The sequence below is a fragment of the Schistocerca nitens genome, chromosome 3 (genome assembly GCF_023898315.1).
Source record: "Schistocerca nitens isolate TAMUIC-IGC-003100 chromosome 3, iqSchNite1.1, whole genome shotgun sequence".
Taxonomy (NCBI): domain Eukaryota; kingdom Metazoa; phylum Arthropoda; class Insecta; order Orthoptera; family Acrididae; genus Schistocerca; species Schistocerca nitens.
In genome coordinates, this window is record NC_064616.1 from 175,101,825 (window position 1) to 175,173,913 (window position 72,089).

A 72,089-nucleotide genomic window follows, 5' to 3' on the forward strand; every position below is an offset into this window, starting at 1 on the left:
CGATAACTGCAGCGTTTAAAGGTTGATAGTCGTGTAGTATTGGCTGGCTTAAGAGGAATTGGAACGCCCAATCCCGACAATGTAAATTTAGTGACTTGGCTTACCTATATTTCAGGAACCACTGTAGCCATTGACATGAAACTTTTACAGGACATTAAACTGTATGTTCTGAGTCTGCTGGACTATAATAATTGCATTTCAGCAACTGCTTTCTGAAGTACAATTTTTTGACTACACGATTAAAATTTTGTTTAATTTTTTGTACGTTATCGTAAATAATTTTAATTATACATAACATTATGTTCTTCTTTTAGTTCATTAGACTCAGGATATGTATGTTATTACTCCCTGAAAGTTTTAATACTCTACATGAAGTGGTTTCTGAGATTTTGGGGAAAAATGCAACAGAAAATGTAAATTTTCAGGAACGGCTTCTAAAGTTTCAAAACACTGTAACTCACTTAATATATGCCTAATTCGTTTATTTTTTAGTCACTCAGAAGCACCCTCCACCATACTGTATATCATCCTCTTGATGTTTTTTCTTCTTTTCTTCTTTCTGGACTCCTTAGTGGCCAGCTGTACTGCATACTCTGCTTTATCAATGCAAACCTTGTCCATCCGGTCATGTTCTCTGATGCAGTTTGCTCCAGGATTAATTCCCATATGCTGTAGCACTTTCACGCTATCAGTGTTGCCAACATTAAAAGCAACAACAGCTTCACCAACCCCCTACTGTAGTGTCTTCGTCCGATAAAAACATATTTTGGTAAGCGAGTTCATACAAGATTATTGAACGACTCATTAGGATTTTGAGTCTGACCATGCAGACACTTCTTCAGTAATTCAGTATTTGCCAGTTATCTGTAAACAGGTTTCATGATATCCATGACTCCTGCTGGGATGGAATATTTATGGCTGTATGAATTGTTTGAGTACTGGGCATTGAGGAGTCTGCACCACGAATCAGGTCCAGCAGGGAAAAGGTGGTGTACTGGTTTTTCATCAGTTGACAGTCTGTGGAAGAAGGTAGCCCGTACTGCCTGCATCATTTTCAACAAATCCTCAGTATTATTTCTAATGGCCATCCTATAATACTGCTGTAGTTCATCAGTCATTTTGTCTGTCAGCCTGCCTCTTATGGTTTTACCATCAGAAAGTTTCTTGTCTCACAACCTTTGTTTCAACTTCCTCAACCTGGTGCCCATCCTCTTCTGGACATGACCACCACATTCAAGTTTATAACACAGCAATCCACAGCCTTTTATATAAAAAATTACAGATTTTATTAGACCTTGAAGTAATGCACGTTATATATATATTATTTGGAAAACTGCAAATTTTATAATGAGATAAAAATCCGAAAATGAATAAAAAATTCCGTTCTAGCTGCCCTTAAGTACTTTTACTTTACTGTGTAGCTGTGGTGGTTAATGATAATATTAATATACCATTCTCTCTTAACCGTTTTTGCACAATCGTCTGTGACTTTGTTGTATTACATCTTTATCTAAAAAACTGAAGGTACATGAATTTTCCTTTTTTCCGTAAATCCTCAAGAAAATTAATCAAAGGGAAATAAAATGTTCATTTTCATTAACAAATTTTTTTCCCAAATAACACAATAGATGCAGTATCTTGGTGAATCTGTTACTCTGCAGCGACTTCTATTCACACGCATCATGAACTGCATCGCTAAACGCCGACTTGGCTGTTGGTGCAGTTCTTCTACTCTTAATCATTTTCTCCATCTCTGCTCATAAGTCCTCTATTAAACTGAGGTCAGCATCTTTCGTCTACCAGTCCAACTGATCATCGTCTCCGTTGATTTCAAACCAGTCTTTCACTCAATTAGTTGTGTGGACTGGGGAACGGTCGTGTTGAAAGCTTCTTCTGCCTCCCGAAAACCTCTGACGAAGATGAGGAAGCGTTATGTTCTCCAGTATTTGACAGTATATGCAAGGGATTAGCGTAAAGGTTCAAATGGCTCTGAGCACTATGAGACTTAACATCTGAGGTCATCAGTCCCCTAGAACTTAGAACTACTTAAACCTAACTAACCTAAGGACATTACACACATCCATGCCCGAGGCAGGATTCGAACCTTTCGCGGTTCCAGACTGAAGCGCCTAGAACCGCTCGGCCACTAGATTAGCTTAAAGCCAAAGAAGGAAAATTGCTGAATAAATTCCACTGTACCTGCGTTCTGTTTTTATCTTGACTCCGTTAGGGAATGGCTGCAGCCACATGAATGTACGGCACGAACGTTTTGTCTGAAACTGACACATTGCTCCACTTTCAGCCTGTTTCTAGGGCGAAAATGTTGCAGAAGTTTATTGGAGCCATGGCCGGTGTCAAACATTCGATATCGAAAAAGCTTTTGCGAAGCCTGGCGTATAAATATGTGGAAAGTATGACCAGTTTCCATTTCTAAACGTCGCATTGTAGCCTCCTCTGCGATACACGACGACTGTGACTATTGAAATAATTTATAAATAACACTTTAGTGCGCGATACATAAGGCAGAGGTTACACTCCTGCGTTTTGTCAACTGCAAAGACATGGTAACCATTCAAAAGAGAAAAGTTTTCTCAGTGTTTGGACCGAAAAAGATATACCAGAAATACGTCATGTATATAGGGGAGCGAAAGAACTTCTGTTCGCTACACTCTAATATTGCTAAATCTGTTTGTTACAGACTACGACATTAGGTAAAAAAAGGCTAGAATGATAACGTATTTTGTTTTGGTGTACTATATTCCAGGGATTGTAAGTGCCGTTAAATGGGTAAAAAGTGACGATTTTGATTGGATAGGAAATTGTCCTGTTATTTTCACCACTCTTCATATTCTTTACATTGTATGTATATCGAAAGAAGAATAGGCCTGTAGGAAAATTTTCTCATCCATTGGTAGATTCCATAGTATCCACTAATTTAGTGGTAGAGCGTTGTAAACAACAGCCTCAATAAAGCTGCAATCAGCTCTGATCACTTAGCTGAAACTCATTTTTATGACTTCAGTGAAAGAGGCTGTGGTCTTTTATTGTACACATTAGTTATATTTTGATCTTTGTTCATTTTTACTTTCTAGTATCGGAGGACAAAGTACTATAACGACAATAAAGGCATTACAAACGTCATGATATATTCGTGTATTCCGTCTTCATCACAATCAACTCACAATAAGACATTCGAAGAGCGTTGGCTTTTAACGCGCTTACGAACCTCGATAACAGTGGTAATTTGCTGTCACCTGGACTGGACAAGGGTTTTGATCTATTAGAAGAATATCAGTGTTTACCTCAGTAACTTCCACATGCTGATTAGATGGCATTGATACCATTACTGACAACTGGCGTTTCCTTCTACGTGCTTAGAGAGATTTTCAGTGGGTTTCGAATAGGGGAAATATGTGGAGCAGCCCATAGATTTAATTTTTCCTAATTATTCCTGATACCAGCTAGACAAAAGTTTAGTTCTGTGGACGTGAGATTCATTTTGAAGCGTTGGATTAGTAGTGTTTTCTCATTAATGCGGAAGCCAAATAGGAAACCATGGAATGCTTTCTGACCAAATAAAGCGTTTTCTATCTTCCACCACTCCCTGTTGGAGTTTCTTCGCTGTGGTAGCCTAACAGTGGGCAAATTATAAGGTACAATTATTTTCTTGTCTTCACTTCCATTTACGGATCGTACATGGGAAAAGAACTGTCTGTATCCCTCCTGCATATGTCTGAAACACTATGATAGTCTCTTCATGGTCGTTATGTGTGCTTTGTGCTGGTAGAAGTGTGTTGAACGGTAATGGAATGTGGACTCTCGAATTTTGTCAGTAACTATCTCCGCTCTCCATAATGCTTTTCTTGTAGTGTCTGTCGCTGGTGTTATTTAAGTATTTTTATGAAGCCCTTTCGCTGATTTGGATTTCGTGCGACCATATTAATATATCATCGTCATCGTCGTCATGGTCATTACCACCATCATCATGTCACTGATTTAACAAACGATACGAAACTTTTCGTTTAACCTCTCGTCCCACCAACTGTCCCTCTCCTCCTCCCCCCCCCCCCCCCCCCGCCCTCTCTCTCTCTCTCTTTTCAGTTAATATAAACTGCATGATTTGTAGATATTCAGTAATGTCAAATCTCATAACACATGTTAGAGTGTGCCGCTTTTACACTATTCGGCAGATTCTAATTTAAACTTGAAATCTAGTTCTTTCTTCATATGCTTATAAATAGAAATATGAAGGAGACGACATTAAAGAACAGAAATCACCTCAATTTCAGTGAAAGTTATTAAACTTCGTTGACGCGGTGTAAGAGAACGATACAGATTGGATTATACGAGTAAATAGCAGGTATATTGAAGCGTAAGGAGTTGAATATTTTGGACCTTTGCATGTCTCTCTAGAGGTAACCAACCGATCAAACAGTCATAAGTGTAAGTAATCGAAATGTGTTCGTAGCAGCATAATTAATTTTCACGTAAATCTATTTGTATTGGTGCCACAATCCGATTGCAGAGTATTATCTGACTATCTGTCGACGTGACCGCCAACAAATTTCTCTGGTCCTCAATTGCTCCGTAATTAATGCGGTCTAATCTCGTTTGTGGTTGTCCATTTATCAGTAACTAGCTTAGCGACAGCACTTTCTCGTTCACTCCTCGTTTGGCTGCCAAATGAAGCGTTTAGAAGTTCTCTTGTTAACGCCGCTCGTGTTTTACTAGTTGCGTTCGGTACGCAGATCGGACCTGGTGTGCTTCCGGTCTGTAATCCATAATTTTAAAAGTTTAATAAAAAACATCCGTGCGACATAATAGCTTGCATGGAAATCAGATCTTCTCTAATGTGAATGCAGTGAGCCAACAAGTCAGCCAGCACGCTCGGTGAACATCAGTATTTTAAAACTAAGTTGAATTTTGAAGTCGACTGCACGTAGTATTACATGTTGTTTCTCTTATAGATAAAAATAGCTAGTACTTATCTCTTTCAAATGAATTTGTACTAATTTTTAGTTAAAACGATGATAAGAATTTAGTTAGCAAAAGACGAGTGATAGCCATTCTTACCTGAAGATATAATGAGCAAAAACACCTGTTAATGTTAACAATGTAAGTATTTTGTCACGCCATGACATTTTAGATAGCTAACACCTGAGGATGCATCACTACTGACGCAATACTGGTAGTGTCTTGTTCATTTTAACAGACAGTGCTTATTCGCCATAAGTAGCAAATGCTCTAAAGCATTGTACTTGGTACTTATTACACGCCTTTCTGTCAGGACCACATACATATTCCCTGCAAGATAATTTAATGAACAATTCTTGAGCTTCACACAAGAGTATAAAAAGGACCTCTCCTTTTTGTAGATACATGCTGCTGAGAAACCGAGAACTTAATCTTAACAGTAGATAGCTACTACAGTCCTTGGTACGACGGTATATCAACATCTACATCTATACTCTGCAGACCACCTTCCGGCGTGTGTATCACTGTCAATTCCACCGTTCCCTGTTCCACTCGCTAATGGTTCGCGTTAGAAACGATTACCGGTCAGCCTCCCTGTGAATTCGAATCTCTCTGCTTTTATCTTCCCGAGATTTAAGTATGAGGAATCAGTATACAGGGTGAGTCACTAACTATTGTCACATAGAATAACTCTGAAAGTATGATAGTAGCTGAAACGTTTGTTGGACAGATGTTGCATTGGACAACGAGGGCCATAATATGACGTTGGTTTTTTGTTGCTAGGTGGGGTCGCGTCAGAGATATAAAGGTCAACTTTGTTTTCTGAAATGGGATGCTATAGTTTGGTACTTGTTTTCTGATAGCGGCTATCGAGACGAATCCAACGATGTGTAACAGTAATGTCTTTGAAGGTCAACGAAGGTAAAAAAGGTGTCATGAACGTCCATTTACAGAATGTGTTCGAAGTGATGACCATTGTTATCAATGCAGTGCTGCAATCTTCTTATCGTGAAATGAGTGGTATTCCTTCTAACTTCGGCAGTTATCGAAGCGCATGCTCTGACAATTTTCTCTCGTATATCGTGCAAATAGTAAATATTCGCCGAATACGGTGTATCCATCTAACATGCCACTAACATGTAAACACCATTTGACAGTTTCGCAATACAACACTAACAGGAATGGTAAGACTAGTATCGTCGTAACAAGCGAATGTGAATGATGTATACCTTCGAAGAACAAGCTGATGTGCTTCTCATTTACGGAGAATGCCAACGAAATTCAGTGAGAGCTAGAGGCTTATAGCTGGAACGTACTCACCCTACACGTCGCACATTTAAATATGTGTATGACAAATTGAGAACAACAGGATCGTTAACGCATCGGAAACATATCCGTCATAGGAAAGTTACTAACGAGGACACGAAAATTGGTACTCTTGCCACTATGGTTCGAGATCCTTGTGTTAGTTCTCGTCAAATCGCAAGAGAATCTGGCATGAGCCAGAGTAGTGTTATTCGTGCTCTGCATCACCGTAAATATCATCCTCATCCTTACCATATCAGTCTGCACCAAGAATTAACTGGTACGGATTGTATGCGTCGCACTGAATCCTGCCGACGGGCTCAACTTCAGATTCAGAAGGATGACACATTTATTAATTTGATTTTGTTTACTGACGAGACGACATTTACGAACCGTGGAAATGTTAATGTGCACAACATGCATTATTGGGCAACTGAAAATCCATGTTGGCTGCAGCAAGTTGCACACCAAAAACCGTGGTCGGTGAATGTATGGTGTGGGATTCTGGAGGAGAGAATTATAGGCCCCTATTTCATCGAAGGAAATCTTAATAGTAGGAAGTACACCACATTCCTGCAAGAAATATTAGGTTTGTTACTGGGAGAAATACCTTTAGGGACAAGGAACAGAATGTGGTATCAACACAATGGGTGTCCGACACATTTTTCGCTGATGGCTGGAAATGAGTTGCAGAGACAATTCCCAAATCATTGGACTGGACGCGGAGGAGATGTTTCATGGCCTGCTCGTTCGCCAGACTTGACGCCTCTGGATTTTTTCTTGTGGGGATTCGTAAAAGACATTGTTTATAAAGACATTCCAACTACACTTGAAAATATGCGAGACGGAATTGTCAGAGCATGTGCTTCGATAAGTGCCGAAGTTAGAAGGAATAACACTCAATTCATGATAAGAAGATTACAGCACTGATTGATACCAATGGTCTTCACTTCGAACACCTTCCGTAAATGGACGTTCATGCCACCTTTTGTGACCTTCGTTGACCTTCAAAGGCCTTACTGTTACACATCATTGGATTCGACTCGATAGCCGCTATCAGAAAATAAGTACCAAACTATAACAACCCATTTCAAAAAACAAAGTTGACCATATCTCTGAAGCAACCCCACCTAGCAACAAAAAACCAACATCATATTGTGGCCCACGTTGTCCCAAGCAACTTTTGTCTCACAAACCTTTCAGCTCCTATCATACTTTCGGAGTTATTCTTGGTGGCAATGGTTAGTGACTCGTCGTGTATATATTGACCCTTCTAACAACGTACGCTCTCGGAACTTCAACAGTGAACCATCCCATGATGCAGAACGCCTCGCTTATAACGTCTGCCACTAGAGTTGGTTGATTAGCTCCGTGACGTATTCGTGCATGCTAAATATATCTGTAACGAAACTCGCTGCTCTCCTTTCATGTTCTCTATTTCCTCTACCAATCCTGCGTTTGATCCAGTACTGACGAGCACTATTCAAATATTGGGCAAACAAGTGTTTTGTAAGCTACTCCTTTGTTGGCGGACTACATGGGGATTCTACCAATGAATCTCAGTAAAGCATCTAAATTTTATGTAATAGTTCAGCTTAAAATCGTTACGTACGCGTACTCCTAGATATTTTATGGAAGTAATTGTTTCCGGTGACTGTTCTGTAATCGTATCATCGTACATTAATGGGTCTTTTTGTCTTTGTATATGCAGTACGTTACATTTCTTTATGTTTAGTATCAATTTACATTCTCTGCCCCAAGGTCTTCCTGCATTTCGCTACAGTTTTCTAGCGTTGCGGCTTCCCCATATAAAACAGCCTCATCCGCGAAAAGCCTCATGTGAGTTACGATGTTGTCTACTATATTTTTTATATACATTGTGAAAAGTAATGGACCTGTAACACTCCGATGGGTAGGCCCAAAGTTCCTTTTACATCTGAAGACCTCTCTCCATTCAGAACGACATGCTGTGTTTCTTTTTCTTTTTTTTTTTTCTAGAAACTCTTCATTTCAGTCACGGAATTGGTCCGATATTCCGTATGGTCGTATTTTGTTCAATAGGCGTCAGCACGGAACTTTATCGAAAGCTGTACGGAAGTCATAGAACACGGCATCTACCGCCTTCTCGGTCTCGTGGACGAACAGAGCGAGCTGGATTTCGCAGAATCGTTATTTTAGAAACCCATGTTGATTCCTAAGGAGGTGGTTTTCGGTCTCCAGAAATGTAATACGCGAGCGTATCTCTCAAATTACTTGTAAATTATGTATACGAGTGTAACAAAAAGTGGTATATTGCTATAATTTTAATATTTCTTGTTCATTATATCAATCTACTCTCCCTAAGATAAGTTATTAACAACCAAATATCAGCAAGCGTAAGTCTCTATGATGGAATAGGGGTAGAGTTTAATATTTGTATCCTCCGGCTGCGCCGGCCGGTGTGGCCGTGCGGTTCTAGGCGCTTCAGTCTGGAACCGCGTGACCGCTTCGGCCGCAGGTTCGAATCCTGCCTCGGGCATGGATGTGTGTGATGTCCTTAGGTTAGTTAGGTTTAAATAGTTCTAAGTTCTCGGGGACTGATGACCGCATATGTTAAGTCCCATAGTGCTCAGAGCCATTTGATTTTTGAACCTCCGCCTGCATAGTGCCATGTGTTATTTTCTAGTGGGGTCTATGCATGATGTTGGTCAAATAAGCAGGAATATGCGGTGTCGAGTATTTATGTAGTGCCACCTGTAAGGCTTTCACTCATGGTCAGAATGGAATTAATCAGAACTTGATGTCTCGTCGCTACTGATACTACTTTGGAAATGACCTGCATCACACAATGTTATGTGAATGCCACCATCTGATGGTCGTGGTAAGCTGTAGTTTGAAAACCGATTTATTAGACAATAAATAATTAATTAATTACATTTATTTGGTTTTGTTGATGATGCATCTTTTATTTACACCATAGTCAAGCGCTCAACAGCGAATAAAATTAACTAGATGAAAACGAGGTTTCACATGCGTTTCTTTTTTATGATAAAGTTCAAATTTATTTTTCCTCCTACAAGAAAGTGGTTGAGTCTTTTATTTCACACGTTACACGTAGTTTGATCTTTATCTATTTTTACTGTGAAGTATCACAAAACGGACTCTTATTTATAGTAGTATTGCGACAGCAAAATCACTGTTATACTCTTGTATCGTTCTTGATCACAGTCAACTGCCCACGAGGCACCCGAAGAACGTTAGCGTGTAACACCCATACGAACTTCGACAGCATCGGCTATTTGATGTAGTTTGGAGTCAAAAAGGTTTTGGATTTACAGGGCATCAGTGCTCGCCACAGCAATTCTCACATATCGGCTACGTGGGAGTAATGCCATTACTAAAAGTTGTTACCGTCTAAATGCTTCAAAAGATTTTCAATGTAATTCAATAGGGACTTCATTTGATTCTGTGCCAAATAATGGTCTTATTTAACATATTACAACGTACTGTCGTAATCAAATAATAAAACAATAGATTTAGTACAGTGTTTCACTGTTAACCGTTTAACTGCTTGCATCACAAATATTGCGGAAATAGAAAGTGCAATTGATGTGCTGTTTTCACAGAACGGATTGGTAGACAAGGGCTCGTATTGTTAGCCAATGAACATATTGTAATTATACTTAAAAGTCTATTTTTTGTGGAAACATACACTTTTTTAAATGGGACAATACCTATTGACATTAATACACTAAAAGTAGGGTAAATTCGAATGTCAGTGGTGTTTGTTGCAGGACTCTTGTGCTAGTCGCTTACAAGATATCGTAATCTGAAAAGTTGCCGCACCGATACTTGTTTAATGCCAGCGGTAGCACACACTAAAGAATAACACATTTGCATATACTAGTTATGTGGATCCTTACCAGTAACGAGAGAACTGACCATCACAGGTTGTGTTCAAAATGACCACCGGCGGCGGCAGTACACGCTCCCAGTCTGGTATGGAACGACTGCTGCACACGTGCTAGCATTTCAGAGGTGATGTCCAAGCAGGCTGCAGCAATACGTCGTTGCATACCATCGGGTGTAGTTGGTATGTCCATGTAGACAACGTCTTTTAGCTTTCGACACAGATAAAGTCTCCAGGCTTCAAATCTGGAAAATAGGGCGGCCAAGGTACAGATCCCCTGCGTCCAGTGGAACGATTTGGAAGCAATCTGTGAAGACATCCTGTAGTACGTCGTGTAGTATGGGCTGGACAGCCATCATGTTGCTACCACAGGTTTCTAATAGTCTGCAAAGGAACGTCTTCTACCGCCCGTGGAAGATTGTCTGTCAGGAAGCTACCATACTTGTGCGCGTTCATTGTTCCGTCTGTGAAAAACAGGCCTATGAGCTGATGGTTCACTATTCCACACTCCATTGATGCTGACGTTCCACCTGACGAAGCCAACGGGCATTGTCGACAGACCAATAGTGCCCGCTTCGGCGGTTTAGCTGGCTTCATCAGTAAATAAGGTATATGATATATCTGCAGTATCCTGTCCTAATGCGTGTGTACAGAAGTTAACACCATTCTCATAATCGTTTTCGTGCAGCTCTCGTGCAGATCAAGTGCAACAGCAGCAGGAACTTTAATTTCCCCCTCTTCTGTCGTCACTTATTTCCTTCTATTGCGTTGTCTAGGTGTCACACCACCACTTTCACGTAACTGGTGGAAAAGGCTGATAAATAATTGCTGTGATGGTTGGCATCTATTGAAATATCTTACCGCATACACTATACAAGAATGAACTGCATTCTTCCTACACCCTATATATACCGTGTGCAAGTCGGCTTTTTCTGCACTGGTAAATCTCATCGTCCACTCCATCGTCTCATAATGCTTTGACTGTCACACACTAAGTGACTAGCAAGTCGAAGTGCACTTAAGGAACATACAAGCACACCATAAGCAAACATAACAACATCGTACTGAGCATCTACGCAGGCTGAATGGCACAAGTAAGTGCCGATGTGGAAAGTTTTCAAAATACGATATCTCGGAAACGACTCGCATTACAATCCTTGAATAAACATCAATGACATTCTAATTTACCCTACTTTTCATTTTTTTTAGTGTCGATAGGCATTATTCCGTTTAAAAAAGTGTTTGTTGGCAAAAAATACACTAAGTATTATTACATTGTGTTTATCGGCTAACACAAAAATGGTTCAAATGGCTCAGAGCACTATGGGACTTAACTGCTATGGTCATCAGTCCCCTAGAACTTAGAACTACTTAAAACTAACCAACCTAAGGACATCACACATATCCATGACCGTGACAGGATTCGAACCTGCGACCGTAGCGGTCGCGCGGTTCCTGACTTAAGTGCCTAGAACCGCTCGGCCACACCGGCCGGCTATCGGCTAACAGTACGAGCCCTTGACTACCAATCCTTTCTGTGAAATGCGCACGTCAATAGCACTTTCCATTTCCGGAATATTTTCGGTGCATGTTTTAGGTGATTCACCCTGTATATCTGTCGCGGACTAGAGAGCACTGTGTGTTAACAGCGAATACACGCGGCAGGAATCAATAGTGCCAGGAACGCGAATGTTTGATAATTTATTTCGACGTTTTGACACAATACGAATGTACGACTTGAACTATTGCGCTTCTTGAAGTCGTAATATTGCTGATAGACGGCAGTGGAAGCTACATTAGTTGAATTTCGTTTCTTTTTTAGGGATTATAGAGCAAGATCGTATTGCGAAGAGGTTTAAAGATGTGCAAACGCGAATTATGGAACGAGGAATTAGAAGTGTTACTTAGAATAGTGACAACGAGGATGGCTTAATATTCCTTCATCGCCGGATGAAGATACTGTGGCTGTTGTCGATCCCGGCGTTTCAGCATCTCAGGACCGACAAAATCGTTCCATCTGTTTCCCGCGATCGTCTCCCAGGAATGGAAAACATAACGACGAAAAGTCAGACGGAATTCTCCTGCTGTCTGCAGACAATTTTTAGTGACAGCAAAGGCACAGAAATGGCTAGCACAGATGGAACTGGAGTGAGACACACCTCGCTGCCGGCAGCCAGCTCACTGCTGGCACGAACTCAGCAGAGAAAGGGTTAATGATATACAAAAAGGGCTTGCGTTGCTTGCAAGACTGTTTCATTTTTCGGATGTGTCCCCGACAATGACACTTCAGCTTCGCGAGGCTGATTTTCAAAGTGTGCTGCCATTTCATGTGGTTACTGTTCGTGCAGGTTTCAGCCAGAAAGTTTCTATCTGAAAATGTTTCAAAATCAACATTATACTGTCTAGCTCCGTCACATACGACAGATCCACATATTCTCTTAGTTTTTTCCTCGACTATGGCATCAGTAATCTAGAATCTCTGAAAAGTTCGTTCTTCCTTTTCAAGACTTTAAGAAGTAATTACACTCATACGTTTGAAGTTAATTTGAATAAAACCGTTCTGTTCTTAATTTTTCTCTTCGCTATATTAAAAATCTCTGGACACAGCACTACATCATCGTTACCTACCAACTACTGACTATTTCACATGTCTCCTTGGTAACATTTCTATGGAGATAGCCGATATAATATGCAATAACACAAACAACTAAAGGAACAAATCTTTATAATCATGTAACTGCTTCTGTTTTGTGAATAAACTAATTAAGAGGCGGAGATTTTCAATGGCTTGTTTACATACTTCGATAAGATTTAAGACACAGTTTTATGACATTTATACGCTTCTAAAAACCGATGATCTAATACGTTTCTGTTCTGTTTCAGGTAAGTGACCGTGCAATTGATGCCGCACTGCGATGTCACAGCACCTGCAGTAAGTAGTAGATTTCCACTGATATGCTCTAACTGCTTTTGAAGAAAATCTTCAAAGCTATTGCCCAACCGCTCCAGCAGCAGTTATTTCCATATGTAAGACATGTTCTATGAGACCACCAGAGTAAACAGGCGTGTCGCGGTGGATACGCAGATTCTGATCAGATCATCGAAGTTAAACACCGTCGGGAACGGTCAGTATCCGGTGTTCATAATTTCAGTTCCAGTTTGAAAACGCTACAGAAAGATAACTACTCCTCTGGGTGCCGTCAAATTTGACGAGCATATTTTTGCTACAGGGGTAAACGCCACAGAAAAAAACTAATGAAAACTTTACCTGAAGATGGTACTGTAAGCGTCTTAATGTAAATGAGGTTGGCTGCAAGTAACAGATGACTCCAATACGATAGCTATAGTTTGAGTTACACATTGCACCATCTGCACTTCATTGTGCATGACTACGTAAGTTCGGCAGTCAACAGTTGTAGCACTGTTAGTTAGGTGAGCCCATGTTCCATGGCAAGGTTGTACCACATCGGATGGGGAAAATCGCATTTTAATCGTCCTGAGGCGAAAACCTTCATAAAAAGCTAAATGACGTCGTTTTCTAATCGTTGTGAGACTGGAGCACATGTCCGCCATGCTGTCCACCGTTTTCTGCCACAAGCTGAAATCGAGAGCGACACATCGGAGTGTCTCGAGAGGCACGTTCAAAATTATTTACGCAGTACGTGCCTTCAGTTTAGCTATGTTCATAATTGGAGCACTGAACACTATATATTTGTGCTAACCCCACAGCCAGGAATCACACGAATGAAGATCAGGTGATCCGGACGGCGAGGATGTAGGGAAATGACGGCTGATAATTCTAGCATTTCCGAAATGTTTCCGCAGCAGTAGTTTCACTGGCTGTTCAAGGGTAGGAGCGCCATCTAGCATACAAATGATCCTATCCATACTGTTGAATGGTTTGAATGTCGTTGGGGCACAAAAGACGCTCATAGCGTTTCAGTGACGGTAGAGGTAATAGGACACGCAGGACTTAGGATATCTTTGAACGATGAAGTGGGAACGGTTGATGTGTGTTCGGATTTTTTGTTGGCCATATTCCGTAATTCTGCGTATTAGCATGTTTATGGAGACTGAAATGAGCTTCGTTTGTCCACAGAATGTTCCGAGGTCATTTACTGCCCATTTCCATGGGAGCAAGGAATTGCAGAGCAAACGTCTGCCTTACTGGTAGTCAACGGGTAGCAGCTCCCTAACGTGGGTGATTTTGTATTGATAGCAATGCAGGATGTTTCGTGAGATTTTGTGCACCGTGCTCGAAGGCATGTCCAACGTTCGGGCAATCATAAGTTCACTGTATGTTTGCGCAGCACGGATTGACACCTCTTGCAATTATGTGGCCACATATCTGACAGACGTCGGATCAACTGCCTTCCTCCCTCTGCCACAGTGCACTTCAAAAGAACCTGTCTTTTTTAATTTTGTAATCATTTTCTCCAGAGCCTTAGCATACATAGGACCAATGCCTTTTTTCATACCCTCGAGTGTCCGGAATTTCTGCAGTGCTACTGGCTCATAGTCACCGTTCTTGCAAAAGTTCTTTACCAGCAGCGCACCATTCTTCATGGAGACTTGTGCCGCACGTCTGTTGGTGTACATATTCTTACGCTTACAGACCCATCTATCGGTTTTATTTTCTTTGTTGTTCTGTCACGTTTCCCACGGTGTCAATAATATGCTGTTAAAATTTAACGTCATTCTGAGCAGTGGTTCTGTTTCTACACCGTTTTGAAACTGGAACTTTAATTATGCACACCCTAAATTTGAATGTGTGACCGTTCATGTTCGCCGTTAGCCTTTACGGCAGAGGGGCAGGATGAATGGTGGCGTAAAATGCCTGATCACCAGTCTTTGCGCCAACATCAACGATTAAATTCTAAACTCTGTGCAGTGTTTTGTGAAATAAGGGCATCCTTCAGAAGGGGACATGAAGCTCGGTGCCCCCCTTGGTGCTATTCCAGAGGAGTAAGCTATGTGCCGGTACAAGGTACCTCTCCCTTCTATCATCATCATCATCATCATCATCATCATCATCATCATTATCATGATCCAGCACATATATAGCATCATACCACACACACACACACACACACACACACACACATACACAGACAGTACAGTCACCTTCACTTAACAGTTACACATAACTACACACAAGGCTCACATTTTAAGGTGCCTATAGCTGCAAAGGATAGAAAACGGCCGGTATGGCAGTGCGGTTCTAGGCGCTTCAGTCTGGAACCGCGTGACCGCTACGGTCGCACGTTCAAATCCTGCTTCGGGCATGGATGTGTGTGATGTCCTTCGGTTAGTTAGGTTTAAGTAGTTCTAAGTTCTAGGGGACTGATGACCACAGATGTTACGTCCCATAGTGCTCAGAGCCATTTGAACCATTTTTTGATAGAAAACGTCTTTCCCATTCAGACTGCTGATCCTCACCTTTGGTGTCTCCTAGCCAGTCATGCTACATGACTTTACTTTACCACAGTAGTGATGAGGGAACAAATGTCACGCGCGCACTGCTCCTCATCAAAACTGGAACACCATGAAGGTGGCATGCAAAAAACGTCACTCTATCCTGAAGTCTGTTACGTACTCGGATATTCAAATAATTAGCTTTTCTGTCAAAGATACAAAGTGGTTTCGAGGAACGCCATCCGCATCTATTAGCACCTATCGGGATTGGACAGTGACAGGATCGAGACTGGTTTATCTTGGCGCGTAGCGCAGTGTTGCTGTTTGCTTTGGACTGGATCCAATTACTCTCGTTCGCAAAGGGACTCGACAGTTTCAGGACGGTTTTGCCACGAACTTAATTCTGAATTGCAGAGTAAATGTAGATGTATGACCTTGCTCAACACCATACAGGATCTTAAAGTCTCACATAACTAGTACCCGAGAGGATATAAACATTTCTCGCTCATCCGTGAAGGACTAGACAGAAATGTAACGTACCGTGAGTCAAGAATGGTTTTGTTTGCAGCTAAAAAGTATGATTGGTAAATGTGGCTTCATCAGTAAATAAGGTCCATGATATACCTGCAGTATCCTGTCCTAATGCCTATGTACAGAAGTTAACACCATTCTCATAATCGTTTCCGTGCAGCTCTTAATGGAGAGCGATGTGATAGGGCTGGAACCTATTTCGATGGAGAATGTGTAGGACACTTGTCTGACTCATGCCACTTCCTCGTGCAGATCAACTGCAACAGCAGCAGGAACTTTAATTTCCCCCTCTTCTGTCGTCACTTACTTCCTACTATTACGCTGTCTGGGTGTTACACCACCACTCTCACGTAAATGGTGGAAAAGGCTGATAAATAATTGCTAAGACGGTTGGCATCTATTGGAATACCTTGGCGCATACACCATACAAGAATGAACTGCATTCTTCCTACACTCTACATATACCATGAGCGTGTCGGCTTTTTCTCCATTGGCAGGTCCCATCGTCCACTCGCTTGGACTGTCACATACTAAGTTCATTTAAGGAACATACAAGCCCACCGTAAGCAAATATAAGAACACTGTGCCGGCCGGAGTGGCCGAGCGGTTCTAGGCGCTATAGTCTGGAACCGCGCGATCGCATCGGTCGCAGGTTCGAACCTGCCTCGGGCATGGATGTGTGTGTGATGTCCTTAGGTTAGTTAGGTTTAACTAGTTCTAAGTTCTAGGGGACTGATGACCTCGGCAGTTAAGTCCCACCGTCTCTAATGCCCTCGTTGTCGACGGGACGTTAAACACTAACCACCACCACCAGTTAAGTCCCATAGTGCTCAGGGCCATTTGAACCATTTTGAACATTGAGCAACTACGCAGACTGAATGGCACAAGTAAGAGCCTATGTGGAAACTTTTCAAAATAAGATACCTCGTAAACGACTCACACTAGAATCAAAAAATGGTTCAAATGGCTCTGAGCACTATGGGACTTCACTGCTGAGGTCATCAGTCCCTTAGAACTTAGAACTACTTAAACCTAACTAACCTACGGACATCACACACATCCATGCCTGAGGCAGGATTCGAACCTGCGACCGTAGCCGTGGCGCGGTTCCAGACTGAAGCGCCTAGAACCGCTCGGCCACTCCGGCCGGCGAAGTGTCGTATCAGTGCACACTGCAGTGAACAATACATTAGTGACTCTGACCCTGTTTGTTGTTCTCATGTTACTTTTGTTTCTGTTGAACATTTCCCTCTCTGTTCAATGTATTTCGTTATATCTGTTAAAATACTTTGTGATGTATCTAAGAAGATACTCTCGATAATGGTACTTTGATTACCTGTCGAAACTGTGGCACAGTATTAAAAGACTTATGGAAATGTCGGTCAACGGAATCTATCTGCTCACATGCATCTACTGTTTGCGCGATATCGCTTGCGAAAAAATACCGAGCTTTGCTTGGCACGAATCATGTTTCTTGAACCGATACTGGGTCATTCTAACTAGCTGCGTTTCCTCGTCTGATATCGTAATGTCTGAGATTACTATATGCTTTGGGATTCTGTAACAGACTGACTGTTGAGTTATACTTCTGTAATTCATTGCATTCGTTCTTTGCCCCTTTTATAAAGAGAAGTAATTTTCTCTCTTTTTCCAGTAGGACTATACCTTGTGTGAAGATTTACGTCTGTGTAAACTAGGCGAGTGCAATAGGATTCTCTTACAAGGAGACCGTATGAACTTCCCCTCATTGATTTGATTCATATTGACAGTGCGTGTATGACACGACCGACACTATTAGGCCTGTAACATACACTCCTGGAAATTGAAATAAGAACACCGTGAATTCATTGTCCCAGGAAGGGGAAACTTTATTGACACATTCTTGGGGTCAGATACATCACATGATCACACTGACAGAACCACAGGCACATAGACACAGGCAACAGAGCATGCACAATGTCGGCACTAGTACAGTGTATATCCACCTTTCGCAGCAATGCAGGCTGCTATTCTCCCATGGAGACGATCGTAGAGATGCTGGATGTAGTCCTGTGGAACGGCTTGCCATGCCATTTCCACCTGGCGCCTCAGTTGGACCAGCGTTCGTGCTGGACGTGCAGACCGCGTGAGACGACGCTTCATCCAGTCCCAAACATGCTCAATGGGGGACAGATCCGGAGATTTTGCTGGCCAGGGTAGTTGACTTACACCTTCTAGAGCACGTTGGGTGGCACGGGATACATGCGGACGTGCATTGTTCTGTTGGAACAGCAAGTTCCCTTGCCGGTCTAGGAATGGTAGAACGATGGGTTCGATGACGGTTTGGATGTACCGTGCACTATTCAGTGTCCCCTCGACGATCACCAGTGGTGTACGGCCAGTGTAGGAGATCGCTCCCCACACCATGATGCCGGGTGTTGGCCCTGTGTGCCTCGGTCGTATGCAGTCCTGATTGTGGCGCTCACCTGCACGGCGCCAAACACGCATACGACCATCATTGGCACCAAGGCAGAAGCGACTCTCATCGCTGAAGACGACACGTCTCCATTCGTCCCTCCATTCACGCCTGTCGCGACACCACTGGAGGCGGGCTGCACGATGTTGGGGCGTGAGCGGAAGACGGCCTAACGGTGTGCGGGACCGTAGCCCAGCTTCATGGAGACGGTTGCGAATGGTCCTCGGCGATACCCCAGGAGCAACAGTGTCCCTAATTTGCTGGGAAGTGGCGGTGCGGTCCCCTACGGCACTGCGTAGGACCCTACGGTCTTGGCGTGCATCCGTGCGTCGCTGCGGTCCGGTCCCAGGTCGACGGGCACGTGCACCTTCCTCCGACCACTGGCGACAACATCGATGTACTGTGGAGACCTCACGCCCCACGTGTTGAGCAATTCGGCGGTACGTCCACCCGGCCTCCCGCATGCCCACTATACGCCCTCGCTCAAAGTCCGTCAAATGCACATACGGTTCACGTCCACGCTGTCGCGGCATGCTACCAGTGTTAAAGACTGCGATGGAGCTCCGTATGCCACGGCAAACTGGCTGACACTGACGGCGGCGGTGCACAAATGCTGCGCAGCTAGCGCCATTCGACGTCCAACACCGTGGTTCCTGGTGTGTCCGCTGTGCCGTGTGTGTGATCATTGCTTGTACAGCCCTCTCGCAGTGTCCGGAGCAAGTATGGTGGGTCTGACACACCGGTGTCAATGTGTTCTTTTTTCCATTTCCAGGAGTGTATATAAACAGGAAGATGCCACCCGCAACCGTTTTTCAGAAAATCAAGTTTGAAAATTATAGACGTGCTCATGTTACACGCTTCGTAAGGCCGCTAGTGTTCACAGAGCCAGCAGCTGAGCAAGTAAGCACTTGGTTCATTAGTGCGAGGACTCTCGATCGAATTGAGGTTCTGCTTTTTTTTCATTCCCATGTAATTGCTGCAATATTTTCATTATGGCCGTGTAAAGTATCAATATTTAATAATTCATTTACTATTTTCCTAATCTTTAACATGAAAACCGGAAATTTTTCCCTTAAGGTATAGGAAATGAGGAAAGGATACACAAGAACATTCGGCCAAATCAGTGGAGTCATTTTACTTATATTATTCTGTCTACATTTGTGACAAGTGAAATTTTGATGGCGATCCCGTTTCTAGCTCGTCCAGAGCATCATGTCGGCGAAATAAACATAAGCTTCTTATGGCTTGGACGTTCCAGATGGAAGGCAGGTTATGAAAGGCGCCCCATAGAAAATGTGGAAGGGACTGCTGAAATTGGAGTTCTGAACAAGTGTGCAGTGTCGATTATTAAGTACGTTCGATAACCCAGTTCCGATTTCTCATCGGGACCAAAAAGATAGCGGACGATATGGTCGCGTATCCAATTCACAGTTATAGTTTTTGTTGCAGGGTAAAGCATCATGTGCGGGAGTAAAAGAGTCTGGAAACTGATCTGAGCAGCTGTCTGTAGGGTAAGGAGAGCCAGGAAAAGCTGTGCGAGCCTCCCGACGTCAGGCGACGGACCACATGAGACTCGGTGGGCGCCTGTGTCCTCCACACCACAGTGAATACATCCGGGTATGTCAGGGTGACGGATACGGTGCAAACAGAATTGGTTGACCGGTTTACCGTTGACGGTGACATGCCAGGTGGATTGGACGCTGGTGTCGAGAAAGCCCGCATGCACCACCTTTCACATACGACGCCTTATGATCTGGAGAAAATCGTTTTCTGTGGGACTGGGGGGACCGATAGATTTGTAATTTGTCGTGGACGGTCTTTGTCCAAAGTATTCGTGGGAGTGGTAAGGACTGGAGTCTGTATCTTAATCCCAGAAAGAGATGCCGAAAGTGATAAAAAGGGGGAGGGGGTAGAATGTTTGATAACTTGACTGGGCCTGACCTGGAAACCAGCTCATATTGATGTAAAAGCAGTCCAGTGAGGCTTGTCAGGCAACGGACTTTCAGTTGGCAGCTAACACCAAGTGCTGTAACTCTGTCTGGCACATGGAATAACCCAACTCCACCATGCTCCCGTGAGATGGCAAAACAGGCATACTGAACTTTGAATAACATCCCGGTACGTACAAAGGATCCCATCGCCATCAACATACGATGGGTGAGGGAAATCTGGACTGGGAACACTTCTGCCACGTGAGGAATATGAGAGGTGTGGCAGACATTCTCGTACCACACATAGCTGGTGATCAACGAGGTCAGCCCTTATCGTTTGAAGGAGACGACTGCTGTTTGTTGCCGCCAGCGACGAATATCATTCATAAAATAAATGCCCAAGAAGCAGTGGACGGTGGTGGCCACGCTTAGAGGAGTGACACATCTCTACGGTAGGCCCTCTTCAATGAGCAGAACCTGCAATTTCGAAACATTAAGATGAATGCCCGATGCCCATGTTTCGCCACCCATGTCACAGCGCATGTAGAGGACGAGATTGACGGTATAGATCGTACAACAGAAGCGGTGTCCGTGCAATGACAGGCCCACAGGGCTCTGGCGAAGTCCTTGGAGCGGGGGTTCTAATGCCAAAGTATACAGTAACGTGGAAAGTGGACAACCCCGTCGGACGGAATGCGCAATCGCAAGAGGCGCGGTGAGGCGTCTTTTATAGACGGAGACCGAAACCAGCATGGTCTACCGTCGTGTCCTCAGTGTGACCATCAGAATGCTGGAACTTCAGTCCGTGTGAGTGTTGTCGAATTACGTCAGCGCATGCCATCTCCGTAGTAAAAAAAAAAAAAGTTCAAATGTGTGTGAAATCTTATGGGACTTAACTGCTAAGGTCATCAGTCCCTAAGCTTACACACTACTTAACCTAAATTATCCTAAGGACAAACACACACACCCATGCCCGAGGGAGGACTCGAACCTCCGCCGGGACCAGCCGCACAGTTCATGACTGCAGCGCCTTAGACCGTTCGGCCAATCCCGCGCGGCGTCTCCGTAGTCACTTTAATGTAGATGATGGTGCCGGTGTTAGAGAAGTGAATACCGATCACTTGTTGTGGGACCAGGCGTAGGTCGCCGCGAATGAATTGTTCTATTTCATAAGCACAAGGTCGTGAATGTTCTGCTTGGAACATAACTTTGCACGGCAATAAGAGTACGTAATGGGGTGCAATATTAATGGAGTCCGTACAACACAGATACCGCGACGCGGGAGTAAACAACTCCGTTAGCGGAGCTGGTCCGCACGCGACCTCGGACGAAAGGCAACTAGCCGTCATAAATGGTTCTTTGTCGTCACACAGTATCGAAGCATAGCATCGAGGATTGTCACAGGTATCTCACAAACACACATAGTGCCGGGAGCGAGATTCGATCCAGAAGCCTCACGCTTATAGAACTAAGCGCTCACTATCTCGTCTGCTGACTGTTAACGCTACTGGCCCTACAAAGCATACAGCATAAGCACGCCTGTAATTTTCAAACTCGATTTTCTCATAAAGGATTGTGAGTTGTGTCGTCCTGCCACACATATTGAAGTCTTAGTCGTGCACTACAAAAAATGACTCTGAGCACTATGGGACTTAACTTCGGAGGCCATCAGTCCCTTAGAACTTAGAACTACTTAAACCTAAGTAACCTAAGGACATCAAACACATCCAAGCCCCAAGCAGGATTCGAACCTGCGACCGTAGTGGTCCCACGGTTCCAGACTGTAGCGCCTAGAACCGCTCGGCCACGCCGGCCGGACGGCCGTGCACTACACACCCTGTCAATACGAATCAGATAACCTGAAGTGGAGTTCGTACGGCCTACTTGTTAGCGCAACTGCGCTACCTCGCTACATTTTCCACTTCGTTCGTGTGCAGTATAAGAGAACCCTGCGCAGACCCAGGAGGATTTCGTCATACAACACTACCAGAAAATGATGAACTGCTACTACTTGTGTTGTTGCAACCAGAGTTCCAATGTGCTAATGCCTTTCCAGTCGACCTCTGCCACATACTGTTTGAGCGAGACAACACGTGGCGCTAACAGCGCGAGGGTATTGGGATCTCGCTAAACAGCGCCTGCTTGCCGCTTCACAAGCCACGTCACAGGGACAATAGCTCAGAAGGGCCGTGTAGAGCACGGCGGGTTGCCGCGGTTTCCACCGCACTCGCCGCCTGCATGACACACGTCCAGTTTGAGAACTGCTCTGGCGGTGACGCGAAGCAATTAGGCCGGGACCGCGGGCCGTCATTGTTCGGCAGCTGCGGCGGTGACGGCCGAGGCCGTCGTTAATGTCGGCGCGAGCGTATGTCTAGCTGCAAAGTGCTAACAAGCTGACGGCTCCACCTGCGGGCTCGCAACTTCCTGCGCGCCCGGGAGTTAGCCGGCCTCTGCGCCTTGTTCTCAGCCGCCCTGCTTGTTACTCGTCTCCTACCGAACCTCCACCTCACTGTTTCAAACAAAATTTCCGTATGCTCATCCGTGGAGATTAATAACATTTTATCACCCTAGTTCTACCACCGCACTCAGTTACTGCGTCATGACGAAGCGAGGAAGAGTAGATCTTGATGTTCCATCGACAGCGAGTTTAGTAGAGACCGAGCACAAGCTCGGATTATGAAAGTGTTGGGAGGGAAATAGGCTGTGCCTTTTGACAGGAACCACACCGGCTGTTAAAGTAGATGCCGTGTAACGTTAAGTTATTGCCAATCTGTTATTCTGTGTAGTAAAGGACTCTAAGTGTAACGACTACATTTTAAACCTGTACAGTCGGATCTGTGCGATCCTATAGTGTTGTGTGCTTACTGTAAGACCTTCAGTACACACACCATCAAATTATTTGACATGTCGCTCTAACGAAGTAGGCGAGTGTCAGCAATATGTCTCGTGGTCTTATCGTGGCGTGATTATCTTCTGCCGTTAGGTCAGACGATAGAAATGCCACTTGCACGCTTAGAGTAGCAGTTTGACGGTGACCAACTTTAAACAGAACTCGATTAATTTTCACACAAATTTATTAAAATAATAACAAGCATAAACATTACTTAACTTGGTTCTGGATGCTATTTACAATTGACAATCTGAAGTTCCTTTGGTATTGGTACATCAATCTTATTCTCACATATATCTCTGATACTTGACAAAAGTGCCTATACATTTATCAACATGGCTATGTACAGGAATATGGTAATCTTATTAGGTGCAGACTGAAACTTGACTATAGACTGGTGCAGACAAATGCAGACTGGTACAGACTGGTGCAGACAAATGCAGACTGACTAATTGGAGGTCTGTACACTCGTTATAATACCTCGAGCGTTGATGTATCACTGCGCGAGTGTGATCCGCGAGGAGGAAAGGTTCTACGTTAGCAGCAATCTCATTGGCTGCGTTACATATTAATACGCGGATCGGCGGAAGCAGAATTTGGTCCGTCTCTACGGCAGCGCCATCTCGTAGTGCGGAGACGGACGAGCGCTGCGCCTGCGCTGTTGTGCTTAGCGGGGCGCGCTCTAGTGGGAAAGTTGTGTACGCGCTGACTACGCGGAACTGTGTACACAACATATAGATATTGTCCAAAAGAACTTCTCCCATCCTATAGTGGTGAGCAAGTAAGAAGGCGGGTGCTAGACGTGTCCTGCTTACGGCAAGTGCCATGATCCGATTTCCCATTAAGTTCGCCCAGTGGAAAAGGGGTCAAAATAAGCAAAGACGTGTCTCGGCTTATCCGTATATACTCGACCGTTTGTAAGAAAATGACGGTCAAAGTTCTCGAGGCACTTTATGTGCCTTTTAGTGAGTATGTAGTTCAACGGCCGGCCGTTGTGGCCGAGCGGTTCTAGGCGCCTTAGTCTGGAACCGCCCGACCGCTACGGTCGCAGTTTCGAATCCTACCTCGGGCATGGATGTGTGTGATGCCCTTCGGTTAGTTAGGTTTAAGTAGTTCTAAGTTCTAGGGGACTGATGACCTTAGAAGTTAAGTCCCATAGTGCTCAGAGCCATTTTTGAAAAAAACTTGAATAGATCGTTCATTCATGACATTCTAGTGGTTCATTGCAGCGAAGCTGCCAGGCAATGTTAGAAAGGAAATCATACATTTAAATTAATTGTACCTTAGACAGTTTTTATGGGGACAAAATTAAGAACATTTGTTTTTATTTTCCTGTTTTTTCAGAGTTAACGTTTATGCCAAATATCGACTTTAATACGTCCACTAGCTTGCTCAGTGTGTATGCACAGCGTTTGGACAAAAATATGGAAACACCGAATCGCAATACATTACCATGCTTAGTATGGTGTAATAAACCTATTGGCATTCATAACTGATTCCAGTCGTCTCGTAATGGATAAATATAGACCCTGTATGGTTTTCATGGGAACGTTATGCCACTCTTCCTGAAAAAATTGTGGCAAGATTGAAAGACGGGGAAACTGCCACTTTCATCGACTTTTATATTATCGATATCTGATATGCCAATTATATAGAGTGATATGTAGATTGGATTAATTTGATTTGAAAATAGCGGATTCTTTTATTTTTATCTAAAATCAGCCAATAGTGATTACCAATACATGAAGTTCTTGTAGGCGTTTAATTTCTTGAGAATTGCGTTTGCTAGGTTGGCAATTTCACAGACAGGAGATAAAAGCGAGGCGCAAGGCACCATTAACTTAACGCACGTTGCAAAAGGTGACGCCGCGGCTAGATAGGACAACGTTCGCTGAAGGCTGTTGTGTGTAATGGACACGACGAGGGAACACCTGTTGCGAGCCAAACACGATGCGGACAGCGTAACACCGCGTCCGTCCCCACGGCCGCAGAGGAGTTCCAGTTCTGCACGGAATCACTGTCGCTCCCACGTTCCTAAAGCATTTTTCTGTGGTGAGGGCGTTGTAAACTAGAGAAAAGGTTGTGGAAAGCATTAAGTGGAGAATTCAGAGGAGACGTCGTCAGTCTGCCGATAGGAGAGCAATATACCGATAGACACTATACAGGCTCTGTGAAAGCTCTACAGGTATTTACGGGTCTATGCTCTCGGCAGAAGGTGTCAGGCGAGGTGCGAGGACTCTGTAAGTGTAATACTACGACTTTCTCGTCCTAAAAATAGCTGTAGCTGGTTCCTCATATACACTACTGGCCATTAAAATTTCTACACCAAGAAGAAATGCACATGATAAACGGGTATTCATTGGACAAATATATTATACTAGAAGTAACATGTGATTACATTTTCACGCATTTTGGGTGCATAGACACTGAGAAATCAGTACCCAGAACAACAACCTCTGGCCATAATAACGGCCTTGATACGCCTGGGCATTGAGTCAAACAGGTATACAGGTACAGCTGCCCATGCACTTTCAACACGATACCACAGTTCATCAAGAATAGTGACTGGCGTATTGTGACGAGCCAGTTGCTCGGCCACCATTGACCAGACGTTTTCAATTGGTGAGAGATCTGGAGAATGTGCTGGCTAGGGCAGCAGTCGAACATTTTCTGTATCCAGAAAGGCCCGTACAGGAAATCAACATGCGGTTGTGCATTATCCTGCTGAAATGTAGGGTTTCGCAGGGATCGAATGAAGGGTATAGCTATCTGAAATGTAACGTCTACTGTTCAAAGTGCAGTCAGTGCGAACAAGAGGTGACCGATTCTGCTAACAGTCATTGGAGCTCGACCAACGCGAGCAGCAATGTCGCGATACGATAAACCGCAATAGCGATAGGCTACAATGCGACCTTTATCAAAGTCGGAAACGTGATGGTACGCATTTCTCCTCCTTACACGAGGCATCACAACAATGTTTCACCAGGCAACGCCGGTCAGCTACTGTTTGTGTTTGAGAAATCAGTTGGAAACGTTCCTCATGTCAGCACGTTGTAGGTGTCGCCACCGGCGCCAACCTTGTGTGAATGCTCTGAAAAGCTAATCATTTGCATGTCACAGCATCTTCTTCCTGTCGGTTAAATTTCGCGTCTGTAGCACGTCATCATCGTGGAGTAGCAATTTTAATGTGTATATAAAGCAGATAGGAATCTGAAGAGGGTCGTAGGAAAAAACATGCTGTATCATAATAATCCATTCCTTTTGAGGCACCGACAGGGCAGAGCCAAAACAAATTCCTTTCTTTAGCTGTAGGTCTAGGAATTTCATTGGTCAGCCTGGTCTGACGTAGTATGTTTGGAAATTTATTCAGAAGTGGGAGGACGCTCTAGGAGAATTGACCTTGTCATTGGATGACTGCTCCTTAGAAGCCAGGATTGGCTCTCGAAGACGAGGACAATGTTACGAGGGAAAGCAGGAGAAACTAAGGAGAGTCTTCGTGTGCTGCTAGTGGGGGAACCACATCGAAAACTGCTCGCAGAATTCGTTGTGATAGTTAGTAATTTCACTTCGTAGCTCCAGCTGGCAATGATGTAAAGTTTGCGTTAGGTAGCTTTTCAGGATTGACATGCATCCTATCCGATACATTGGCCGCCAACAGCAGCACTGGTGGACAACACAACGACGCTGTTAAAACAGTGATAAGATCTACAATCGTCGACGGCGTGTATAAGTCGCAATGTACTCAGTAAACGTTAGACTGTTAATGAGTAGGTGGAAGACGCCCTTTTGGCATGTACAATTTTATGAACTCAAATTTTGGCAATCACTGTCGTCAGATTGCGGAAACGGGTCAGCGTATTAATAACGTAATAACCTACCTATCGATTCCTTGCCTTGAATCCCTGCCAACCATAGTTACTCGTAAAAGTTTCTTGTTCTTGTGATAATTTGTCAGTTAATAGTATCTTATTAAGCATGTGCGTGTTATACATCAGTGGAAATACTGCAATTGTTTTGTGTAAGGACTTACAAAAACAATAGAACTTAGGTAACTTGGACTTTCGTTACGTACGTATCTCACCTGGCCACAAAATTAAATTACAGTGTCACTGTTCTACCACGCTTTTGAAGTCTGTAGGGCCATGATTTAGCGTTGATAAAAAATCCTTTTGTAACAAACGATAGTACAGTATTCATTGGACAGCTACATACTGATACAGGTTATTTACTTAGAGGCGTAGGCGGTGGGATAGTACAAGTTCAGCTAACATTGATGGCGATGGATAGACATCACTTACCTTTCTCTCTAAATAAGGCCAAAGAAGCGCAATAACATTGAGATCTGGTGACTGAGGTGCTCACTAAACTGGTCCTGGACGATGTGACTGTGTGAACAGGGGCTCTGCCGACTTGGGACATAGCATCACCATATGAAAACAAACATTGTGCCGTGGGATGGATCTGATCAGCCAAAATGGTCACATAATCCCTGGCAGTAACGCGATATAAATTATACGCTGTCATGTTGGAGGTCAGATTTGGAAGTGGAGGGATCTGTAGAGGCTGGCCGTTGATGGCCGATCGGTTCTAGGCGCTTCACTCTGGAACTGCGCGACTGCTACGGTCGCAGGTTCGAATCCTGCCTTGGACATGGATGTTTGTGATGTCCTTAGGTTAGTTAGGTTTAAGTAGTTCTAAGTTCTAGGTGACTGATGACCTCAGATGTTAAGTCCCGTTGTGCTCATTTGAACCATTTTTGATCTGTAGAGATTGACTAAGATTCCCTAACCGTTCTTTGCACCAACTGTTGTCTACTAGGGTTGTGTTCCCAGCGCAGAAGACAGCTCGTCGGTCGTGGGACCTCCTTCGTTGGGGGCTGCTATGCTGTCATCTCGAACTTGAACATGTGTTAGCGCTTTTTTTTATGTTTGCTGCTTGCCCAGGTTAGTCTCTGTATCTACAGAGGGCAAGATCTGTAGTACTGACAATTATGGTAGGTGACACCTCTCATTAATGTACCCTGTTTGTTTATATTTTAAAATATCACTATTTACACTGTCTTCTACAACACTCAACATAGCTTTCTTAATACTACCGTAACTTTTCTGACAACTTCCGATAAAGAGTGCAACATGTCCGTCCGAAACAGAGATACACGTCCGGCTCTGAAGAACACCCGAAACAGAGCGACTAGCGCAGCTGAAGTACTTCGTCTCCCAGGCGCGCCAAAGCGACCCGAAGGTGTCCAAAGACTTCGGTTGTAATATCGTTACTCTTATGTTTCTCAAAACTAGTGAAATTTAATAAAAAAACCGGTAGACTCGTAGGGTAACCATGACAGATTGTCATACTGAAAACTGGGTTAAATACGATGAAAAGTGTATAAACAATTAATAAGAGACGTTAGGCGTTTTGGCGCCTAACACCCGAATGTGCCGACCAATCAGAGGAAAGTTCAGTACAATTGGCGGACTCTCCCACGGGAATGGTACATACTGTACCATCTGCTGCTTGTAGCTCACTTCACTTTTGTACCATACGCTACTTCACGTGTATCAAGCTGCATCAAGGCGAGCTTCTAGCAAGATAAAATAGTGGCGTCCACAGCCAGGAATATCACAGTGACCTTGCAGACTAACGACGGGGCCGGTGGAATACCACGACATAGCTTGCCCATATTATCACTGAACCCCTGCGATGTTTCGCTCCTGGGACGTAAACTCGACCAGTAGTGGGAAACAGTGGGAAACAACTTATCCGACCAAATAACTTTAGTTCCACTGCTCCATAGTCCTGGTTTTAAGGCTTTGGCCACTCGTTTCCCTGGTATGGGCATTCGCACCACTGATGAGCGGTTTTGGAACTCCACCTCGCCTGAAACTGCTTGCTTACGGTGATCTCTTCGTGCTTTTTTTGATGCTGAGAGGGTTAGCGAGTGCGACATTCAGCTCTGCGGTGATTGCAGCTATTGTCGTCTTACAAGGGGAGGCCGCCAATTGTGAAATTCAGATTCGATTCATACTGCGCATAATAAAAGCTCATGGCCAGAGGTGTAATGTGGCAAAGCACCAAGATGCACTTCTCAGCTGTTGTCGAGAAAATCGACAGTTAATAGAAACCGTTGCGGTGAAATACTCTCTACGATGTATAGTTTCCTATAGCGTCGTGGCGCAGCGGTAAGTGCTTGGGTTCGTGAGTCAAAGATCGCTGGATCGAATCTCGCGCCATGCAATTTTTTTTATTATTTGTTTTTTGTAATTCAAATATATATATATATATATATATATATATATATATATATATATATATATATATTTTTAATTACAAATAACAAATCCTAAAAATAAAGTTGCATGGCGCGAGATTCTATCCGGCGACCTTCGGATTACGAACCCGAGCGCTTACCGCTGCGCCGCGACGCTGTAGGAAGTTACAAATCGTATAGAGTATTTCACCTCAACGGTTTCTTTTAACTGTCGATTTTCTCGACAACGGCTGAGAAGTGCATCTTGGTGCTTTGCCACATTACACCTCTGGCTATGAGCTTTTATTATGCGCAATATGAATCGAATCTGAATTTCACAATTGGCGGCCTCCCCTTGTTAGTTTTCGTCACAAACCTCTTCCAAGTCCGTCTCTCAAGATCACTCAACACACACTTACGTCCCCGTCGTGACATAGCGGATGATGTTTTCCTGTTTTCCCTGTACGCGGTATAAATCTTCAATATGGTACCTCTCGAGACAGCAGAAATTTTGGCTAACTTAGTTAGGGAAGCACCCACCACCAGCAATTTGTCTACTTTGGCATTCACCTAGCTTCGAGATGACGTAATCACAACTACAAAGGAAACTGTTCTGACCACCACCGGCCCTTGCAACGTATTAAGGGCATTGCACCGGAGCTGTTCCTGATCAAATATAACAAGGCAACCTCATCTGCACTTTTGTTCAAGCATGCATATCTCGTGTTGTTCTTATATTTTTTATCCAAGCCGTGTAAATATAGATGTGGCCTAGATTCGTTGTTACAAATAAACTCAAAAGTGAGTTCTCTGTAGCTTAACGAAGGCATCTATGCTGTGGACGTTTCCCCTGCCATAAAGTATTAGTGAAATTGAGGCACATTGAAAAACTACTTGCAATTAGGTTCCAGCGACTGGTTGGTAAAGGTTGAGGCGATTTGGATAGTGTGAGAACTACTGCACTCGTTTTATGTAGGGACTTATAATAAACAATAGAACTTATGGTATCTTTGACTTTCATTACATACGTATCTCACCTGGTCACAAAATTAAATTACAGGGTCACTATTCCACCACACTTTTGACCGCCCCCGATAGCTGAGTGGTCAGCGCGACAGAATGTCAATCCTCAGGGCCCGGATTCGATTCCAGGCTGGGCCGGAGACTTTCTCCGCTCAGGGACTGGGTGTTGTGTTGTTCTAGTAATCATCATTTCATCCCCAACGATGCGCAAGTCGCCCAAGTGGCGTCAAATCGAAAGACTTGCACCCGGCGAACGGCCTACCCGACGGGAGCCCTCGTCGCACGACATTTTTTTACCACACTTTTGAAGTCCGTAGGGCCATAATTTAGTGTTAATAAAAAATCCTTGTGTAACAAGTGACAGTTTACAGTCTTCATTTGGCACCTACATACCGATACAGGTTAATTACCTAAAGGCGTAAGCGGTGGGGTAGCACAAGTTCACCTGTCAGAAACTTGAACAACCACCTTTTGCAGCGCAAGATGTGTAGGAAGACAGTCAATGAGGTTCTGGAAGGTATCTATAGGAATATGAAACCCTGCCGACTCCAATGCCGTAGCCTTCTGCGCTAGGTTTCTCGATTTTCGATCCTTGCCGCGAACAGCTAGACCGACGTGGCCCCACAGATTCTCGATTGGGTTTCAGTCTGGAGATTTTGGTGCTCAGAGGAGTACGGTATACTGATTTTGGTGCTCTTCGATCCACACACGTTTGCTACGAGCTTTGTTACACGTTGCGTTGTCATGCTCGTATGTGCTGGTTGGTTTCGAGGAAAAACAAACTGCGTGTAGGGATGGACGTGGTCCCCAAGGATAGATGCGTACTTGTACTGATCCACTGTGCCTTCTAGGTTAACGAGATCAACTAGGTATACTGATTCTGATGCTCTTCGATCCACGCACGTTTACTACGAGTTTTGTTTCACGTTGCGTTGCCTGCTGGTGTGCTGATTGGTGTCCAGGAAAAACAAACTGCAAGTTTAGATGGACATTGTCCACAAGGATAGAGGCGTACTTGTACTGATCCACTGTGCCTTCTAGGTTAACGAGATCACCTAGGAAATGCTACGAAAAAATTACCCATGCTTTAACACTCTCTCCTCCGCCCTGGACCATTTGCTATCAGACGTTTCACACCATACACGCCAATAGCTATCTGTCCGATGGGATATAAAATTTGAAAAGGCCACCTTTTCTTGACTTCCGGAAGGCGTTCGATACAGTTCCGCACTGTCGCCTGATAAACAAAGTAAGAGCCTACGGAATATCAGACCAGCCGTGTGGCTGGATTGAAGAGTTTTTAGCAAACAGAACACATCATGTTGTTATCAATGGAGAGACGTCTACAGACGTTAAAGTAACCTCTGGCGTGCCACAGGGGAGTGTTATGGGACCATTGCTTTTCACAATATATATAAATGACCTAGTAGATAGTGTCGGAAGTTCCATGCGGCTTTTCGCGGATGATGCTGTAGTATACAGAGAAGTTGCAGCATTAGAAAATTTCAGCGAAATGCAGGAAGATCTGCAGCGGATAGGCACTTGGTGCAGGGAGTGGCAACTGACCCTTAACATAGACAAATGTAATGTATTGCGAATACATAGAAAGAAGGATCCTTTATTGTATGATTATATGATAGCGGAACAAACACTGGTAGGACTTACTTCTGTAAAATATCTGGGAGTATGCGTGCGGAACGATTTGAAGTGGAATGATCATATAAAATTAATTGTTGGTAAGGCGGGTACCAGGTTGAGATTCATTGGGAGAGTCCTTAGAAAATGTAGTCCATCAGCAAAGGAGGTGGCTTACAAAACACTCGTTCGACCTATACTTGAGTATTGCTCATCAGTGTGGGATCCGTACCAGATCGGGTTGACGGAGGAGATAGAGAAGATCCAAAGAAGAGCGGCGCGTTTCGTCACAGGGTTATTTGGTAACCGTGATAGCGTTACGGAGATGTTTAACAAACTCATGTGGCAGACTCTGCAAGAGAGGCGCTCTGCATCGCGGTGTAGCTTGCTCGCCAGGTTTTGAGAGGGTGCGTTTCTGGATGAGGTATCGAATATATTGCTCCCCCATACTTATACCTCCCGAGGAGATCACGAATGTAAAATTAGAGAGATTAGAGCGCGCACGGAGGCTTTTAGACAGTCGTTCTTCCCGCGAACCATACGCGACTGGAACAGGAAAGGGAGGTAATGACAGTGGCACGTAAAGTGCACTCCGCCACACACCTTTGGGTGGCTTGCGGAGCATAAATGTAGATGTAGATGTAGATCCCATTCAGTGGACGTCCGGATGCTGTACTGACGTGCAAATTCCAGACCTCATTGCCAATAGGCAGCGTCAGCACGAGTGGATTAAGCAAGCGCCTGCTCCAGAGGCCCATACGCACCAACATTCGCTGAGTAGTCGTTGAGGAGATACCGCTGGTAGCCTCTCGGTTTATCTCGCCGGTCAGCTGCTCAGCTGTTGCACGTCTATTCGTCCGTACACATCTCCGCAGCCGTCGTTCATCCCTGTCATCTATGACGCGTGGTGTATCACAGTTGTCTCGGCGCCGGTTGTGGTAGAGTCGTTTTGCCACGCACTGCATGCTTTAACCACAGCAGCATGAACAGCTTACAAACTTAGCTGTTTCAGAAATACTTCCACCCTTGACCCGATAGCCAACGATAACGCCCTTTTGAACGTCAGATAGATGGCTCTGTGTCCGCATTACGACAACATAACACTACTGGCCATTAAAATTGCTACACCACGAAGAGACGCGAAATTTAACCGACAGGAAGAAGATGCTGTGATATCAAATGATCAGCTTTTCAGAGGATTCACACAAGGTTGGCGCCGGGGGCGACACCTACAACGTGCTGACATAAGGAAAGTTTCCAACCGATTTCTCATACACAAACAGCAGTTGACCGGCGTTGCCTGGTGAAACGTTGTTGTGATGCCTCGTGTAAGGAGGAGAAATGCGTACCATCACGTTTCCGACGTGGATAAAGGTCCGATTGTAGCCTGTCGCGATTGCGGTTTATCATATCACGACATTGCTGCTCGCGTTGGTCGATATCCAATGACTGTTCGCAGAATATGGAATCGGTGGGTTCAGGAGGGTAATACGGAATGCCGTGCTGGATCCCACGCCTCGTATCACTAGCAGTCGAAATGACAGGCATCTTATCCGCATGGCTGTAATGGATCGTGCAACCACGTCTCCACCCCTGAGTCAACAGATCGGACGTTTGCAAGACAACAACCATCTGCACGAACAGTTCGACGACGTTTGCAGCAGCATGGACTATCAGCTCGGGGACCGTGGCTGCGTTTACCCTTGACGCTGCATCACAGACAGGAGCGCCTGCGATGATGTACTTAACGACGAACCTGGGTGCATGAATGGCAAAACGTCATTTTTTCGGATGAATCCAGGTTCTGTTTACAGCATCATGATGGTCGCATCCGTGTTTGGCGACATCGCGGTGAACGCACATTGGAAGCGTGTATTAGTCATCGCCATACTGGCGTATCAACCGGCGTGATGGTATGGGGTGCCATTGGTTACACGTCTCGGTCACCTCTTATTCGCATTGACGGGACTCTGAACAGTGGACGTTACATTTCAGGTGTTTTACGACCCGTGGCTCTATCCTTCATTCGATCCCTGCGAAACCCTACATTTCATCAGGATAATGCACGACCGCATGTTGCAGGTCCTGTGCGGGCGTTTCTGGATACAGAAAATGTTCGACTGCTGCCCTGGCCAGCACATTCTTCAGATCTTTCACCAACTGAATACGTCTGGTCAATGGTGGCTGAGCAACTGGCTCGTCACAATACGCCAGTCACTGCTCTCGATGACCTGTGATATCGTGCTGAAGCTGCAGGGGTAGCTGTACCTGTACACGCCATCCAAGCTCTGTTTGACTCTATGCCCAGGCGTATCAAGGCCGTTATTAGGGCCAGAGGTGGTTGTTCTGGGTACTGGTTTCTCAGGATCTATGCACCCAAATTGCGTGAAAATGTAATCACATGTCAATTCTAGTATAATATATTTGTCCCATGAATACCCTTTTATCATCTGCATTTCTTCTTGGTGTAGCAATTTTAATGGCCAGTAGTGTATGTACTGTTATCCGCGTCCCCCACCCCGGCACCTAAGACGCAACTCTCAGACACCGCGTGTAGAGGGTCCATATTGCGTGGAGGAAGAAAAGCTTTTACAATTAGAAAGCTGAACCCACCACTTGAATGTCCCAGTTAACAATTCCAGCCGGCCGGAGTGGCCGTGCGGTTTTAGGCGCTTCAGTCCGGAACCGCACTGCTGCTACGGTCGCAGGTTCGAATCCCGCCTCGGGCATGGACGTGAGTGATGTCCTTAGGTTAGTTAGGTTTAAGTAGTTCTAAGTTCTAGGGGATTGATGTCCCATAGTGCTCAGAGCCATTTTTTAAAGTGAAACGTGGACGATAAATAGTTTAGACAAGAAGAGAATAGAAGCTTTCGAAACGTGCTGCTACTGAAGAATGGCTCTGAGCACTATGGGACTTAACTTCTAAGGTCATCAGTCCCCTAGAACTTAGAACTACTTAAACCTAACTAACCTAAGGACAGCACACACATCCATGCCCGAGGCAGGATTCGAACCTGCGACCGTAGCGGTGGCTCGGTTCCAGACTGTAGCGCCTAGTACCGCTCGGCCCCCCCGGCCGGCTGCTGCAGAAGAATGCTGAAGATTATATGGGTAGATCACATAACGAATGAGGAGGTATTGAATAGAATTGGAGAGAAGAGAAATTTGTAGCACAACTTGACTAGAAGAAGGGATCGGTTGGTAGGGCATATTCTGAGGCATCAAGGAATCGCCAATTTAGTATTGGAGGGCAGCGTGGAGGGTAAAAATCGTAGAGGGAGACCAAGAGATGAATGCACTAAACAGATTAATAAGGATGTAGGTTGCAGTAGGTACTGGGAGATGAAGAACCTTGCACAGGATAGAGTACCATGGAGAGCTGCATCAAACCAGTCTCTGGACAGAGGACCACAACAACAATGACGATGTGGCAGCAGGAAAAGGCTCTATATTATCTACATCTATTCTCGCTGATTCTATAATTTGGATACAATGACATCAGTGTGTCACTGAAATGCCTAAATGTTGTGGAAACGGCAATAAGTGCAAAATGCTACCGAAACGACTGATTAGCGGTCGACAGCGGGAAGTGACATGTAAATTTTTGGGTAGATAACGCATGTATCTGCATGAGATAATTTGCGGACTACACTGCTGCATAGAAGGTAGTCGCAACACCTGAAAATTGATTTGTAATGCAAGATAATCTCTGAGGAACAAGTTGTATGCTCGGATATTATAACGTTTCTGGAGATCGAAAATCTACTCTGTAGGAATAGTGGGTTCCGAAAACTGTGATCTTCTGAAACTCAGCTCATTCTGTTCGTCCATGGAATCTAGAAGACGATAGGTTACGACGCTCAGGTTTATGCCGTCTTCCTTTAGTTTCGGAAGGTGTTCGATAGAGTAGGTGTTGTAATCTAGCGAAAAATCATTAAAACAACAAAAATCATTATGTATGCGTCCGGAGATTTTAAGGTACAATGGCTGGTCGGGGTGGCCGAGTGGTTCTAGGCGCTACAGTCTGGAACCGCGCGACCGCTACGGTGGCAGGTTCGAATCCTGCCTCGGGCATGGGTGTGTATGATGTCCTTAGGTTAGTTAGGTTTAATTAGTTCTAAGTTCTAGGGGACTGATGACCTCAGACGTTAAGTCCCATAGTGCTCAGAGCCATTTGAACCATTTCTAAGGTACAATGGTTACTCAACGTGAATTTTCTGTGTGTGTGTGTGTGTGTGTGTGTGTGTTTGGAGCTTACGGGTGCTCAATGGCGAGGTTGTCAGCGCACTTACACACCTTAAAAGAAACGAATGTGGATAAAATTACGAAATAGTTATTATACGCGCTAAGACAACAGAGAAAGAGTTGGTTGGTTGGTTGTTTTTGGGGAAGGAGACCAGACAGCGTGGTCATCGGTCTCATCGGATTAGGGAAGGATGGGGAAGGAAGTCGGCCGTGCCCTTTCAGAGGAACCATCCCGGCATTTGCCTGGAGTGATTTAGGGAAATCACGGAAAACCTAAATCAGGATGGCCAGACGCGGGATTGAACCGTCGTCCTCCCGAATGCGAGTCCAGTGTCTAACCACTGCGCCACCTCGTTCTGTCAGAAAGAGTAAAAGGTTCTATACAGAAGATTAAAACACAAGTAAAACGACAGAGGAGCTAAAAGAAAGACACAGGGAAATGTCACTGGCTGACAAATTGCAAAAAAATGGATGTGCCAGTCTCCCTGTTAATTCATTAAAACCATCTCCCTAAAATCTTGGGAAAAATGTTGAATAATTCACAAAACTTTAAAATTTTAACTACTTTTGTTTGAACGTTAACTAAAATACAGGGCAGATCCGTCGGGAGATCCCCCGCACTCCTCAATTCGGAAAATAAAACACAGTTCAGTAAAATGTGTCGCACAGTTATCTGTGCACCACAAGCCCCACACATTGGAGGGTTGTCTCGCCGGTGCAAGAAGTCATGCGTCATAGTGCTGTGGCCTATGTGAAGATGAGTAAGGAGGACCTATTCCCGTCGATGTGATTCGAGGAGGTACGCCAAGGCCGCATGATTCATGCCCAGCTGGTATGGTGGCTCGAGTATCACAATTTACTGACCAATGCACATTTCGAGCGCAGCGTTCTGCAGTTGTACATCTTGTTACTTTGTGCACCCATGTCATGAATGGTTTTCTGCGGAAATCCCAGACTTTAGCCGTGTTTTTCGATCTGGAGGAGGCCTATGGCACCTGCTGGAAAACTGGTATCCTTCATACTCTTTACACGTGGGGCTTCTGTGGCCGCCTGCCCTGTTTCCTTCAGGCATTTTTAAAAGATCGAGTTTTCAGGGTGCGTGTGGGTTCTGCCTTGTCGGACACCTTTATCCAGGAAAACGGTGTGCCTCTGGGTTCCGTCCTGAATGTTGTCCTCTTTGCTGTCCTCGATGGTGAGTGTTCATCGGAGGTGAGGGTATCATCTGGAGTGCCCCAGGTAAGTGTGGAAGGTCCGCTGTTGTTTTCTATCTACATGAATGATCCTTTGGATAGGGTGGATAGCAATGTGCGGCTGTTTGCTGATGATGCTGTGTTGTACGGGAAGGTGTCGTCGTTGAGTGACTGTAGGAGGATACAAGATGACTTGGACAGGATTTGTGATTGGTGTAAAGAATGGCAGCTAACTCTAAATATAGATAAATGTAAATTAATGCAGATGAATAGGAAAAAGAATCACGTCATGTTTGAATACTCCATTAGTAGTGTAGCGCTTGACACAGTCACGTCGATAAATATTTGGGCGTAACATTGCCCCGTAATGTTTGAATACTCCATTAGTAGTGTAGCGCTTGACACAGTCACGTCGATAAATATTTGGGCGTAACATTGCAGAGCGATATGAAGTGGGACAAGCATGTAATGGCAGTTGTGGGGAAGGCGGATAGTCGTCTTCGGTTCATTGGTAGAATTTTGGGAAGATGTGGTTCATCTGTAAAGAAGGCCGCTTATTAAACACTAATAATACCTATTCTTGAGTACTGCTCGAGCGTTTGGGATCCCTATCAGGTCGGATTGAGGGAGGACATAGAAGCAATTCAGAGGCGGGCTGCTAGATTTGTTACTGGTAGGTTTGATCACCACGCGAGTGTTACGGAAATGCTTCAGGAACTCGGGTGGGAGTCTCTAGATTAAAGGAGGCGTTCTTTTCGTGAATCGCTACTGAGGAAATTTAGAGAACCAGCATTTGAGGCTGACTGCAGTACAATTTTATTGCCGCCAACTTACATTTCGCGGAAAGACCACAAAGATAAGAGAGATTAGGGCTCGTACAGAGGCATATAGGCAGTCATTTTTCCCTCGTTCTGTTTGGGAGTGGAACAGGGACAGAAGATGCTAGTTGTGGGTACGAGGTACCCTCCGCCATGCACCGTATGGTGGATTGTGGAGTACGTATGTAGATGTAGATGTAGATGTCGCCATTAACCGTATCATGGCCTGTCTCCCACCAGGCATCTCTGGCTCACTTTTTGTTGACGATTTTGCCATCTATTTTAGTTCCCCGCTGACCTGTCTTAGTGAGCGGCGTCTTCAGCGGTGTCTTGATCGTCTTTACTCCTGGAGCATCGACAGTGGCTTTCGCTTTTCCACTGACAAAACCGTCTGTATGAATTTCTGGCGACGCAAGTGGTTTCTCCCACCATCTTTAAATCTTGGGCCTGTAGCCCTTTCCTTCGTTGAAACTACGAAATTCCTGGGGCTGATGCTCGATAGGAAACTCTTTTGATCCTCTCATGTCTCTTACCTGGCAGCCCGCTGTACACGGTTCCTCAATGTGCAGATCGAACCACCCTCCTCCGTTTGTACCGGTCCCTTGTCCATTCGAAACTTGACTATATGCGTATGCACGCCCATCCCTCTTATACCGTCTCAACACTATCCACCATCGTGGAATCCCTTTCGCCACGGGCGCCTTTTACACCAGCCCAGTTCAGAATCTGTACGCTGAAGTTGCTGAACTACCACTGTCCTACTGCCGTGACTTTCTCCTCAGCAGGTATGCATGCCGTTTGTCTGCCATGCGTGCCCACCCATCCTATGTCTCCTTCTTTGATGCTTCCTTTGGTCGCCAGTATGGGGCGAGTCCCTCTTCTCTGTTACCTCGTGGAGTCCGCTTTCGGCACTTGCTACAGCGGCTTAACTTCGCACTACCTGCACCTTTCCAAGTGGGTGTGAACCCTTCGCCACCTTGGCCTTGTGCAGCGTCCCATGTTAACCCAGGCTTTCATTGGCTTCCTGAGGACACTACTCCAGCCTCGGTCTATCGCCTTCAGTTTCACAACCTTCGCATGGAACTTTGCGATAGTATCTTTGTATACATTGACGGCTCTCGGACTAACCGTGGGGTCGGATGTGCCTTCGTCATTGGCACCCGTGTCTTTAGATATTGGCTTCCGTCACACTACTCAGTATTTACAACCGAGCTCTTTATCTTGTATCAGGCCACGGAGTACATCCGGTGACACAGTCTTTTCAATTGTGTCCTCTGCTCAGACTCATTCAGTGCCCTGCACTGTCTATGTGCGCTGTACAGCGCCCGTCCCTTAGTGCAGCTGGTCCAGGAAAACTGTCAACTGCTCACTCTTGGTGGAGCCAGTGTGATGTTTCTGTGGGTCCTGGTCATGTGGGTCGGCCAGGAAACGAGGCTGCTGACGCTGTTGCCAAAGCTGCTGTCATAGAACCTCTGTCGCGAGCTCCTATTTTCCCTCCGATGATTTCTATGTTGCCGTCTGAAAGGAGGGGGTGTCCCTTTGGCATCGCCAATGGTCCTCCATTCACGGGAATAAGCTCCGGCTTTTTGAGCTTCTCCCAGCAGCTTGGACGATCACCTCTTGGCCCTCCCGCTGGGAGGAGGTTATTTTAACTGGGCTGCGTATTGGGCACTGCCTTTTTAGCCATCATCATTTGATAAGTGGCGCTACCCCACCACATTGCGCGTGAGCTTCAACTGTCTGCCACTTCCTGAAGGAATGTCCATTTTTTGACCTTTTACGTTCCCGTTTAGGTTTACCATCTGAGTTATCGGCCGTTTTATCAGATGATACTCGGGATGTCGACCGCGTTTTACTTTTTATCCGCCAAGGCAATATGGCGAACGCCATTTGATGTTTAGTTTTGGACCTCCGTTTCTGTATGGTGTCTTTTTTTAGCCCTTTTACTATGTGCCGTTTTTTAGCTGTCTTCTATTTTGTCACTTGAGATTGACGTATGGTCGTTTTTTAAATCATCTCTGTCTTAGAGTTCTATAGCTTTGACTTGGACGCTTATGACCGCAGTTGTTTTTGCGCCCTAAAACAAAACATAACAAACCACTGCGGTAAGGCCGTTTGCACTTTAGTGCTCAAATGAACCTATGAGTCGATGGCAGCTTTACCTTATCGCAGTTTCAGAGAACGCTGAGTTGGATGTTTCGGAGACGAACTTCTTTTTACTGCTCTAATCAGGCAAACCTCTCCATACAAATTATTTAAACGAATTTAAGTGATAGTCAGTTTAAATGTAATGTGACCGCTCTATTTCATTTCTTTTTCTACTTTGCTTCAACCAGGCATTCACTACAAGGCGCCATTTTCTACTGACTAAGCATAAAGTTTTCTGGGAATTTCTTAGCACCATAACACTTGTGAACGTGGAAAAGTTTCCCTACAACAGAACTTTGTGTCTCTCCCTGTTGTTTCGAGGTTACCAGTGCAGTCTACTTACAAGGGAACCTCTCCATCGCAGCCCCCTCAGATTTAGTTATAATTTGGCACAGTGGATAGGCCTTGAAAAACTGAACACAGATCAGTCGAGAAAACAGGAAGAAGTTATGTGTAACTATGAAAAAATAAGCAAAATATACAAACTGAGTAGTCCATGGGCAACATAGGCAACATCAAGGATGATGTGGGCACAGGAGCGCCGTGGTCCCGTGGTTAACGTGAGCAGCTGCGGAGCGAGAGGTCCTTGGTTCAAGTCTACCCTCGAGCGAAAAGTTTACTTACTTTATTTTTGCGAAGTTATGATCTGTTCGTTCGTTCATTGACGTCTCTGTTCACTGTAATAAGTTTAGTGTCTGTGTTTTGCGACCGCACCGCAAAACCGTGCGATTAGTAGACGAAAGGACGTGCCTCTCCAATGGGAACCGAAAACATTTGATCCAGTAAAACACGTCTGATATATTCTATACGACACTGGTGACGGCATGTGCGTCACATGACAGTAATATGTTGTCGACCCACCTGACTTGTACACTTGGCGAATGGGTAAAAAGATTCTTCTACCTTGCCCGATTTAGGTTTTCTTATGGATTTGATAATCACTCCCAAAAAAGTGATGAAAACATAAGAGTGTGTCACATACACTGTAACAAATGAATGCAACAGTTTCACAGTCGCACAGTTTTCTCTGTGCTCCGTCAAAACACATGTTTTTCACATTTTCAAATTTTTCCGTGTGTAGACCGTCAAATCCTGCATATGTCCAAGCAAATCTGAACATGTCGTGGAATTTTGGAGAGCGAAATTGATTATGTGTGAGTGCCTGAACTCTGATAATTGTCTGAATACAAAAATTTAAACTTTTTACTGGAGGGAAGACATGAACCAAGGACCTCTTGTTCCGCAGCTGCTCACGCTAACCACGGGACCACGGCGCTTCTGTGCCTACATCATCCTTGATGTTGCCTATGTTGCCCATGGACTACTCAGTTTGTATATTTTGCTTATTTTTTTCACAGTTCCGCACAACTTCTTCCTGTTTTCTCGATTGATCTGTGTTCAGTTTTTCAAGGCCTGTCCACTGTTCCAAACTATAACTAAATCTGAGGGGAGTGCGATGGGGAGGTTCCCCTGTTAGCATCTGGTTCGTTGTGATATTAACAGCTCTCTAACGGCAGGATATTTGCTGCACTGCAACTCACCCACCTTGACATTGGCTAGCCGATACTATTTCTGGAGCAATAGTGGGATGAGTGAAGAAAATAATACAGAGCTCGAGTCCCAGTGAACGCTGGAAACGGCAGGGCAGTCTTGCTGAAAGCCGGTGGTGGTGGCGGCCAGTCAGCGATGTTATGCACGGATTCCAAGTCCTGTGGTTGGCGTTCGGTGCGCCCAGGATGGCGAATTTCCCCGGGGATCTCCAACAGGGCAGCAGCGCAGCGTCGTCCGCACAGATTTCGGCTGGGCTGTCTTTTCGCTGCTACCAACGTAGGCATCCCATCTACATTTCAACTCAGCAAGCCACCTTTTGGTGACTAGTGGAGGGTAGGCCGTGTACACTTCTTATTTTCCCCTACTGTTCCATTCGAGAACATTAAACAGGTACAAAGATGTTAGTAAGACTCTTAAGAAAATCTAGTTTCTTCGATTTTCAGGCACGATCATTTTATGATAAATATTTGGGAGGAAACAATACGTTGCCTGACTCCTACTGAAGTGTGTTCTGTTGACATTTTAACTGTAAGCATCTCTGAGAGCGACCCTATAAGCCTGTCAGAGAAGAACGAAAAAACCTTTGCAGTAACGTGTAACTCTCCTTTGCAACTCCTGTCTTCTCTATTAATAGTAAGGTTCCCAGACATACGAACCAAATCCAACAATTAGCCTGACGAGTGTTCAGTAACCTTCTTCTTACGTTTCCGTGACATTCTACAAACGACACTCAGTGGCATCTGTTTAACCTAGAATTAGAGGTCAACATCGAACATGAATTTAAGTTTTAGGAAATGAAAGCGAGGCCCGCATCTCGTGGTCGTGCGGTAGCGTTCTCGCTTCCCACGCCCGGGTTCCCGGGTTCGATTCCCGGCGGGGTCAGGGATTTTCTCTGCCTCGTGATGGCTGGGTGTTGTGTGCTGTCCTTAGGTTAGTTAGGTTTAAGTAGTTCTAAGTTCTAGGGGACTGATGACAGTAGATGTTAAGTCCCATGGTGCTCAGAGCCATTTGAAATGAAAGCGAAACGTGGACGATAAATAGCATAATACATGAAATGTATTCGCAGTTACTAAAATGAACAACCGTCAGCTGTATAATGGAATGATGACAATGAAAATTTGTGTCGGGTCGCGCTGGTTGACGACAAATGGAAATTTGGATCTGGTCGTGAGTCGTGCTCGGATAGCCGAAAGGGAAGTGACCGCTCGCAATAAGCGGGAAATCCGGTTTCGAGTCCCGGTTCGGCACAAATTTTCATTGTCATCATTCCATTACGCAGTTGATTGTTATTCATATTAGCAAGTGCGTACACATTTCACGTATTTCACAAGGCTGTAGTCGCCGCAGTGCCTGTTCCTGCATGCACGTACGAAGGAACTTTACACTGCAATTCGGAATAATACAGGTACTGCAATATCGTACCGTATCGTATGAATAGCCTAGTCGAGACCAATTTGAAATGTGGTGCTACAGTAGAATGCTGAAGATTATGTAACTGATGAAGAAATACTGGCTGGAATCGGGGAGAAAGGAAATTTACAGCACAACTTGATGAAAAGTCAAAGGTTGGTGGAATACAACCTGAGGCATCAAGGTATAGTTCATTTGGTAATAGAGGGAAGTGCGGATACAGATTTTGTAGAGAAACACAAAGGCTTGAATATAGAAAACGGGTTCAAACGAATGCAGGTTGCAGGAGTCGGCTGGCAAAATATACACTAGTATGAAGATTCTAGTCTTCGGACAAGAGACTATAACAGTGACAGCCGGCCACGGTGGTCTCGCGGTTCTAGGCGCTCAGTCCTGAGCCGCACGACTGCTACGGTCGCAGGTTCGAATCCTGCCTCGGGCATGGATGTGTGTGATGTCCTTAGGTTAGTTAGGTTTAAGTAGTTCTAAGTTCTAGGGGACTGATGCCCATAGATGTTAAGTCCCATAGTGCTCAGAGCCATTTGAACCATTTTTTATAACAGCTCCCGGCGCTTACTCCTAGACATTTAACGGTTCTGTTTTTATTCGTTGACTGCCAGTGGTATAATTCAACAACAAACTGTCTTTCTGATTATTTGCTAGCAGTATATTACAGCTGTTTACCTTGAGAATCAGCAGCAAGACCTACATCACATGCTAATTCTTTCTAAATACCCCTGAATGGACCGCTACGGTCGCAGGTTCGAATCCTGCCTCGGGCATGGACGTGTGTGATGTCCTTAGGTTAGTTAGGTTTAATTAGTTCTAAGTTCTAGGCGACTGATGACCTCAGAAGTTAAGTCGCAAATTGCTCAGAGCCATTTTTTTTTACCCCTGAATGTTGCGAGGATTTTCAGTGGGGGTCAATTCTCCTTGTATGTACAACAGCATTTAACATTATCCACCAACCATTTATATGTATTCTTAATACTAACAGCCCTTAATACTCACTATCAGCAAACTGCCATATCTCATGCTTTTTCCGGGTTAAGATCACCACGCTGCTGTATATTTGGTAATAAACCCTCAATTCAATAACAAACGTGGCGTAATATTCGTTACTCTGATACTTTATTTACTAGGCAACAGTAAAAATATGGAAATCAGGTACTATCTCATACAGAGGTGGCATGCATGTCCGAAGCACATTCGTTAGTACTAAACAGACATTGCCAAATTTGTAACACCTGTCAAGACAGGCTCAAACAATAATAATGACGTTGTATCTCCTTATGCGGGAATATGTGCCAGCACTAAGTGATGTAGGCACTGTGATATATGGAGGTTTGGATCAGTTTGGGAGGCGGGCACGGATACCCGAGCTTTTAAGCTCTTTGGAGCAGGCGTGTGTGTTTACTCAGTGCGCTGTAAATATAGGTGTTTACTCGTGGAAAAAAAGGTTATTAAGGCAATATTGTAGCTGAAATAAGTAAATTAGTAACTGTCGTGATCTATATATTGAATTGATTGGCGACTCCATGGAGTGCTGTGTGCGCAACGACCATATATGTTAAATTAAAAGGAAGGTCAGCTTTGGTCGTAATATTGATGTTTTATTAATAGCAAAATCGATTTTCGGTCACATAGTGATCATCTCCGGTGCTGTACACATTAAACTCAGACACTGGTATCAAGTTTTCAGTAACCAAACTGAGAAGCTATCACAATCAACTTGTGTACTTTGTGATAGCTTCTCAGTCTTGGTTATTGATAACTTGATAACAGTGTCTGAGTTTAATGTGTACAGCACCGAAGATGGTCACCATGTGATCGAAAATCGATTTTGTTATTAATAAAACATCAATATTACGACCAACGCTGACCTTCCTTTTAATTTTTAATCTGTATATTGAAGGTTTCGCTTTTACTTGCGTAGTTTTCGTGAAAAGATAACTGTTCCAAAGTGCAAGCTGTTGGCGTGGGTTTGTTTTCGTTATCGACCGCAGTAAGTTGTGTGATTGTTCAATAATTGTGAAGAGTATGGTGCGTGTATAGTTTGCATTCGGTTCGTGTTTTCTGTGTTTCTGTACTTCCGTACAGTTAATTTTCCATATTGTGCAGTAAAGTCGTTAAGTGGTGTTTCTTTTCCCATTAGAGTATTTATACATAATTCTGTGATAGCGCCTGTTCAAATTTGTCGTTAGAAAATGTCGAGCCTCTTCAGTTTCTTACTCGTTTCGTGATTTCCGCCACTATAATCTACGCCAGTTATTAACTTCGCGCTGTTTACATTCGCCTGCTGCTACATTCGTCTGACGTCCAGAAGTTCTCTGCTCATCTCACCGCAAGCAAAGTTACTTTCTGCTAATTATTAGTTGGTGTAGGGGAATTGTTTCTAGTGCAATTTGTATTGTTTGTAGTGTAATTCGTATTGTTTAATCCGCCACCATGTGTGACAAATGTAGATGTTGTAGATTAGTGAGCACGGGAGTAAAATGTCAGGATTATGGGTTGGTATTTCACTGGGGAGATTGTAGCGGGGAAGCTGTTATAGTGCCAGACGAGGCTCACCAATGGAGTTGTAGATTATGTAGCCGTAACAAGAAAATCATGAACAGGAAAAAAAAAAGATTTGTGCCCTTCAGGCTGAACTAAAAATGGTGTACTTTAAATTAGACAGGTTGAAGGGGGAAACAGAAAATGGGAGCTGGGAACAGGTAACAAGTCGTAGTCAGAAGGAGAAAGCCCCAGAAATCACTTTTTAGATTCCAGTGAGCAATCAGTTTGATTTGTTACCTGAATTATAAGAGCCTCAAACAGTTTTTGAGCGAAGTACGGTGCAGCAGACTCGTAGTAACAATTGTAATGCTAGGTCGTGAGTAAAGTCCAGCAAAAAGAAACGAGTCCTGTTGTTAGGTAGCAGTCACGGAAGAGGTGTAGGCCAGTTGCTACAGGATAGGCTAGGAGTCGAGTACCAGGTCACAAGCATGGTGAAACTAGTGCTAAGCTTAGCCAGGTTACAGAAAACATTGGGGCCTTGTGCAAAGATTTTGATGGCGAGGAACACGTTCTTATAGTAGGAGGAGAAGGAAACAGCCTGGCTAGCAATTCGGACTATAGTATTAGATGTGACCTGGATGTAATACGTGCAGCAACAGCTCACACTCGTGTGGGGTTTATGGATGTATTGCAGCTCCATGACCAGCCCTGTGCTGAAGGGGTTACTGTTGGCAGAAACTAAATCTCATTTCTGTGCTGTGCCTATTGATGCAATTAGGAGGTGGGGTTACACTAGTCATGGCCTGCTCCTGAATAGGGGGGGGGGGGGAGGATAGATTCTTCTTGCAGAAAATGTAAGGGGGACCACATGCACATGCACACAAGACAAAATACCAGTGATGATTACTGGAGTCAGAGGGACACTTTTTTTTAGGTTAGAGTGCGGTTGCAGACAGTGCTGCACCTATTACGTACAGGTCACACCTAATACTATAGTCCGAATTGCTAGCCAGGCTGTTTCCTCTTCCTCTTACTATAAGAACATGGCCCTCGCCATCAAACAGAACAGCGCCATAATGTCTGTAGCAGTATCGGAAGAAATAAAATTTGTGTGTTTCATCAGAACGTTAGAGGACTGAAAAATAAGATAGATGAGCTTCCTGTATGTCTAGAAAATAGGGTATAGATGTTTTGTGTCTCTCTGAACACCATGTAACCGCAGGGATGGAGACGTTAAATTTAAGGGATTACATATTAGAATCTTATTCATGTAGAGTCAACATGGAAAAAAGAGTAGCTACTTATATAAAAACTGGACACAAAGTCAAGAATATTGAAACAAATAGTTTTTGTGTAGATCAGATCCTTGAAACATGTGCTTGTGATTTTGCTACTGCAATACACTACTGTAGTAATTGTAACAATCTACAAATCCCCTCAAGGTAACTTTTAGCTAGTCATGAAAAATCTAGATGCATTATTGAGCTACCTGTCAGACAAAATGAAGCAGTTAGTGGTTTGTGGTGATTTTAATATAGATTTCTTAAAAGATACGGATAGGAAAAATGAGCTAGAATCTTTGTTTGGTTGTTTCAGTCTAGTATCTGTTGTAAATTTTCCAACTCGTGTGCAGCAGGATAGTAGGTCAGGCAGAAAAAATTAATGTGTACCCAGTTGTTAATGGGCTATCTGATCATGATGCACAGTTAATGGAAATAACACATATAGCACCTTACAGGATTCAGGCAGGTTCATACAAGGCAGGAGGCTTATTAATGCGAACAGGATATAGAGTTTCTTAAGTGCAGCCAAGGAGAGGTAGAATGGGATGACGTACACACAAAAATGGTTCATATGGCTCTGAGCACTATGGGACTTACCTTCTGAGGTCATCAGTCCCCTAGAACTTAGAACTATGTAAACCTAACTAACCTAAGGACATCACACACATCCATGCTCGAGGCAGGATTCGAAGTACACACAGAAAATGATGCTGATGCCAAATTCAATTTATTCCACCGTAAATTTGTCTCAGTATTTGAGAGTTGCTTTCCTGAAACGTTATCCAAAAAAGCCATTACAAACTCAAGTAAGCCATGGACTCCTAAGGGATTTAAGATACTGTGTAAGAGGAAGAGGGAAATATATTGACAGGCCAGAATAAGTCAGGATACGACGTTACTTGCTTACTACAAAAGATATATATTTTAAGGAAAGTCATTAAGAAGTCGAGAAGCTTATGTGTTCTTACAGAAATAAATAATGCGGATAGTAGGATTAAAACTATATGGAATATTGTCAAACTGGAGACGGGGCAGCCTGACAGTATACAGCATACCATAGCAATAAAGCTAAATGGTGATGTTGTGAGTGACAATTCACAAGTTGCTAGTATTTTTAACAGTGACTTTCTGAATGTAGCAGCAAAAATAGGATTAAAGGGTTCTGTTGAAGAAGCAAAAAAATATGTCAAAAATGTCATTCCCCAGGACTTTAGGCCTTTAGAAATAGCACCAACATCCCCCACTGAAATTAAGGGAATTATAAATATACTGAAAAGCAAGAGCTCATGTGGTGTTGATAGAGTCTCTAACAGAATTTTGAAGTGTTGTTCTAATTTAATAAGTGGAGTCCTTAGTGATGTATGTAATGCTTCACTGGCACTGGGAATTTTTCAAGACATACTGAAATACGCAATTGTCAAACCTCTTCATAAGAAAGGGGACAAGAGTGACTTAAATAATTATAGACCAATCTCATTGCTGACTTAATTTTCTAAAATATTCGAAAAAGTTATGTATTCAAGAGTAGTCCCACATTTAAGTGAAAATAATTTACTCGGCATGTCACAGTTCGGGTTCCGGAAGGGTTACTCGACTGAGGATGCTATCTACACATTTACCCATCAAATAGTACAAGCGCTAAATAACAAATTATCGCCAGTTGGTATTTTTCGTGATGTCCCAAAGACATTGGACTGTATGGATCATGTTACACTCTTACAATAACTCAGGTTCTATGGAATTGAAGACTATACACACAGCTGGTTTGAATTATACTTAATGAACAGAAAGCTAAAAGTTGTGCTGAATAGCACAAATAACGTTGGGAGGGTAGTAAATTCTAGTGAATGGGGAGTTACCACAAAGGGAGCCCCGCAGGGTTCAATTTTGGGTTCTCTGCTGTTTCTTATTCTTGCGAAAGACCTCTCACGTAACGTTCAGCAAGTGGAACTAATACTTTTTGCAGATGACACGGGTGTTATAATAAATCCCATTCCAGAAAAATTGGCTGAAGATATTGTTAAGGATGTCTTTCAAAGAATTATTGAGTGGTTCTCAGAAAATGGACTCTCCCTTAATTTTGAAAAAAACTCACTATATCCAGTTCTGTACGCCGAATAGTGTCATACCGACAATTGTTGCAGCATATGAACAGGGCTCAGTTAACAGGGTAGATTTCTCCAAAGTTCTGCGTATTCACATTGATGACAACTTGAACTGGAAGAAGCATATTACTGAGCTTCTCAAACAATTAAGTTCAGCTTCTTTCGCTCTTCGTATAATCTCTAGTCTTGGTAATAAACAGATCAGCCTCCTAACGTACTTTGCATATTTCCACTCAGTAATGTCTTATGGAATAGTTTTCTGGGGTAACTCACCACTTAGACACAGAGTATTGATTGCACAAAAGAAAGAAGTGAGAATAATTAGTCGTGTTCACCCAAGGACGTTATGTAGGCACCTTTTCAAGGAATTAGGTATTTTAACTGCACCATCCGAGTACATATATTCGCTAATGAAATTCGTTACAAATAATCCATCTCAGTTCGCGGAGAAAAGTGATGTTCATACGTACAATACTAGAGGGAAAAAATGTCCTATCTTATCCTTTATTGAAGCTGTTAGTTGCTCAAAAAAGAGTACATTATTCAGCAACAAAAATCTTTGATCATTTGCCCAACAACATAAAGTGTCTGGCAGGTAGCAGATCTAGTTTTAAATCTAGCCTAAAATTATTTCTTTTGGACAACCCCTTCTACTCCATGGCCGAGTTTCTGTTTCAGAACTGGTAAAAAAAGAAACCAAAAAATTGTACCTCTAAATGTAGTTGCACATGTAGAACTAAAAATTTCAGTAATATTAATACTATTACTATTCATGTGTGTGTAAAATATATATATTAATATTGCAATCTAACTTGTTAAACATTATATCCATAAAATAATCTGGAAAATGATCTACAGAACATGACATAAGTGAAACCAAAACTAAAAAAAAAAAAAAAGCTAAGGTGACCACTCGGGTTAAGCTGGAAATCCGGGTTCTAGTCTCGGTCTGGCATAACTTTTTGTGTGTTGCTAATAAATTATACAGCTGATATCGTATTCGCAATTTAAGAATACATTTGGTCAATACAGTCTCAGCGTAGACGACGTTATCAACTGCTTTCTCGATTACATTGAACAACATAGCAAGGTGACTTTCACAAGATCATTGTGTGCGGAATCCATGTTGATTACTGGAGATTTTCGTTGTTCAGACAGGTCGAGATAGAGAAGTGCAAAACGGGTCTCGTAACTCTACGACAGACTGACGTTAACGATGACGACTTCTAAAACGGGAACGATCTACGCATTTTTCCGGTATCTTGCAACACTTCATTGCAAGTTCTGGCGCGTAATCTGCGTAGAATCATACAATTATCTCACCAGGTCCCGATGCATCTCCTCTGTTGTTCGATTTTAGTTAGTTTTCTATCCGAGATTGCGTATCTTAGTATCTACTATTAAGGTGTTCGTGCAGCAAACCTATTACGACACGGTCGTGAAAGAATGTTTATCTTCTCTCAGCAATTTTCTGCTTAGGTGCCAGCACGGTCACAGAGCGACTGTATAGAAGACTTTGATGGGCTTTACTGATTTTACGTAAGACTTCTTTCTGTTTTTTTTTTTTTTTAAGGATCTAAAGAAAAAATTTTACTTGCTAATTCTTTGAATGCTTTTCGCATTGTTCTTCTTACACAAACTTTTCTCCGTTTCACATTTAACTTTTTGCCTTCGTTTAAGTCCATAATGGCACTACCTTTGCTTTTGTAGCAACTTTCAACACGGCTGATTAACCAAGCCAGGCACTTACGTGGCACGTGCACGACTAAGCCATACTGTAGAATACTTCTGAATCTAGTCAACAGATATTCCACATTTTTTTAGCGCATAGGAAATTTGAGGCAGTGAATGAAAGGATATCTCACATTACGATTCAATGCAAATATAAGACTTTAAATGTTATAAATTGCCATGCTCCAACAGAGGATAAAGAGGACAATATTAAAGAAGAATTTTACAACAAATTGGAACAGGTATATGATACATTCTCGAAAAATTCAATTAAAATAATTCTAGGAGATTTCAATGCCAAGTTAGGACATGAAACTCATTATAGACCTACAATTGGACCTCATAGTCTACATCAGCAGAGTAATGAAAACGGAACAAAACTTATTAGCTTTGCCACTTCCAAAAACATGTTGATCAAAAGTACATATTTTGCACATAAAGATATACATAAACAAACATGGGCTTCAAGAGATGGCATCACAAAAAATCAAATTGATCATGTATTAATCGAAAAACAACATCATAAATGCATACATGATATCAGAAGTCAAAGGGGAGCAGACTGTGATTCGGATCACTTTCTTGTAAAAGCCAAGTTCAAGATCTCACTCTCAAGACATAAATGGTCTAAATTAAATGGTGTTCCTAGGTTTAATACAATGAAACTGAAAAACCCAAACATTCTCAACCAGTACATTAGAGAATTAGAAACACACAAACCTGAAGTGGAAAGTAAAATTAACAATGATGATACTAATCAAGCTTGGAACGCTCTGAAAGAAAATATCATACGAGCAACTACCTCAGTTTTGGGACATTTTACTACAACTAAGAACCCCTGGTTTGATGCCGAGTGCTCGAACGCTATCGAAGATAGAAAATTAGCAAGGGAAAAATTCCTACAAAAACCAATAACACAAAACAAACTTATTTTTGAAGAGAAACAGAAACTTGCCAGGAAACTCATTAGGAAAAAGAAAAGGGATTTTATGAATTACAAATTAAAAAGAGCTGAGAATGACCGTACCACAGACTCCAGAGGATTTTTCAAGAGCATAAATATGTTTAAAAGTGGGAATATAAAAAATTATGGACAGTTCATAACAGACCCAGATGTCTCCTTGCTAACAGAAAGAAGTGACATTGCTAACAGATGGAAGGAATATTTTAATGAGTTACTAAATGCTCCAACTATAAACGTCTCTCAGGAAGATGACAATGAATATCTTACTGCTGACCCATCGGACGAAGAGCCCAGCTTAGCAGAAATTAAAGAAAGCATCAAGAAGCTGAAGAGACATAAAGCTCCTGGAAGTGATGGTATAGACACAGATATATGGAAGCTCAGTAAATTTCCTTTTGTAAACTGCTTACACAAAATCATCACCAACATCTGGAAGCAGGAACAGGTCCCACATGATTGGAAAGAAGTAGTTGTGTGCCCTATATACAAGAAGGGGGACCCAACAAATTGTTCAAACTACAGAGGAATTGCATTACTAAACACAACATATAAAATTCTGACAAATATACTGTTAGCAAGGATAAGCCCTTACGTTGAAGACTCCCTAGATGATGCCCAATGTGGATTTAGACCTAACAGATCGACTATTGACAATATATATGTCCTAAGGATGTTGGGTGAAAAGAAATATGAATTCAATCAAAATGTACATATGCTTTTCATTGATTTTAAAAAAGCTTTTGACAGTATCAACAGGGAATATTTATGGAAGTGCATGAGGCAGATTGGCATCCCTAACAAATTGATAAATTTAATAAAATCTTGCACTTTAAACTCAAAATACAAAATAAAAGTAGCCAGCAAACTTTCTGAAGACTTTGAGGTTAAAACTGGAGTCAAACAAGGGGATTCACTCTCACCAGTTCTTTTTAACATAGTAATCAATAGAATAATTCAAAAAGTAAAGCTACTACAAATTGGAGCACAACTGGAAAGCAAAATTAATATTGTAGCATACGCTGATGACATTGCATTATTATCTGACAGTGAGAATGATTTGAAGCTTCTTACAGCACAATTAATTAAAGCCACAAATGGCACAGGCCTCCAGCTGAATACAGACAAAACAATGTACTTTATCTTATCCCGCTATCCATCAAATAATAATGTACTGCAAATTAATAACACAGCTTTCACAAAGACAAACGAATTTAATTACCTTGGTACAATAGTAACCTCTGACAACTCCATAAAAATTGAAATAGAATCACGAATTCAGAAGGCTAACAAATGCTACTATAGTCTCTTGACAGTTTTCAAAAGCAAGTTAATTTCTAGGAACACCAAACTACAAGTATACAAATCATTGATTATACCAGTACTCACCTATGGATCTGAAACCTGGACTCTCACAAAAAAAGAGGAAAACAGATTAAGAATATTTGAACGAAAAATTTTGAGAAAAATATTTGGACCCATAAGAGATAGGATCAGTGATGAATGGAGATTGCTAAATAACAATGAAATTTACAAATTATATAAAGACTCCGATATAGTGGCCAAAATTAAAGCCAAAAGACTGAAATGGATAGGGCATGTCATCAGAGCACCACCAAACAGGACCATCAAGAAAGTGACTGAAGAGATTCCCACCGGAAGACGACCTCTTGGACGCCCACGCATGAGATACTTGGACAATATTCAAGACGATCTCAGAAAACTAGGACATGACAGACAGTGGCAAATTACTTGTAAAGACAGAGCAAAGTGGTTCAACATTGTCCATTCTGCAGCAAAAAGCCTTCATGGATTGTAATGCTTAATAATAATAATAATAATAATAAGAGATCAGTGGTTAATGGTGGCTGCTCAGGTGACCTGTAGTCTTTTTCTTGCCGCACTTATTAAGCAAAAATGTTTTTCTTTTCTCCTTAACATTCCTTTCAACACTAAAAATATTTGATCCAATTACAGCCTTGTGGTCAATGATTCTGCCCCCACATTAGGTGTATCGAATATATCCTGTTACTTTGACGCTGGGATTCCTAACCTGATGCCTTCGCAATTGTGCAAGACCGAAGTGACAAAGTGTAAAAAAAAATTCGAAAATATTTCAATCTTCATATAAATACGAAGAAAGCCATTAACTAGACAATGGAACCCTTTACTGTCGGAAAAAAAAACATTTTTAGTGAATGACGGCGTGTCACTGAAGTTAATATTGTAATAGCGGCATTGCACACTTACGATTGTGTGGGTGGAACTTATGTCTCTTCTATCCGATAGACGTTTAATAGCCAGTCTACTCTATTTTCTATTTTAACCAGTCAGAAATATTGTTTAAACGGTGACAAGCAACAGTTAGGGAACTAGACGTGCCACCTATCCATGAAAAAATAAAATCATTGCTGTAGTAATTTATGAAATTAATTCCACTACTACTATTCATCTACTATTCATGTTTTTGAAAACTATTATAGTACAAACCATAACTTTCTAATCATCGTTTTTTTCTTCTTTTTCTACGTTTTGATCCGATGATATTCCGAACGACATGATGAGTTATTCCCACACATGTTTGGAAGTCAAAAAACGAATTCGGTTTACAGAAACTGTCGACACTTATACTTTTTAAATTTACTTCGAGGACTTGTCCTAAAAACCATGTCTAGATAAACCGAGTGTTTCTAGACTCAGTACCACAATGACGCTTGCTCGACAAAAAGATCAGTACGGAATATAAATACTGTACTCGTTAACTGAGAACTTATTCGCAGGTAGAGCGCAGTGCGATATCCTAAGTAAATTATCTAACAAAGAAAGGTAAGTAGTTTCCAGTGTGACCAAGGAAGTGAGACAATTCCGTTATTGAAACTTCCTGGCAGATTACAACTGTGTGCCGGGCCGAGACTCGAACTCGGGACCTTTTCCTTTCGCGGGCAAGTGCTCTACCAACTGAGCAAGTTTCATATCAGCGCACACTCCGCTGCAGAGTGAAATTCTCATTCTGGAAACATGCACCAGGCTGTGGCTAAGCCATGTCTCCGCAATATCCTTTCTTTCAGGAGTGCTAGTTCTGCAAGGTTCGCAGGAGAACTTCTGTAAAGTTTGGAAGGTAGGAGACGAGGTACTGTCAGAAGTAAAGCTGTGAGGATGGGGCGTGAGTCGTGCTTGGGTAGCTCAGTTGGTAGAGCACTTGCCCGCGAAAGGCAAAGGTCCCGAGTTCGAGTCTCGGCCTGGCACACAGTTTTAATCTGCCAGGAAGTTTCATATCAGCGCACACTCCGCTGCAGAGCGAAAATCTCATACTGAATTCCGTTACTGTTTTACATTTTTTAAGTTCCACGAATCATGTTCCACGTATCCCAAACATGTCCCTGGCATGTGGAAAGAAATTAAAGAAATGCCTATGGAGTACAACATAATTATATATATTTATGAAGTAGTAGAGCATTAGAGTAGTAACATTGATAGTATTATAATCTAATACAGTATCTATGAGAGTTTCCATAAAGATACCCAACATAAAATTATTATTTAATTAACTATTAAGTATCAGTACATTTAATTATCTATGTATTGTTATTGAATACTTGATTAGCAAGCGATTTATCTCAGGTCTATTCTAATATTACACTCTTAAAGCCTTCGTAGACGATGTTCCTCATTGTTGTATTATAATCATGATAGCAACTACTTTTCAAGAACAGAGTGATGTTGGTAACGACACGAAGTGTTAAGCCGTGTATTTCATGAAACCTAAAGATCTCGTAGCAACTGACTACGCAAATAACAACTAACAATTGGAATTAGGCATGCGTTACCAATAACAAGGAGTAACAATGCGAGACGAATTGAAATGGAAACATTGCATATGTTTAGGAACATGTAAATAGCATGATAGGTCTCGATTTGTCAACAGATTAGTAGAGAACTGCAGTTTTTCTACGAAAGAAACTGCTCACAAAACACTGTAGCCGCCGATATTTGAAAATAATCGTTTGTGCCGGACTTACAACGACCTTAACGGGGAACATGGAATGTGTACAAAGATGGGCAGCGTTATTGGTCTCAGGGTCTAACAGAAACATTGCAAAGTCCCAACAAATGGACACTCCAGGAAAGAAACTTGATATTTCTTTTAAGATATAGGTACAAAATTCTAATAGATTATGCTTATCCATTACGGATATTTGAGAACCGTGACTGTATATTAATGTAAATAAATTATACACAACTGCAACCAGTCACTTTTTTCATTAGTAATGCTTTATTACATTAACCGGTTTTCGAACCCTTTCAGGTTCATCTTCAGATGATTTCGGGAGAATCCGGGAAGCTACATCATTATTGGTAGTAGCATAATGCTGGGTGCTGGTTTGCGACAGTATAGGCGGCTTTTTTCGTATCTGTCTGCATCCATTTTGAAGTCCAGAACACTTTCACACAAGCTATATTAGTTCACACTTTAACAGTGACACTTCACCAGCATCCAGCATGCGCTTTACAACTGTTGCTTATGCAACAGTTGTAAAGCGCATGCTGGATGCTGGTGAAGTGTCACTGTTAAAGTGTGAACTAATATAGCTTGTGTGAAAGTGTTCTGGACTTCAAAATGGATGCAGACAGATACGAAAAAAGCCGCCTATACTGTCGCAAACCAGCACCCAGCATTATGCTACTACCAATAATGATGTAGCTTCCCGGATTCTCCCGAAATCATCTGAAGATGAACCTGAAAGGGTTCGAAAACCGGTTAATGTAATAAAGCATTACTAATGAAAAAAGTGACTGGTTGCAGTTGTGTATAATTTATTTACAAAATTCTAATAACTTATTTCAGAATTAAATGTATGAGTAGCCGGCCGAAGTGGCCGTGCGGTTAAAGGTGCTGCAGTCTGGAACCGCAAGACCGCTACGGTCGCAGGTTCGAATCCTGCCTAGGGCATGGATGTTTGTGATGTCCTTAGGTTAGTTAGGTTTAACTAGTTCTATGTTCTAGGGGACTAATGCCCTCAGCAGTTGAGTCCCATAGTGCTCAGAGCCATTTGAACCATTTTTTGAAATGTATGCGTATCCGCCATCCTTTACACATCACTGTCTTTGAAATATATAGAATAAAATAAATGAAAAAGCCTCGCACAGGAACATTTGACATCGTATTCTTCTCATTCCCCATCCCCCCATGGAAGGGGACAAGCTGCAATACTGGCACAATAATCATGTGTGCGGGGCTCATAATAGTTTTCATTAACGGGAAACAACGAATATACAAAAAGATTTGGTGCATGGATGGTGACAAGCATGTTTAATCAAAGCGGGTGTAGAAGAAACGCAGAAAAGTGTCAGCTGACCGATACTCCAGAAAATATATCTAATATTTCACGAAACATCCGTGTAGGAAATTCCAATAACTTGTTTTTACTACGGAGGCTACGGTTATTGGTTCCCCTCAAAAAATCGCTAGCGTAGTCACCGTAAAAATAAAATCAAACGACTAAGAGCTCAGACAGGAACCTTATCGCAAGGAATGGAAAAAAAATCGTTATTATTTAGTAAAATAAATATCATTTGCTGCCTCTCGCATTATAGTGATTTACGAAGAGAACGCGTCTCATAGTATCCCCAAAGTATTCAAACCTGTGATCATAGCTCAGGGAGGAACAAGCAGCAGTAGGAATGGGGATGAAATATATCCTGTCTGCTGAGTGGTCCCACAGGTAATATACAGGCAAGCTACGTCTGAACTTCAATCAGAAAGCTTAATTCTCGCTTTAGCGTCGACGTGGTGCAGTTTTGCAGTCCCTTGCGCGCTCGTGCTCCCCCCTCTCCGCACCTTCTTTCTCTCTCTCTCTCTCTCTCTCTCTCTCTCTCTTGCGACGTCATTCAAAGTCAGATTGCTCGCGGTTTCTCACTCGGAACAAAGTAACTACCAGTGGAGTCGGTAATTTTCCAACACGTGTCACATTTTCCAACGAGTGAAGCCCCTTTCTGGCGGGCGGCGAGGAGGGGTGTTGCCGTAATGAAAGCGCTTTGTAGCGAGGCTCCCATGCGGCCTTTGGCCCGGAAGTAACGACGCAAACACACCGGGTAAACGCGCGCCCCAGTATCACGTGCGACGTTGCGATGCTACTACCCTCCTATGTGCATAAGCTCTCATTTTTGTGTGGTCCCCTTAACGAACTGGAACAGAGCGACCTCATGATGTCACAAACAGATCCACTTTGAATGGAGGAACGGCAGATATGGACCTCTGGCGAACGGTGTCAGATGTATATTTCATAGCGAAGCGAGGCAACTGAAAATTGCCCGCTCCGCCAATGTTGGATAATCCCTGCTTATTAAAGGCACAGAGGGCGACTTGTGAGAGGTTTTCAGACGAAGTGGAGCTAACTTTGTGATTCGTATTCAGTTGATCTATCCATGTTTTTGTTAATCTGCGTCTCTGTGTGTGGCGCTGATGCCCTAGTTTGGTCGATTTTCACTGTGAGCGTGGCGTAATTACAATCTCAGTTACATGCAACAGAGGGAATGTAAACCCCACCAATGGTGCCAAGTGTAACTGGAATTTGGTTACACGTTCTAACGTTAAGAAAATTTGCATTATTTTAATTATAGGACACCTAAGATTAGTGGTGGAATTAACAGGGTGTTTGCGATAAGCGTATATAACACATCACAATGGTGTAGGGGAAGGCGAGACGAACAATTTGATAAAGGAAATTCGTGATCCATTGATCTGGGAAACAACCCTAAACTGGGCTACAAAAAGCACCTAAGCAACATTACATGAGCGCCACTCGAGATTTTAAATATCTTTTCACCATGGCAACCAGTGGTTCCAAATGGTTCACTAACAGGCCTTGAGAGGGCAACCCATGTACTGCCAAACCGAAGTTCATTTATCGTACATATTTAAATACTTTTAACGTCTCTTAATTGACGATAGCTATTTAATAAGCTAAGTTTAGTGTGTGTTTATTTTTATTTCTTGACAATGTTCTTTTAACTAAGAAGTTTTACATTGTTATTCGACTTATAACTCTTTGGTTAGTAATGACATCATGCCGTCAGAAGTTGGCGGAGCCTCCATTGTATATAGTAAGACGTGCACTGGTTTCTCCGGTAGTGATTCTCCAGCTGAAAGAGGTTCCTACTCAATGGTAATTCATCTTTTTATAGCTTAATAACTTTATGTATTTTCTTTAATGTATGTAGCCCTCTAATTAAAGCTTTGTATACTACTTGCAGATCTGAAGATGACCACAGCAGTGGTCGAAACCGTTCACCTTAATAAATATAAATCGTGAGCAAGACTGTTTTTAATAGTAAAAAAACGTTTTAGAGAATTCTTAAATGCGTGTAGAATGTCGCACACCGTAAAAGAAATTCTAAAATCTAATCAAGCGCCTGAAATAAGAAGTAGTTCACATAAATCAACTGAAATGTGTTTCGTGATAATAGTGGAACTGAAGATTTAAGGCATAACGGATAAAGACGACTGTCCTGTAAATGTAACTGGCAATAAACAGGGATACTGAGTGGCCTAACAGTTCGATAGCTCCGACATCTCTCAATAATTCATCATCTGTAACGTAATTTCATTTTCTTCTTGTGTGCCCCTTTTGTATTACTTTGTCTCAAGCTTCAACCACTTCTGTTCCAATTCCATTATCTCTAGGCACTTTTCCTCTCTTCATACCTCGAATTCATTCATTTACATAATTTGGAATTGCCTCCCAAATTCCACTATATTCATTAATGTATATCTGTATTTCAAAGTGTTATCTTGAGTCACACAAAAATATAAATAAATCTCCGTAAGCATATACAGATTTCTCTATATTGTAATTTACTGTACTATATGTCTTCTTGAATGATGGAATGTGCTGGAACCTAACAGAATTAACTGTTTGGTTTTCCTCATGTTATATCAGTCCCTATTGTCGTTTCATTACTTTGGACCTGAAATCCTTGGCTCAAATAATTTACTTAGTCGCTAAAATTGTTTTACTTACTCCTGATGCGTATCGTTACCCATCATCTTCAGATCTGTGGTACAAGAAATGACATAAGAATGGATGGAAACAAATTTTATACAGTAACAAGATGTAGTATGAGTATGGCTGACGCGTTGAGCGAATTACGTACTTCAATAGATACATGATATCTGATCACCATCGAACATCCTTACTCAGTGAAAGCTGGCCAAATGCTCACACCGTACGGTGTGATGCAAAGTAAACATATTAAGCCACCAGGCAACCGCCATACATGGAATTATGATATCTCATGTACATTCTTAATTATAGGCAACTTATAAACATTCGTTAAATATTACATTAGAAATGAGAAAGATATTATTATTTTCATTCAGGTGGGCGCTGATGTACTTCAGGAGCCGTACAACGCGAACCACACTGGCTACAACATTTCAAAATACACTCTTTAAGAAGTAAAGGTGTCACACAGGAAGAGGAGGAGGAGAAGGAAATGTTATCACGATATCAGGAGAAGGAAACAACCGTCCTTCATCATAACTTCCTAAAAGAAACGATCTTGTGTAAAAAGTACACTAACCAAGTTAATATAAAAGTTATTGATGACGATAATCAGTATTGACGATGATAATGTACAGTGTAAGTGAGGCTGTAGGGATCGTCCGAAAACTATACTAACACCCTTGTTCAAATCCTATGTACTGTAATAACCTGTGGAAGTCATAAATAAACCGTACGAGACGAAGTTCGGAAATATATCAGTGTCACAGGGTAGTCACATTACGTACTACAATTAAAATACAATGCATGGCATTACGAAACAGTCAAAATTTATTCAAAATGGTTCAAATGGCTCTGAGCACTATGCGACTTAACATCTGAGGTCATCAGTCCCCTAGAACTTAGAACTACTTAAACCTAACCAACCTAAGGACATCACATACATCCATGCCCGAGGCATGATTCGAACCTGCGACCGTAGCGGTCACGCGGTTCCAAACTGAAGCGCTTAGAACCGCACGACCACACCGGCCGGCTCAAAATTTATTATAACTGTCTCATCCTCAAATCTCAGACGAAAACCTGACCGTCACATATGGCACTCTACACGGGGTTACGTGATAACATATATATATGGATGCAACACAGAATGAATCTAATCTTACGTGAAACGCACACCTATCATTGTACCTACAAGCAAAATTAATTCCCGAAGAACAGCATTACTATATGAAAAACCCACGAGTGCTAACATAAATCTATGCAAGCAACACTAATTCATTACCATGTGGGGCAACATACACGTCCACGACTGCACACAAATGAAACAAAATTCCTGAGCAATGGTATTAATGTTTTAAAAAATGGCGAAGTGTCAGCGCAGCATATCAACGCCCCTACTCACTTACTGAACTGATGAGATGTTGCTCCATTACACTTGGGTGACTTTTTGTACGAGTCTGAGAATTGAAGAATCACGTAACCGGTGTCCGCAGCTCGTGGTCGTGCGGTAGCGTTCTCGCTTCCCACGCCCGGGTTCCCAGGTTCGATTCCCGGCGGGGTTAGGTATTTTCTCTGCCTCGTGATGACTGGGTGTTGTGTGATGTCCTCAGTTAGGTTTAACAAGTTCTAAGTTCTAGGGGACTGATGACCATAGAAGTTAAGTCCCATAGTGCTCAGAGCCATTTGAACCATTTTTGAACTTAACCGGTTTCAAATGAAACGAGAGCACATTTTTCCAAAATCACTAAGTGTGTACTACTAATACCAAGACGTGTAAGAAATCGCAATTCAACCGGATAGTCTAAACGCAGCGATCAACTTTTATACAGAGTGGAAAACACGTTAGCCAATTTTATAAACTTAAAAACAGCGCTTTGAGTGCTCTTCCTAACGCAGTATGCATAAGACATCGTCTAATCCCAAAAAAGAATAATGTTGATAAAACGACCGAAAATAAAATGGTTTTCAGAATTCTTTTTGGTCTCTTTGAACTCCACAAATTCTTTTCTTTATCGCTCCTTTGTTTTATATTTTGCATTTGTCTGGTTAAATTAGATATAATTTTTGTTGAAATCAGTAGGTATCAGTAACATGGCGTTTTAAGCTATACATGGTTCTCTAAGTGATCAAACTCTTCCAAGTAATTGCTAAAACGTCCAAGCAATTTATACTTATTATAAAATTTTTACATCACTTTATTCTGTAACTCATAATGTAATAGGCTATGCACTGAATTTATTTATTTTTAGACACGCAGTCCCACATACATTAGGAGATTCTATAAGTGCTGCTTCGATGTCGATCATCTCGAAAACATTTTCTTCAAGTTTTACAACATTTGTTAACGACAAGAAATCAATATTAAAGCAGTAATAGAATGTTTCTCAAAAATGAACGTTTGAAAAGTTAGATTCCAGCTCCAAGACTACGCATTATTTACTATATCTTTCCACAGCTCATTTACTCTCTTAGTAAAGGATCATTACATAGTGTAAGGAACGAAATCGCAATGAACTGGTCTAAGAAATCATCTCCACAATTCCTCGAGCATTGAGAAATATAAACGAGGCTGTACAGTCAGCAACGCAAATCAAGCTGCCGCCTATTACATCATCGCAGACGAGAGAGGCAATCTAGAAAATAAATCATGCATGCAGTCCATAAATCGTTTACATTCCCAAATATATGGGAAAGAAATGGCTAATTTGTATTTTACCGACACGCCATTAAGTAGTGTGAAATTAACGATGGCAATGAAATCCGTTTCATACATTCATAAATTTTAATGACCATTTTACGATTGTGAACTATAAACAGAGAATTTGAGGGCCTTAAAGCTCTATTATCTACGTATTTATTATGCCGGCAGTAACAGCTTCAGTAAAAATTTCAAAATTAACTGCTCAAAAGCAATTTTAACACCTCCTGCATTTACGCGAACTTTTGGGGATTTTGATTCGGGGTAAGCAGGTAATGAAAGACGTCGTCTAATGAAACTAAAACGAAGTTTCTTGAGAGATTTCTTTAACTTCCTTACTAATGTTGTACCTTAAAGTCCTCTATTCTCGCCGGCCGGTGTGGCCGTGCGGTTCTAGGCGCTTCAGTCTGGAACCGCGTGACCGCTACGGTCGCAGGTTCGAATCCTGCCTCGGGCATGGATGTTTGTGCTGTCCTTAGGTTAGTTAGGTTTAAGTAGTTCTACGTTCTAGGGGACTGATGACCACAGATGTTAAGTCCCATAGGGCTCAGAGCCATTTGAAACATTTGCACCTCTATTCTCTGTAATTTCGATACGGAAGAAACTACTTATGCAGAATACATCTGGGTATCGAACCTCCATTCCTCAGACAGTTCTATTTCTTACTTGGCCAGCGTGGTTCTCGTAGAAAGACATTAACCTTATGGTGCAAAAGCGGCGGTCGTAAAAATCTCTTTTCTCGATGTTACGGAAAACGTGTTTGCGGACCCCACATATAAATGATGTAAATCGCTCAATTTAGAGTTATCTATCGATATTGCCAATTTGAGTCAATAGGGCGTCACGAACTTTGAGATCGTTTCCCAAAAACAGGAGAGGGGAGTAGTGATCTATAATACCGTAGTGTCCTACATTTTAGATGGTATACAAGCGACGTACCAGACAGGAGCCCAGTCGGCTGGCCACGATTGAGGCCTTCGTTTTGTTAGAAACGAGTCAGTTTGTCGCTCTGCACTCGCACAGAGCATTTGCCCTACAGAACAGGCAAACTGCAGTTGAATCCTGACAGAGAGGCTAATGACTGCACGCGAACACATTACACGAAAACTACCATTCGAGCCGACTCATACCCCTTCTCAGCCGGTGAATACCTACGAACTGCAATACCGACAACACGTCAGCGTCGCCGACAGTCTCTGGACGCGAAAGTGTCCACTGATGCAGTTGCAGCCGGCCGGAGTAGCCGAACGATTCTAGGCGCTACAGTCTGGAACCGCGCGACGGCTACGGTCGCAGGTTCGAATCCTGCCTTGGGCATGGGTGTGTGTGATGTCCTTAGGTTAGTTAGGTTTAAGTAGTTCTAAGTTCTAGGGGACTGATGACCAAAGAAGTTATGTCCCATAGCGCTCAGAGCCATTTCAACCATTTTTTGCAGTTGCTCCCCCAGCTTTAACTTTGACACATGACTGCAACTTAAGGGGACCACACGTTGCCTATCTAACCCATGTTAATTTAGGCAAGTATTGGACCCATTACTGAAAAATCTATCTGATGCAGGACCTTAATATTTTTACTGTATGTTACATGATGCCAATAGAGTCAACTGTACTAAAATATACTTTATCCATTTTACAGTTTTTAAGAAATACTTTTTTTAAATTTATTAACAAAAAATATTAAGTTTTTTCTGCAGAAAATATTTTTTGTGAACTTCCTAATGGGGGAATATTAATACACTCCTGGAAATTGAAATAAGAACACCGTGAATTCATTGTCCCAGGACGGGGAAACTTTATTGACACGTTCCTGGGGTCAGATACATCACATGATCACACTGACAGAACCACAGGCACATAGACACAGGCCACAGAGCATGCACAATGTCGGCACTAGTACAGTGTATATCCACCTTTCGCAGCAATGCAGGCTGCTATTCTCCCATGGAGACGATCGTAGAGATGCTGGATGTAGTCCTGTGGAACGGCTTGCCATGCCATTTCCACCTGGCGCCTCAGTTGGACCAGCGCTCGTGCTAGACGTGCAGACCGCGTGAGACGACGCTTCATCCAGTCCCAAACATGCTCAATGGGGGACAGATCCGGAGATCTTGCTGGCCAGGGTAGTTGACTTACACCTTCTAGAGCACGTTGGGTGGCACGGGATACATGCGGACGTGCATTGTCCTGTTGGAACAGCAAGTTCCCTTGCCGGTCTAGGAATGGTAGAACGATGGGTTCGATGACGGTTTGGATGTACCGTGCACTATTCAGTGTCCCCTCGACGATCACCAGTGGTGTACGGTCAGTGTAGGAGATCGCTCCCCACACCATGATGCCGGGTGTTGGCCCTGTGTGCCTCGGTCGTATGCGGTCCTGATTGTGGCGCTCACCTGCACGGCGCCAAACACGCATACGACCATCATTGGCACCAAGGCAGAAGCGACTCTCATCGCTGAAGACGACACGTCTCCATTCGTCCCTCCATTCACGCCTGTCGCGACACCACTGGAGGCGGGCTGCACGATGTTGGGGCGTGAGCGGAAGACGGCCTAACGGTGTGCGGGACCGTAGCCCAGCTTCATGGAGACGGTTGCGAATGGTCCTCGGCGATACCCCAGGAGCAACAGTGTCCCTAATTTGCTGGGAAGTGGCGGTGCGGTCCCCTACGGCACTGCGTAGGATCCTACGGTCTTGGCGTGCATCCGTGCGTCGCTGCGGTCCGGTCCCAGGTCGACGGGCACGTGCACCTTCCGCCGACCACTGGCGACAACATCGATGTACTGTGGAGACCTCACGCCCCACGTGTTGAGCAATTCGGCGGTACGTCCACCCGGCCTCCCGCATGCCCACTATACGCCCTCGCTCAAAGTCCGTCAACTGCACATACGGTTCACGTCCACGCTGTCGCGGCATGCTACCAGTGTTAAAGACTGCGATGGAGCTCCGTATGCCACGGCAAACTGGCTGACACTGACGGCGGCGGTGCACAAATGCTGCGCAGCTAGCGCCATTCGACGGCCAACACCGCGGTTCCTGGTGTGTCCGCTGTGCCGTGCGTGTGATCATTGCTTGTACAGCCCTCTCGCAGTGTCCGGAGCAAGTATGGTGGGTCTGACACACCGGTGTCAATGTGTTCTTTTTTCCATTTCCAGGAGTGTATCTATGGTCGGTCTTCATTTAAAAAGGTGTGGGATGATGTTGGCAGCATCCTGGACGGATTAAGGGATTCCCTCGTAGCCACAACACAGAGTCGCGTAACGGTGGTCGTGGGAGAAGACAATGCTGTGATCCATAGCTTTGACACGTAGAGCGAGTCCTTGTGAATTGGTCAAACACATGAATACAGGGAACTGCACGAATTTCAGACGGAATGCAAAGTTGGTATTCACGGCCGCCATACCCTAGACGCAGTCCTTCAGCTCCATTTTCGATTGTGGAGTTAAAACTTCAAGTCATTTGCTATTACACGGTAATTTTGGCATCAACTAACATAATACAGTAATGTGTGTTTTGAGGCTGAAGTCAACTTTTTGCGATCGAGCTTCAATGTTGATAAATAGATAAAAAATCCTAAAGTATAATTATCATTAACGTCATTTCGCTGTAATACGCAGTTAATCAGGTAATACACCAAATTCTCCGTATTGATCTGTGGTAATGTGTATGACCTGAATGCAGCATCTTGGTTATTTCTATGTGTTAACATAAATATGCCTCAAAGCTCGTAGTTATCACTCTTCCTTTAGGGTCCTGTACCTCAATCGATAAAAGTCGAGACTCTTACTTTTTTCTTTCTAATCTACAATGCAGAAGTGTGATGCGATGATAAAAGTAACCCTTTCCTAAGGACAATAAATATTTTACGAATTTTACATATACACTACTGGCCATTACAATTGCTACACCAAGAAGAAATGCAGATTATAAACGGGTATTCATTGGACAAATATATTATACTAGAACTGACATGTGATTACATGCCGGCCGCGGTGGTCTCGCGGTTCTAGGCGCGCAGTCCGGAACCGCGTGACTGCTACGGTCGCAGGTTCGAATCCTGCCTCGGGCATGGATGTGTGTGATGTCCTTAGGTTAGTTAGGTTTAAGTAGTTCTAAGTTCTAGGGGACTGATGACCATAGATGTTAAGTCCCATAGTTCTCAGAGCCATTTTTTTGTGATTACATTTTCACGCAATTTGGGTGCATAGATCCTGAGAAATCAGTACCCAGAACAACCACATCTGGCCGTAATAACGGCCTTGATACGCCTGGGCATTGAGTCAAACAGAGCTTGGATGGCGTGTACAGGTACAGCTGCCTATGCAGCTTCAACACGATACCACAATTCTTCAATAGTAGTGACTGACGTATTGTGACGAGCCAGTTGCTCGGCCACCATTGACCAGACGTTTTCAATTTTTGAGAGATCTGGAGAATGTGCTGGCCAGGGCAGCAGTCGAACTTTTTCTGCATCCAGAAAGGCCCGTACAGGACCTGCAACATGACGTCGTGCATTATCCTGCTGAAATGTAGGGTTTCACAGGGATCGAATGAAGGGTAGAGCCACGGGTCGTAACACATCTGAAATGTAACGTCCACTGTTGAAAGTGCCGTCAATGCGAACAAGAGGTGACCGAGACGTGTAACCAGTGGCACCCCATACCATCACGCCGGGTGATACGTCAGTATGGCGATGACGAATACACGCTTCCAATGTGCGTTCACCTCGATGTCGCCAAACACCGATGCGACTATCATGATGCTGTAAACAGAACCTGGTTTCATCCTAAAAAATGACGTTTTGCCATTCGTGCACCCAGGTTCAACGTTGAGAGGCTGCACGATCCGCTACAACCGTGCGGATAAGATGCCTGTTATCTCGACTGCCAGTGATACGAGGCCGTTGGGATCTAGCAGGGCGTTCCGTATTACCCTCCTGAACCAACCGATTTCTTATTCTGCTTACAGTCATTGGATCTCGTCCAATGCGAGCAGCAATGTCGCGATACGATAATCTGCAATCGCGATAGGCTACAGTCCGACCTTTATCAAAGTCGGAAACGTGATGGTACGCATTTCTCCTCCTTACACGAGGCATCACAACAACGTCTGACCAGGCAACGCCGGTCAACTGCTGTTTGTGTATGAGAAATAGGTTGGAAACTTTCCTCATGTCGCCACCGGCACCAACCTTGTGTGAATGCTCTGAAAAGCTAATTATTTGCATATCACAGTATCTTCTTCCTGACGGTTAAATGTCACGTCTGTGGCACGTAATCTTCCTGGTGTAGCAATTTTAATGGCCAGTAGTGTATATTTCACTGTCCACCCGTCGTACGTAGACGAAAACTTTGGTCCATGCCATCCTCCTACCGATGGTGCAAACTTATCGGCAGCGTACTGGCGAGGCATTCGTCTTCAAGGACGACAATTCGCGCCACCATAGTGCACGTTTTGTGAATGACTTCCTTCGGGATAACGACATCGCTCGACTAGAGTAGCCCGCATGTTCTCCAGACATGAACCCTACCGAAGATTCCTGGAACAGATTGAAAAGGGCTGTTTATGGACGACGTGACCTACCAACCACTCTCAGGGATCTACGCCGAATCGCCGTTGAGGAGTGGGACAATCTGCACTAACAGTGCCTTGATGAATTTGTGGATGGTATGTCACGACGCATACAGGCATGCACCAATGCAAGAGGGCATGCTACTGGGTATTAAAGGTACCGGTGTGTACAGCAATCTGGACCACCACCTCTGAAGGTCTCACTGTATGGTAGTACAACATGCAACGTGTGGTTTTCATGAGCAATGAAAAGGGCGCAAACGACGTTTATGATCTCTGTTCCGATTTTCTGTACAGGTTCCGGAACTCTCGGAAGCGAGGTCTTGGAAAACTTTTTTGATGTGTGTATAAACACTTCAACAGCGAGCTGTGCGATGAATTTCTTCAACGCGCACAGGCTGAGTTGTTAGATGTCCCACTAGCAACAGGGATGCGGTTGTAGCAGGATTAATGTTCAATACATTTTCTTTTGGTGGCGTGAAGCATCTTAAATTTTTACTGGACGTTCGGCTGACGGAGATGTGGCCGGTATGGTCGCGTCATGTAACGTCCCCCCGATTAATTTTTTTTTATCCGTGTCATTAACACATTGTATCAACAGCGTCCTTGTGAAGAGTACAGAAATTCCTGAGATGTAGAGATACTTCGAGACCTCTCATGCACAAAGGCGGGAACAATGCTGCTTACAGCAAAATGAAAGCTTTTTAAGTACTAACCACAGTAAACGTATATTATTTTTCTAATAATTTTTCGAGTATTAAAATGACAAAGTTAGCCGGCCATTGTAGCCGAGGGGTTCTAGCCGCTTTAGTCTGGAACCGCGCTGTTGCTACGGTCGCAGGTTCGAATCCTGCCTCGGGCTTGGATGGGTGTGGTGTCCTTAGGTTAGTTAGGTTTAAGTAGTTCTAAGTTCTAGGGGACTGATGACCACTATTTTAAGTCCCATAGTGCTCAGTTCCATTTCAACCATTTTTTTGACAAAGTTAATTCAACGTACAAAACTGAAGAAAAATGTTTGCGTCACTGTCATTTTAAAAGTTATCTTACAAAATTTCTTTTCCTTTTCTTAAGTTGCGTAGAAATCTTCAGCTTCATGAAGAGTTACTCACCAGTATTATCGAACTGGCACAAAGTTGAAAATAAATGTGCCTTTTAAAATATGTGTTTATCGGTAAAGTTCTGTTTTGAAATTGTGAAGCTGAGTTGGTGCTCTCCAGTTTCCTACATCTTCCAGGCAATCTAAGGCTCAGCAGTCAATGTGTACGTAAAACGCATTTAAGCCGAAAAACATCGGTTGCGATGTTTTTGAGAAAAAGGGCTTGTACAATAGGTCTGAAGCACTGTATGATAATATGATAAACTATAGCTCGTAAGTATTCTGACCACCAAGTTTGGGTATTGCTCCTATACGAGAAATTATCTCGTAAAGAATTTCCTTTGTTAGCCAACAGGGCTTTTTTCAGGAACGACTTAGGACCGATGCACGCTCGCATACTTGTCTGCGGAAGATAGGACATGTTTCATAGTTCACAATTACAAGTTTAGGAACATGTTGTTCGAATCACGGAAGATACTGTACTTTCCTAAGTATCTATCAAATAAAAATGAATGGCATATGTACCCTATCAGACAGTAGTCCGAATCTTTCCTCAGTTTAGAATGTGAAGCCCGTTTCGTTCCTATGTAATGTGAAGGCACCTGTCATTTATACATGTGTGTCGATAAATGGTTCAAATGGCTCTGAGCACTATGGAACTCAACTTCTGAGGTCATCAGTCCCCTAGAACTTAGAACTAATTAAACCTAACTAACCTAAGGACATCACACACATCCATGCCCGAGGCAGGATTCGAACCTGCGACCGTAGCGGTCGCGCGGCTCCAGACTGTAGCGCCTAGAACCGCTCGGCCACTCCAGCCGGCGTGTGTCGATAATATGAAACGTTCTGCTCCATATGTTTACATCTCTCCTCTCTCTGTCTCTGTAAAGATGGCAAGCATCTTCACTATTGGCTTGTTACAGGCTTTAACCGAGACGTATATTTGGTAGTCTACGTTCATGAAAGCGTTGTGCTCTACGTTGTACTAACCAGAAAACAAATTTGTTGTGCTAAACAAAGTATGTTATCTCATTCTCTAACGTGCGAACTCTTAATCACACTTCAGCTACGTAATTTATGTTTCAAACTCGTGTACAGTCACAATCTCTGCAAGCGCTCCGATTGTCTCACTGTTGATACAGGGTGTTTCAAAAATGACCGGTATATTTGAAACGGCAATAAAAACTAAACGAGCAGCGATAGAAATACACCGTTTGTTGCAATATGCTTGAGACAACAGTACATTTTCAGGCGGACAAACTTTCGAAATTACAGTAGTTACAATTTTCAACAACAGATGGCGCTGCAAGTGATGCGAAAGATATAGAAGACAACGCAGTCTGTGGCTGCGCCATTCTGTACGTCGTCTTTCTGCTGTAAGCGTGTGCTGTTCACAACGTGCAAGTGTGCTGTAGACAACATGGTTTATTCCTTAGAACAGAGGACTTTTCTGGTGTTGGAATTCCACCGCCTAGAACACAGTGTTGTTGCAACAAGACGAAGTTTTCAACGGAGGTTTAATGTAACCAAAGGACCGAAAAGCGATACAATAAAGGATTTGTTTGAAAAATTTCAACGGACTGGGAACGTGACGGATGAACGTGCTGGAAAGGTAGGGCGACCGCGTACGGCAACCACAGAGGGCAACGCGCAGCTAGTGCAGCAGGTGATCCAACAGCGGCCTCGGGTTTCCGTTCGCCGTGTTGCAGCTGCGGTCCAAATGACGCCAACGTCCACGTATCGTCTCATGCGCCAGAGTTTACACCTCTATCCATACAAAATTCAAACGCGGCAACCCCTCAGCGCCGCTACCATTGCTGCACGAGAGACATTCGCTAACGATATAGTGCACAGGATTGATGACGGCAATATGCATGTGGGCAGTGTTTGGTTTACTGACGAAGCTTATTTTTACCTGGACGGCTTCGTCAATAAACAGAACTGGCGCATATGGGGAACCGAAAAGCCCCATGTTGCAGTCCCATCGTCCCTGCATCCTCAAAAAGTACTGGTCTGGGCCGCCATGTCTTCCAAAGGAATCATTGGCCCATTTTTCAGATCCGAAACGATTACTGCATCACCCTATCTGGACATTCTTCGTGAATTTGTGGCGGTACAAACTGCCTTAGACGACACTGCGAACACCTCGTGGTTTATGCAAGATGGTGCCCGGCCATATCGCACGGCCAACGTCTTTAATTTCCTGAATGAATATTTCGATGATCGTGTGATTGCTTTGGGCTATCCGAAACTACAGGAGCGGCGTGGATTGGCCTCCCTATTCGCCAGACATGAACCCCTGTGACTTCTTTCTGTGGGGACACTTGAAAGACCAGGTGTACCGCCAGAATCCAGAAACAATTGAACAGCTGAAGCAGTACATCTCATCTGCATGTGAAGCCATTCCGCCAGACACGTTGTCAAAGGTTTCGGGTAATTTCATTCAGAGACTACGCCATATTATTGCTACGCATGGTGGATATGTG